Below are 72,089 nucleotides of genomic sequence, written 5' to 3' on the forward strand. Positions count from 1 at the left end.
TTTTACTCTAAAAGTAGAGCATTCACTGGTACTATGCGGACCATAGCATAATGAGTACCATTGTTGCTCCCTTCTTGGATACATATGATTGTTTTGCGGAGCACAATTGTCTCTAAGGCTCACTTCAATGGCCTTGGTGAGATCTACTAAAGTCATTTGGCTCCTTAGCAATAGGCTTTAGGGTCATTTGCTGATGCCCCGATGCTTGCGAGCTAGTAGCTTTAGGCTCAGCAGACACTCTTTCTCCTTGAATCATTAATTTATCTTCCAATTGGATTGCATTGGTGGTGATTGCTTCCCAAGTGGTGATACCTCTAATGACTAGGCCATTGTAGATATCCTCATCTCATAATCCCCTAATGAATCTATCAAGCGATTGGTTATTATTGAAGTGCTCATTTGGATTACAGCTAAAAATTCAAATGCTTCAAGTGACTGATAAAGTCTCTCACCGACTCTCCTCCAATCAAGCGAGCATGTCTACAACGGCGATACTCATGTGTAACCGATGTGGCATAGATCATTTGATTGCCCAATGTCTAAATAATCCAAATGCGCCGAAGATCACGCCATTAAACTTGAGGTTACCGAGGAGCCATCAAAAGGTACACCTGTGGTACCAATAAATGTACTCACACGATCAATGCTCCAAAAACAAAATTATATTCTTAAGGAAAGAGACATGGCATCAATTGGCCAATCTCAAAAGAAGAAGAAAACACGAAGGAAAAGATTGCAAAAAGCAACGGTCAGATCCCAGTTCAAAGACCAACATAGGGACTGGTGATGATGATCCCGTATATATGAACGACGCTGAAGAGGATTCTGATTCAAGTGAAACCATGGAGACCAAAACAACCACTGGGAAAGAAACCAACAAGAAAGACCGTCTCATGAGCCACAATGGCCAAGACCCAAGAAGAAGATAGGAACTTACCCAAACCCTACTGAGGAGATCGAGCGAGTCAAGCAATTAAGGAGTTTGGTAGAAGATATCCAAAGGGATCTAGAGCCAGCACCTAGGCAGATCTAGATTACAAACACAGTATTCCCTACGCAACAACAACCTCACAAAGTCCATAGACCCCTAGCCATACCTAGTGTCATCCAAGAAGAAAGTGACTTAAAGTCATGGGAAAGTGGACGTACTCACTTCTTGTTGGAAAGAATGTTTACAAAGGGACTACCTGACCCTATCAAAGAAATGAAAATCCCATCTTCCCCACGTCAAGGGACTTAAGCCCAAAAGGTGCCGGTAAATATTTCCAAATTAATGGATTTTATGGCTTTCGAAGTTAGAACCACCATCATGTCCAAACTATGGGAAGACCTCACCTTGGGACCACAACCATAGTAGTAAAGATGGCCAATGGGTCTATTGTTAAACCTAATGGGATGCTAGAAGATCTCAAGATCAAGGTCTTTGGAATACCTTCATTGTTATGGATTTCTCCAAGCACACTATGACATTTGAGATGATCTTAGGACGTCCTTTCATGAGAGAAGCAAAAATGGTGCATGACTGGTCTAAAAACCATGTCTACTTGTAGTTCCAAGATTCTTTCATTTGAGTGGATCTTGTAACTGGTCGAGCACATCCTCTAGGAAACAAATTTATAATTATCATAGATCTACACCATAGTTCATTCGGCCCCATTGCAGTATTGTTACACATGTAAAATGGACACTTATATGGATGTTCTACCACCTAGCAGCAACCATAGACACTTGGGAAAATAGGGGGACGACCTGGGTAACAACTGAGGGGGATGAAATGCTACCACTCGTACCTTTAAATATAATAGAAGCAATGCATATAGCTTCTATTGACCTACAAGATGAAGGCTTGACTGACATTGGAACCAGTAGCGTCTCACAAGACTATAGCCCACACGATTCGGAGTCAGAATCATCAATTGAAATTGACTCTCAAGATGAAGAATCTGAGTTAAATCTTAGTGCAAATGTGGGGACAAACCATTCAGGGCCCCAGTGGTACCCTAGATGACAATCTATCCAAGGGAGCAGAAGACACAAGTAGCGATTCATATAGTGACTCTTCACTAGCAATCGGCCGTAATAAAAAATTAGACAAGCTTTTGGCTTAACCAATGCCCCTGCTACCTTTCAAAGATTAATAAACACTACGTTTAGAGAATATTTGAGGGAGTTTAGCGAAGCTTTCTTAGATGGCCTTTGCGTTTATTCCTCCTGGAAAGAACATCTATCATGTTTACAAAAAGTATTTGAGAAGTGCAGATTGTATCGCATCTCCTTAAACCCTTTCAAATGCCAATTTTGGGTTAAACATGGAGTCATTTTAGGGCATATAGTGTCCAAAAATGGGACGATGAGAGAAAAATTAAAGCCATTGTTGATTTTCCACTACCTACAAACTATAAAGGAGTTCAAAGATTCATGGGCCATGTTGGTTATTACCGACAGTTTATTTTAAACTTTTCCGAGATAGCTCGTCCTTTGTACAAACTTCTTATTGAGCTTCACTAGACCGCGGAGTGTGACCATGCTTATGAGTCATTAAAAAAGACCTTGACAAGGGATCCCATTTTACGAGTACCCAATTGGAATATAATTTTCCATGTGCATGTTGATGCATCAAACTTTTCTATTGGGTGTTTTCTAGCTCAACTAGGAGAACATAAATTGGCCTACCGCATTAGCTTTGCAAGTCGTCAATTGAATGATGCCGAGAGAAACTACACCACTACAGAGCGGGAAGGTTTAACTATGATTTACGCAGTGAAGAAATTTCACTACTACTTTCTTGCCAACAAGTTTGTTTTCTATGTGGATCATCAAGCCTTGTTGTATCTAGTAAATAAACCGTGTTTCACGGGAAGAATTACACGACGGTTGTTAATTCTCCTTGAGTTTGATTTTACCGTTGTGGCTAGACCTGGTAAAAGACATGTCATGGTGGATCATTTGTCTCACATACCCAATGGTGAAGCCCCTACTGGAGTTGATGATGAATTGCCCAATACTTCCTTATTTCTAGTCGAGACCATGCCTGAATGGAGTGAGAAGATTGTGAACTTTCTAGTTAATGGTTTTCCACCCAAAGAGCTTCGTAAGGATATAGTTTGAAAACTGTTAAAAGAATGTGAACCTTATTCTTTCATTGAAAGAACTCTCTACAAGCTAGGGAAGGACGATATTCTTAGGCATTGAGCCCATGAGGATGAGTATTTATACATACCACAAGAAGCCCACATGGGTATAACCGGAGAACATTCCTCAGGGGAACTAACTGCTAGAAAGGTGTTGCAATCAGGCTATTGGTGGCCTACCTTATTCAAGGATGCATCATTTTTTGCAAAAGGATGTGATGAATGCCAACGTTACAAGATCACACAATGAAAAGATAAGATGCCCTTACATCCTGTTAAAGTGACTCAACCATTTGAAAAATGGGATTTAGACTTTGTACGCCCAATTAGTCCAGCAGCTCGTAGCACTCAATTTTGATATATTATCATTGCCACTGACTATGTGACAAAGTGGGCGGAAGCTAGGGCAACACGTAAGGTTGATGAAAGGTCAATTGCTGATTTTCTCTTTGAGAACATTATTACAATATTTGGTTGTCCCTTTGAGATTGTGAGTGACAATGGCACTCATTTTATAAATGGAGTGATAAAAGAACTCACTACCAACTTCATAATAGCTCACCATGAGTCCACACCTTATTATCCATAAGCAAATGGCCAAGCTGAGAGTACCAACAAGACCTTAATTTCTATCTTGAGCAAAATGGTAGAAGCTCATCACACAAATTGGGATTCAAAGCTTGACCTTAGCTCTATGGGCTTATCGTACTTCTTACAAAGTGACTATTAATTGTACACCATTTAAAATGGTATATGGCCAAGAAGCAGTTATGCCATGGGAGTTTGTAATTCCTATTCTATGTGTAGCTTCACAAGAAGGTTGAGACAGTACCCCTTTAGCTGAGAGTTTATATATCCTTGAGAGGTTAGATGAAGAAAGACAATTGACTGTGCAAAATACACTTGTGGAGAAAGATAGGAGGAAGAAATGGTTTGAATGTCATCTAAAGGACAAATATATCAATGTTGGTGATAAAGTCCTCATGTATGGAGTGCATAACGAGAATAAAAAGTTGAAATATGCAAGAAAAGGACCATATAGAGTATGCGAAAGCACCCCACAAGGTACCATTCAGGTTGAAACTCTTTATGGAGTAGAAACCATTGGATTCCTCAATGGGAGTATATTTAAAAGATATTATGGAACTACGTGCCATCCATAAAAAAAAGGTATCCAAGACACAAGCCGACTTGAAGAAGTTACAAGCTCAAGCTAAGGCTAAGGAGTGACAACAACGTTGCAGAGGGGGAATGGGGAACACACCCTACACACAAACAGCTGCCCCTATATAGCTCAGGGTATTCACAGCACCCCTGTCCTCTCGAAAACACCTTCAAAACAAGCAACTCACACTAGCAGGGCCTCACCTGCACTTCGCCCAACGCATAAACACTCTGCACAATCCTCAGACAGCGATCACACCGATCTTGCCCGCTTCCAGCTCTTCCACATCTCAATACCTCTCTCTCTTTCTCTCTCACACACACAGGGGCCCCGGGGGGCGCACACGCTCACACGCACCGGCACCACACACCTTGGAGACGAGCAAAGAAGAAAGGGGGGAAGGGGGAAGAGACGACGCCAAAATCGCTAATGACAGCTTCTCCTTCAAACCAAAAACACATGTACAGGACCCATGTGGTTTACTCTTGGCCGCACCATGGCCATCACTATTTCACACAGAGGGGCACACACTTCCCTCAGAGTTCGATTCCATCGGCACATGCCTCGATGAAAAAAAATCATCGTTCGCTTCACTCTGGCAGAAGCTACTTCTCCTGGCAACCCTCATTGGCTTCTTCTCTACAGAGCTCTCGCTCTTCGAAGCCGCTTCACAAACAACACTTTCCGTGTCGACCTCGATCGCCGAGCACACAAAGATTTTCTTCTTCCCAATTTTCTTTCTCCTCTCCCAAGATAAAAGGAAAAAAAAAAGGAAAAAAAAACCTTCATCCCTCGAAAAATGTCGCCCCTCTCTTTCTCCCTCTTTCTCCTCTTTTCCTTTTTTTTCCAAGAAAAAAGGGTTTCTTTTTTTTTTAGCAATAGCGCCAAGCCTTTCTTTCCTTTTTCTTAAAATCCACCCTAGCCTTTGGAGGCTTCATTACACTTTTAACAAAAACTCCACTTCAACCTTTCTTTTTGCACTCCTTTCACATGGTGCTGGTGCTTCACATGCTCGGGCTCGCCCATAAGTTTTTCGAGCATACCACATGGGAGATCCACCTGTCAGCTTCGCATCATGACGCCTCGGCGGCCTCAAACGACGTGTCTCAAACATAGAAAAAAGCATCCAACCATCCACATTCGCTACGAACTGCCGACCTCGACCAAGCATATCTCCATGCTCCGGACTCCGATTCAGGTGTCATCGACTCCGACTAGCATCACATGCTGCATACTATCCACCACACACCTGGCTAGCTTGAGAAAACACCAAATGGCACGTTTTCCAATGCGTCCCAACCTTCTCGAAACTGACCCTGTCAAAACTTGATTGTCCATAACTTTCCATCCAGAAGCTCGATTCTCAATCCAAAAAGATCGGCGTGCTCCACAACTCGAGCACTTCCCGTGTATCATTTCACACCCGCCTTGACCAACCACCTGTGCCCGCCCAATCCGGCGAGGATCTCCAAACGCATCCCACTTCAACTTGCCATATCTCGCACATCCGGGCTCCATTTGACGAGCCGTCCGGACCAGCTTCTAGAGCACATCAAGCATCACATTTCAACACACAAAACCATCACTTCGAACACATGAGGCTACCATCCAATTTAGCACCTGGCAGCATACCATCGGCCTAAAAAACCACATCAAACATACATTTCCACATCCACCTCGCTGCAACCACACTTCATAGCCGCACTACCACCATACCATGCACCAACTTGCATATATATCACTGCATGGGCCATCTTCTACCGTCGATAGCATTTGGCTGTACCATCATTGTCCACCCCCTTGTTGAGCATTTATGCTCAACCAAAAGCATACTCGCTGCATACCAAAACGACATAACCACACCAACATTGAGCAAACCACCAAACTAACCACAAAAAGAATACCACAACCTGTATGTACACTATATACATAGCTCCTGTTGTGCTTGCCTTCCTTTAGGCAGGTTGCCCAACCCCCTGCTTTACCTGTCATCAACCAACCACCTGGGTCAAACACCATGTACTAGTCTCTTCCGTCCACCTGTAACACCCTTGCATAGTGCCACACCAAGGCACATAGCCAACTGTATACCCAAACCGCCAGCAACATACTTCTATTATTTCATGCACCCCATGGCATATTGTCCGCTCGCAACAAAGCACCTCCAAGAACACCAAATAGAGCACCATTCTGCTCACCATCCAAAGACATACCTACACCATCGCTTTCTATGTTTGGGACACGCCATTTGAGACCGCTGAGGCATCATGATGCAAAGCTCACAGGTGGATCTCCCATGTGGCATGCTCGGAAAACTTATGGGCGAGCCCGAGCATGTGAAGCACAAGCACCATGTGAAAGGAGTGCAAAAGAATCCCTTGAGCTATAAGTGCAAAAAGGAAGGTTGAAGTCGAGTTTTTGTTAAAAGTGTAATGAAGCCTCCAAAGGCTAGGGTGGATTTTAAGAAAAAGGAAAGAAAGGCTTGACGCTATTGCTAAAAAAAAAGAAACACTTTTTTCTTGGAAAAAAAAAGGAAAAGAGGAGAAAGAGGGAGAAAGAGAGGGGCGACATTTTTCGGGGGGACTGGAGGTTTTTCTTTTCCTTTTATCTTGGGAGAGGAGGAAGAGAATTGGGAAGAAGAAAATCTTTGTGTGCTTGGCGATCGAGGTCGACACGGAAAGTGTTGTTTGTGAAGTGGCTTCGAAGAGCGAGAGCGCTGTAGAGAAGAAGCCAACGAGGGCTGCCAGGAGAAGTACCTTCTGCCAGAGCGAAGCGAACGATGATTTTTTTTCATCGAGGCGTGTGCCGATGGAATCGAACTCTGAGGGAAGTGTGTGCCCCTCTGTGTGAAATAGTGATGGCCATGGTGCGGCCAAGAGTAAACCATATGGGTCCTGTACATGTGTTTTTGGTTTGAAGGAGAAGCTGTCATTAGCGATTTTGGTGTCGTCTCTCCCCCCTTCCCCCCTTTCTTCTTTGCTCGTCTCCAAGGTGTGTGGTGCCGGTGTGTGTGAGCATGTGCGCTCCCCGGGGCCCCTGTGTGTGTGAGAGAGAAAGAGAGAGAGGTGTTGAGATGTGGAAGAGCTGGAAGCGGGTAAGATCGGTGTGATCATTGTTTGAGGATTCTGCAGAGTGTTTATGCGTTGGGCGAAGTGCAAGCGAGGCCCTGCTAGTGTGAGTTGCTTGTTTTGAAGGTGTTTTTGAGAGGACAGGGGTGTTGTGAATACCCTGAGCTAGATAGGGGCAACTGTTTGTGTGTCGGGTGTGTTCCCCATTCCTCCTCTCCATCTTCTAGTGCCCCCACGGAGGAGCACACTGATGCTGCTGTTTGAAGACAAAGCGATGATTTTGGTGATGCCAAAGGTGCGGCCTTTGAAGAGCAGGTGCTGCTAGAGAAGTAATGGCTTGGACGGGATTTCCCATTTTCATTGAGGTCGAAGATGTAGGAACCTGGCTCCAAAACTATGGGTTGTTCGTGCTGGAATGCGGTTTGTCGAGGGAAGAAGGTGCGGTACAGGTGTTTCCTCTCTTAGTTCGTGGTAAAGCGAGGCTATGGTTCGATGGCCTACTTAATGAGGAAAAGGTGCGGCTTTCGAAGCAAATATGTAGCAGATGCGCAGTTGGATGAAGTAAAGAGAAGGTTGGGCAATTTAAAGCAAGACTTGGAAGCGGATTTTCAAGCGTTCCTATGGGAGTTTGAAGTCCTTTGGGGGAAGCTGATAAAGGTAACTGCTGCTGAGAATGTTGGGTTTTTAAAATTGAGCAAGTTTTTGGATTGCTTGCATGAGGAAGTGCGCGACAAGGTTGAGATAGATGGCCCGGTGTCATACGAAGAAGCGGTGGCTCTAGCAAAAGGGTGAACCAAGAAGATTCTCAAGAAGCGTGAAGCTAGGCAGGGTTTGCAAGGTGCTGTGATGCCAAGACAATGTGATGCAGTGGTAGCCCGAGCCAAGGATGGTGCAAAGAGAAGTGCATGTGCGAGAGGAACCGAGGGTTCTTTGGCTACAGAGAGACAGAGTGGTTCCAATGCCGAAGATGCCAGCTAGAGCGGCTCCAATTGTGGAAGATATGCAGGTTGTTCCCGATCAGGCAAAGGATGTGCTGCCAAGTCAAGGTATGGCGGTTCAAGCTCCATAGAGTGGTGGTAAAGGTCAAAGAGTGCGGTTTGCAGATGTCATTGAAGCAATGAAGCTAGGGGAGATTCCTGAGCTTGAGACAGAGGAAGAGACTGGGTCGAGTGATAGTAGCTCTATGGACACTGACACGAGTTGGGAGACCGAGTCCTCTCAATCAAGGTATGATGAGTTTGATCTCTTGCAAGTGGGTGGAGATACAATGAATGTGTGCGAGGAGCAAGGAGCAGTGCATACCGTCATGCTTGATGGAGACCAAGTGGAGGATCTCGAGCCTACAAGTGGTGATATGCAGGTGAAGGTGATGTGCGTTGCCATGTTAATGGCCATGTTGATGAAAGTGGCAGTGGAGTGTGCCATAGTGGTACAACAGCTGCAAAACTTTGCCAAAAGAGATGGAGCAACCTTGCCTATGGGAGAAGATGAGTCAATAGAGAACGAATTTCTCTCCTCGGCAGCTCCTTCTTCTTCACAACAGAGGATCCTTACGACGGAAGCATTGAGAGATGAGTGACACACCATTGTTCTTTGAGCTTGCTAGGATTCTCTACCTGTGTGTTTGCAGCCTTTCGAGGTTCGCACACAGTGCACATGCAAGTTCCCTGCCTTTGACACGTATGGCAAAGCGTACAATAGCGCAAAAGAGCACTTTAATAATGGAAATATCCATAAACTTGCTATCCTTTCGCATAGTCCATAGTTCACTTATGCTTTTGCCACTTGTCAGCTACAATAAATAACTATTTAACAATTTCCATTACAGAAACCCCACAAACTCTTATTGGTTTGACAACCTTAACCTCGATCTTCTTTTCTCTTGAGTCAACGTGTGACTTATTTTTTCTTACAATCGTTCATTTGTCAATCGGATACACTTGCTTGACATGTTGCATTTCTTAAACCTATCTCATTTTTTTCTAGCTCTCGGCAAAGTATTTGAGCATTTGGGTGCGCTCATGATGGCACCTTAGCTAGAAGCAAGTGAGGATAGTGGGCAATATGCTATGCTTATGATGGCACCTTAGCTAGAAGCAAGTGAGAATACCTTGTGCTTGCACAGACTTACGAAAAGGCTGACATGGTTTAAGCATAATCATCCAACAAGTTTTTGGCATCTTTGTCCAAAATTAATGAAGTAGGCCCATTTCCCTCCATCTTACTGCCTTTTTAGTTGGAGTCATACCATTCTAAGCCTTTTTCCTCAAAATTTCCTGTGTTCAAGCAGAGGAATTCATTGAAAAAGATTGTGCCATGCTAGCTAGTGTTATTTCCCTTTTAATCTTATTACTTGATAAATTTTAATTATTACAGAACAGCCTGGGTCATTGTTATGTTTTATTGGAAATTGGAATGCCAATTCTCTCGACACTTCGTCTTTCACATCCGAGGAAAAGTAATCTAATAAGAACAATGACCATCGACGGTCTGGCTGACAGCGTCAAGCTTGCAGTAAACGCAGGCCGTGTTCAGTGCAAGCACCCTTTGGGAGAGTCTTGCAGCCCACAGACTAGTGATCGAGGTCTGCGTCTCTTTATCCAAGGCAAAGTAGTGATTGAGAAGATGGGCCAAAGGATCAATGTTCTCTCCAAATTTTTGAAAAATGATCTTGTGGAAGACGCTCGTAAATCTAATCATGATTCTGTCATTGGCAGAGATGATGAGATTGGTAGCATCATTCGCATCCTCATTAAGAGATCCTGCATGAATGTGGTGCTTGTTGGAAATCCAGGAGTTGGAAAGGCTACAGTAGTCAGAGGCCTTGCTCTGAAAATTGCCAGGAAACAGGTGCCAAGGTATGGGCTTTATACCACAGAGTATCATACACATTTCCACTCACAGAAAAATGGTAACTCGCACTGTGCGTAGAATGTTAAGTAGAATTTCCACATTGGATCTAAAGTTGATGTGCGTGCTGTCACCTTTTGGCAGCACTCTCTTCGACATGAAAGTAAAAGCTCTGGACATGGGTGCTTTAGTTGCCGGTGCAACCCGGCATGGAGATATGGAAAGACGGTTCGGGGCTCTTGCGAACGAATCAAAGCAAACTGGCGGAAAACTTCTTCTGTTTATCAATAAAATACATCTTGTGCTAGGAGCAGGTGAGCTTTCCTCGTTGTGATCAATTGCAGACACAGTCCATAGAACATACATGTTTTTTGGTTTAGTTCTCACGGTCAGCATGACTTAGTACAGGTTGCACACAGGGATTTACAATTGCAACAGACCTATTCAAGTCATTACTTGCTGAAGGTTATCTTAGATGTATTGGGGCAACAACCGCAAAACATTACATGAAATATGTTCAAGGAGATGCATCTTTAGAGAGGCTCTTTCAGCAGGTAATAGATGAAGAGTTGATTGGGACTGTGAGCGTCGAGAGACTCAATACCTCACGCTAATGAATGAGAGACGTGCTAGTTCAGGTGCATGTTGCTGAACCCAATGTAGCCGACACACTAAGCATCCTTCATGGTGTCAAAAGGAAGTATGAATTACACCATGGTTTTCGTATAATGGATAAGGCCTTGGCTGTAGCTACTCAGCTGTCAAGTCGATACATTACTGGTGAGGCCTCATAAATGTACTCATCAGTCACTAACTTTTTTGCCTCAAATGTTATTTACAGCTGGTCTTTTTACTTTCTGTAGACAGACACCTTCCTCAAAAAGCGATTGACCTTGTTGATGAAGCATGTGCGAATGTGCGAGTACAACGTAACAATCAATCAGAGAAAAAAAATACTAATGATAATACTGTACTTATAAAAACAGTGGGGCCTGATCAAATAGCTGAGGTATGATTGATGCTGTTGATACAGATGAATAGATGATTGGTACTGTAGCACTCACTTTGTTGATAAATTCTGAAATGGTAATTATTGCTGATTGTGTGCAGGTGGTGGGCAGATGGACAGGCATTCCTGTGAGTCGTCTGGGCCAAAATGAGAAGGAGCGGTTGATAGGTTTTGCTGACCGTTTGCATCAACGAGTGGTGGGGCAAGATGAAGCAGTACAGGCAGTTGCTGACGCTGTACTCAGATCTAAGGCAGGATTAAGTCGGCCCCAGCAGCCCACCGGGTCATTCTTATTCTTAGGACCTACAGGAGTTGGTAAAACAGAACTGGCAAAAGCGTTGGCTGAACAACTCTTCAATGATGAGAAGCAGCTTGTGCGCATTGACATGTCGGAGTACATGGAACGGCATTCTGTTGCAAGATTGATTGGTGCTCCACCAGGGTAGGTGCTGGCATAACATTTGTATGTTCTTACATGATGTATTCCATAGGTTTGTCAAAATTGACGATGAGAGAGAGAGAGAGAGAGAGAGAGAGAGAGAGAGAGAGAGAGAGAGAGAGAGAGAGAGAGAGAGAGAGTTGCTTAGAATTAATTTACATAGCAATGAATTAGATGATTGTACAATGGGGGTAGAGGTGTTTCTATATACTACGTGGGGATCCGTAAGGACCCCCTTTGTTTCCTATGTGCATGTGGACAAGGTGTAATTTGTATCTTTAGGGTTTAGGACAACCTAGGAAGTGTTCTGGCACCCTTGTGAGCTTGTGCGCAGGACCTGCATGTTTAGGCACTCTAGATTAGTTGCATATCCTTTGATTGCACATGAGCATAGCTAGTGTCTGCTAGGTGTAGGCATTTGGGAGTGTTTCCATACAGTTGCATTATTTACCCAACCTAGTTATTTATTTGCATGTGAATCACATCTTATAAATGAGTTTATAACTCATCAATAAGTGACATTATAAATTGTGGGATTTTGATTGCCATTGCCCGACCCAGCTTTAATCCGTTATATAAGTGATCCCAGGGGTCACTTCTCAACCATAAGTCAGTACCCCACCCTCAGTACTGGCACCCAGTACCCGCAGCATCATCAACATCCATGGCGTTTTTGCATCAGCATATCAACTTTTTCAGCCATCAACAGCAGATTCGTCGTCGTCAGTTTTTAGCTGTCGGCGATAGCAGATCAGTCCATAGCCTCATTGCAGTTGCAGATCTTATTCAGCATCCCTAACGTTTTGCATTTTCAGCCCTTAGCCTCGCAGAACCAAGCACCTAGAGCAAGATCCCATCAAAATCTCAGCATCTAGGACCATTGTATTAGCATTTGTGCAATCTAAAGCAAATACCTCTCTAGCGAGAGAGGGGGACCCTTGAAGGGGGTTTTGGGACCCCATTTGGTGTCAGTCTTCTCTTTCTATCACTCACAGAACCTTTATTCACAATATCACTCTCTTCTCTCTCTAGTCTTTGCACATCTCTCATGAAGTAAAAAGAACTCTCTCATTTAGAAAAAGGAAACTTGACTACGCGCGGAGCACTCATCCTGAGCATTCACCATCAGTCACTTCCGCTGCACAGTACATTGGTATCAAAGCTCTTCAATAGTGTCCGGTATCATCGCTCAAGAAAAGAATCTCTTAGATTTGGTTTTTCAAAGAATCTTCGTGTCCGTGCTTCGGACTTATTAGCCAATCCCACCCTTAGTCCATTGTGCATCGGACGGGCTTCTATCTTCATCGCTCTGTCTTAAGGACCATTAAGCCATAAAAGAACCATATAAAATTTTCTTTGCTTGTTTGCAATTGCACATAACCCAAGACCACCACTTGGGTGTGTCGATCTCTCTAATCTGCGTTTTGAAGAGTGACAAGTGACCCAGACAAGATGGGCTTGTCACAAACTATTGAGGTGTCAAGCCTTGAAGAACGGAGCCAACTCGCCCGAGGGGCCTTCTCGGCCGAGGGACCTAAACCCTAGAAGAAGCAGAAGCAGAAGAAGAAGCAAAAGAAGCAGAAGCAGCAAAAGGAGAATTGCGTAAAGACTGATGACATGGCAGATTTGTATGAAATCTCGCATTTTACGCTGACATGCTGACATGGCAGCTATACAGACGTCCGAATTTTGCGCTGACAGGTGCTGACGTGGCAGTGCACGGATTTTCGCGTTTTGCATTGACAGGTGTTGACGTGGCACTGTACGGATTTTCGTAATTTGCACCAATAGCTTTTGAGCACCTGCTCTTGGACCAGATGCTTTTGAGTTTAGTACTTTTCCTGTAACTGCTTTGGAGGCCAAGGGCCTGTAGGTATGTGTAGAGGGCTCACTCTCTCTCATCCTTTAGTGTGAAGGTGTAGGGATTAGAGTATCGACATTGTACCCGGTTGAAGCAATATAAACAAATACCGAAAGGGGCACCAAGGTTTGGGGCCAATACTCTTTGGGGTGGAATTCTGCCACTTCGTGTCGCATGTGCTCTCTCTTTTGGTTTCAGTCGTTATTAAAGTGCTAAAAGTTTGTTCAGTTTGTTCTTTTCTATTGGCATGTGGTGCTCGTCTCGTGACAGTGGTATGAGAGCATTAGGCGTGTGCTTTTCTGAAAGCTTACCGGGCCTACAAAAGAGCAGACAGAGCAAAATGGCGCTTCCAAAGGCTACTATAATTTTATTTGAAGAATCTTCGTGTCCCGACCCCGAACTTATTAGCCACTTCTACCCTTCGTACATCGTGCATCGGGCTCGCTTCCATTTTCATCGCTTTGTCTTATAGGACATAAGCCATAAAGATCACCTGCAAAGAAGGATAAGCATTCTTTTCAAGGTGTTGTTTTTCTCAGAGGCAGTGCCATGCAGTGATGGATGTCTATAGCTACCAAGCCGCACACTCCAAGGACTTGGCAAGCTTTCGAGAAAATTTTTGCCCGAAGTTATATGGTTTCTGGAAGAGTGGGGTATTATGAAATGCTTGCCATGGAAACCCTTGCAGATTATGACTTGAAATTTCTTGACATCTCTCAGTAGGTGTCTCTTCTCGAGCTAATAACCTTGGAGGTTCGTGTGATTGTTGTGTCTTGTGACTACCATCGCCGCCAGAGGAACATTGTCTGTCCAAGAGCTGATGGACCATGCTCTGGTCGGCTATGACCTTATGGAAGGAACCTAACCCTAATTTTTGGTGCAGGTTTCGGGATGGAAAGTCAGTCGACTTTTTGAGCTCAACTATTGTTGAGATTGCTTTTTAAGTTTGAGTTCTGTTTGAGTTCAGTTTGGAACTTGTTTGGTGATCGTGTTTGGACTTTGTTTGAAATGGATGGTTTATGTTTTGAACGTGTCTTGGTGTCGATTTGAATTGTTTGACTCTGGTTTTAATATTGGTTTCAATGATTGGTGATATTCTCCTGGGTGTAGTAGTGAGAAATGATGTTTGAGAATGCTTGCACATACTCATGGCCCAAACCCTTATGGTTATCTGCGGGGGGAGTATTGAATGCTTGAAAAATATTGTTGTTGTCACTCCCGGCCCGGACCTGGATGGTTATGCGGGAGGAGTATTAAGAAGTCTGAGCAGTGGTTACTCTTTACCTTCAAACGATGCAGGCTGCGGTCTGGGGGACGTTCGGTCGTAAGAGGCCTCTATATCTCTTGGCCCGGACCTTTTTAGGTCATGCGGGAGGAGTGATGAGGGAGTCATTTAATATTTCCCGGCCGGGACCTTGTAAGGTTATGCGAGAGGAGTGTTCATCGGCGGCTTTATGCTTCTATGTCTTGTAACATGTATATATGAGCATTGTGTTGTATTTGTTAGGTGCAACGGAATGATTGTTTGAGCTTTGCTCAAGATGAGTGCTCCGAACTGTGCTCAAGGTTCCTTTTAGTTCTTATGGAAGGGAGAGCCTTCCGTTCTTAATGGAAGGTGCTATGATCACAAACAAAGTGAATGGACACTGTGCGTGCGAGTGTATGAGACTAAGAGATAGAGAGAGGAGAGATGCGACACCGAAGACGTTGTAAAACCCTCCTCCGAAGGCCCCACTCTCGTCGGCGAGAGTGGTCTACTTATGATTGCACAAAGTGGTACAATGCGGATGCAATGGACTGATGCAACTTGGGACTATGCCGACGACGACGGTGATGACGACGACGACTTTAGGGCTGAAATCTGTGATCTTTTAACTGCTGAATTTCAGGGCTGTCTCGGTGGCTGAAAATGACTGTTTTGGCTGCGTTTTTGATGGCTGAAAATGGGGGTCTTTCGCAATGGTTCAAGTGCTGAATCTACTACTGTGGGGAATACTGAAAACGCTGCTGCAAGTGCTGCGTTTACGGCTGAAAATGAAAACGCTGCTGCATCTGAAAAACGCTAGCAAAATCTGGGACTGTTGCTGGCGTTAGTGAATGTTGATGCAACGCTAGGGATCTGGTGATGATGGTGATGATGCAAAGCTGAGATCGCCAAGGCTTGGTGCTTGATGCGGTGGAAAACTGCTAGTAACAGAAAACGCTAGGCTGAATGTGGTCTTGGCGATGAAGAGGAAATCTGCAAACGCTAGGTTCTTGATGGGTTCTTGCTGAGAAGGTGCCTGTTGAGCGGGGAGCTCCTGTTGCCTCTTCTGCCAGAAAGTGCTAACTTGGGTTTGCTTATATATTAACTTAGCAAAATTGCCCTACCTACTTTTGTTGGAAAGTCACTTAAAAATAATAAGTGAAAAATGTCAAAAATAGGGAAAATAGGCTAAATGCACTGGAAAAATCCCCTAACTGACTCTAATGGATTCTGATGGGAATACTGATGATCATGCTGTGTGCAACCAGAGGATATGCATCTATGCTAAGTGACTGGGCATGCACGGTCTACGAATAGACTCACAAAAGTGCCAAATCACTTCTAATCTAGACTGACTGGAGTGATTGAACCTTGATTATGCTGTAGCTTGTCCACGGACACATAGGGTTGGATGTGTCACGTGATATCCCCTCCTTTTCAAAGTGAGGTATTGTTACCGAACTGTATGGCGTCGAGGGAGATTACCAAAAGCATCCGGAATCCTGGAAGGGACTCTTCGCCGGCCCACTCTGATGTGTGGGTCGTGCGGTACTTGAACTTCATAAAGGTCTGCAACGCTTGCTTCTTTGGGCTGCGCCGAAAGCGACTCCAAAGTCTTCTGTGGCTCCTTTGATGCTACATCTTCGTTGAGAGTTATGCTTCCTTCTTCTTCAAGAATCTCCATGGCTGAAAATTTTTGAAACCATTTCCAACACAAAACCATGAACATACCCATTCCATGTTAACTGAAGGAAAAAAATCTTGTCTTCGCGCAAAGACCATGTATGCAATGTAGATGAACATAGAGACGGAGTGACAACCCGTTTATCAAACACATGCAAACAATGAGATCGAATCTTTCCCGTATGATCTAGAGCAATCAACTGTGGCAATTCACAACGGAAATGCCCATGCTTGGTGCTCATACTTTCATGTGCTCTTTCGGGTACTGTGTCATGCCAAGGAAGAGACACGGAATGCGACTTCCTTACATACATACTTTTCAGCTTTTCATGAAAAATCCGCACACATTCGTGCTCATTCATGAGAGAAACGTGTTCAACATACAATATGTCATGCCTAGGAAAAGGGATCACATAACGATGTTGACTAAAATACAGGAAACGATCACGAATGAAACATTCGAACAATGCGTGCATATCAATAATGCGAACACATAATACTTCCTATGAGGGTTCTTGAGACCGAGGCTCGAGCGCCAAGATCGCTTCTTCGTGATTGATTGAATCTGCAACAGGGTTAGCTTTGATAGAAAAAGCATCCACTAACACATCATCCTTGTGAACAATCACATCTTCTTCATGCAACTCATCATGCTTGTGAGAAATCACATCTTGATCATGCAAATCATCATGTTTATCTTTGTCATCCAAACCATCATGTAAATCATTATCATTCAAATCAGCATGCTTCTCATAATAATGCAAATTCTGTGTGTCATGCTGTGGAGAAAAAGAGATTGAGAGAGTCTCCTTCTCCTGAATCCTTTCAATCTTGTCCTGCATGTTAGCAATGAGAGATGGAGAATGAACAATGTCCTCTCCATGAATGACAATAGGAGAATCACTCATGAAAAATTCATGAGCGTCATTATCACGAAACCATCGAATGCCCAAAATCATATCACATCCTGAGAGAGGAGAAACAACAAATCTTATAGTGAATGCAGCTTGTGGAATTCCAAACAACACATCAAGGCACTCCTCCGTGATGAGAGCGTCCATACCGGGACGAAAGCCAGAGACCTCGATAGGAGATCTCGGACTAACTTCGAGGCGGGCTTTCTCAACAAGAGAGGAACTGATCACATCATGCATACTACCGGGGTCAAATAAGATGACAAAACGCTGCCCCGACGTACGACCATAACATTTAATGAGAGAGTCATCAATGGGAGGGTCATGAGAAACTTGGGACACATTCGTGTTATCATTCATTGCATTGACAGAGGAAGTGGGTTCTGTGGACTCTTTAGATTCATTCGATTCAAGCTTAGGACATGTTCTTTTTATGTGACCCTTAATGTGACAATGAAAACGACCTTCCTTAGAATAAGTGCTTTGCGCTTCCGACGGTATCCTCCTATAATTCCTTGTGCTACCTTTTCCTCTGGAGTAAGCTTAGGTTTAGCAATTGTGTTAGCCTTACCCTTAGATTCATTGGAAGAATTCTTTTCTGAGAGACTGTTGGAAGATTGGTTAGAAGAGTTACCATTCTTACCGTTCTTACTGTTCTGAGGGTTCTGAGAAGTCTGCGAGGTACTTGTGGAAGTCTTGTTCTCCTTAGGCTTTCCCTTGTTGTACTTCATCTCATGTGCGAGAGCAATCGCTATCGCCTTGTTGAGATCGATTGGATCGAGCACCTCGACATCATACTTGATATACTCGTCCAATCCAAAGAGAAAAGCCTTTTTGCGCTCATCATCCGATTTGCGTAATTGAGTACCTAGCTGCAAAACACGATTAGAAAAAGACATAACCGGCATACCATTTTGCTTGAGAGCGCGCCAATCGTCCTTCAATCGTGCGAGGTACCGAGGTGACATAAATCGCGCCTTGAGCTTGTCTTGGAAATCAGCCCAATTGAAGGAAAGGGACGTGAATTCGTCGGCTTCATCTAGGTGCGCGGCTAGTTGTGCCTCTTGCCATGCGTGGTACCAATTGATGGCATCACCGGCAAGGTACATAGCTGCCGTCAAAACTTTGGTGTTTCCTGTCTTCTTAGTTGTCGCAAAATAAGCATTAAATTGATGCAACCAAGAATGAATAACCGTAGCATCCATCTTACCGTCATACTTACTGAAAGTCAACTTCTCTGTGATTGGATGGTTGGAATCCGCATCGTGGCTTGCACCACTTGAGGAACTCCCACGATCTTTGGGTGGTTCGGCATCGAGGTAAGTACTTGTCGAACCAATTCTTGAGTTCGTAGTTCACTTTGAGCCTCTCGCTCGATCTCCAAGGCCGTGCTTCGTGCTGTCGCTTTCTCCTTTCTTAGTTCTTTTCGTTCTTTTCGTGCGTCGCGTTGGCGTTCTAAAGCAAGGCGATTGTCTTCTTGTTGTGCGGCAAGTCTTGCATTTCTTTCGTCACGCTCGCGGTCCTTAGCTGCTTGCTCACAGTCCTTAGCTACTTGTTCTGCGGCAAGTCTTGCAATTCTTTCTTCGCGCTCACGGTCCTTAGCTTCTTGTTGTTATGCTTTGCTTGCGAGTTGTGTCAACGCAACTAGATTCGTTTCTTGTTGTTGTGCCATCATGTCCAACATCGACTTGACCATCATCTCCATAGGAGTTAGTATAACTCGTGGCATAGATGGCGAAGGGGGAGGGTCGAAAAAATCTCCTGGTGGGGAAAAATCTTCGCCGCCTCTCTCATGCTCATCACCTGTATGCGAAGTATCCATTCCGCTTCGGGTGACGACCATGCACTATGATCTTTGGTTCTTAAGTTCACGAGGAACTTGGGTTCTTGAGGTTCTTGAGTTCTTGGGTTTTTGAGGATCTTGAGGTTCTTGAGGTTTTCTTTCGCTTGCAAATCGCGTTTGAGAAGGATCTTCTCTTCACCCGAGTTCTACTCTTTTCCGCGGGCGCACCCCTTGGCCTTGCGCTCAGTGCTCACACCAAGGTTGCTTTTTCCCACCTCATGTCGATTGGCCGGCCGCTAAGTGCACGGTCCGCTCTCAATGAGTGAAAAGAGACACAAGGGGAGGCTGGACAAGCCCTTCTTTCTTGGGATTCCTGTCACTCTTCAACAAAACACGATTAGCAATTGACACGCCCAAGCGAACTTGGCTTCGTGCGACCTCAATAAGCAAAAAAATTCTTGTGGTTCTTGTGGTTCTTTCCTTGAGTGATACAGAACACTGTCAAAGCTCTGATACCAATGTTAGGTGCAGCGGAATGATTGTTTGCGCTTTGCTCAAGATGAGTGCTCCGAACTGTGCTCAAGGTTCCTTTTAGTTCTTATGGAAGGGAGAGCCTTCCGTTCTTATGGTTCTTGTGGTTCTTTCCTTGAGTGATACAGAACACTGCCAAAGCTCTGATACCAATGTTAGGTGCAACGGAATGATTGTTTGCGCTTTGCTCAAGATGAGTGCTCCGAACTGTGCTCAAGGTTCCTTTTGTTCTTATGGAAGGTAGAGCCTTCCGTTCTTAATGAGAGAATGCTATGATTACAAACAAAGTGAATAGACAATGTGCGTGCAAGTGTATAAGACTGAGAGATAGAGAGAGAAGAGAGATACGACACCAGAGACGTTGTAAAACCCTCCTCCGAAGGCCCCACTGTCGTCGGCGAGAGTGGTGTACTTTTGATTGCACAAAGTGGTACAATGCGTATGCAATGGACTGATGCAACTTGGGACTATGCCGCCGCCGACGACGGTGATGACGACGACGACTTTAGGGCTGAAATCTGTGGTCTTCTAACTGCTGAATTTCGGGGCTGTTTTGGTGGTTGAAAATGACTGTTTTGGTTGCGTTTTTATGGGCTGAAAATGGAGATCTTCTGCAATCATTTAGGGCTGAATCTGCTGCTGTGTTTGACAGCTGAAAACGCTGCCTCTTCTGCTGCGGAATGGCTGAAAACCAAAAACGCTGGGCATCTGCTGTAGCGTTAGTAAAACGCTGGGGTGATCTGGGGTTGCTGGCGATGTTCAGGGCTGAAAACGCCAGGGAATAGTGAGGAGGTGATGGCGATCCAAAACGCTAGGTTATGTGAGGTCTTGGCGGTGAAGAAAACACAAAACGCCAGGGATCTGATGGGGTTCTTGCTGAGAAGGTGCCTGTTGAGCGGGAGCTCTTGTTGCCTCTTTTGCCAAATAGTGCTAACTTGGGTTTGCTTATATATTAACTTAGCAAAATTGCCCTACCTACTTTTCTTGGGAAGTCACTTAAAAATAATAAGTGAAAAATGTCAAAAATAGGGAAAATAGGCTAAATGCACTGGAAAATTTCCCTGACTGAATCTGATGGATTTTGAAGGGAATACTGATGATCATGCTGTGTGCAACCAGAGGATATGCATCTACACTAAGTGACTGGGCATGCACGGTCTACGAATAGACTCATAAAAGTGCCAGATCATTTCTAATCTAGACTGACTGGATTGATTGAACCCTGATCATGCTGTAGCTTGTCCACGGACACGTAGGGTTAGATGTGTCACGTGACATCCCCTCCTTTTCAAAGTGAGGTACTGGTACCGAACTGTATGGCGTCGAAGGAGATCGCCAATAGCATCCGGAATCTTGGAAGGGACTCTTCCCCGGCCCACTCTGATGTGTGGGTCGTGCGGTACTTGAACTTCATAAAGGTCTGCAACGCTTGCTTCTTTGGGCCGCGCCGAAAGCGACACAAAGTCTTCTGTGGCTTCTTCCTTGCTACATCTTCGTTGAGAGTCATGCTTTCTTCTTCTTCAAGAATCTCCATGGCTGAAAGTTCCTTAAACCATTTCCAACACAAAACCATGAACATACCCATTCCATGTAAAGTGAAGGGAAAAAATCTTGTCTTCTCTAAAGACTGTGTATGCAATGTAGATGAACATAGAGATGGAGTGACAATCCATTCACCAAACATATGCAAACACTGAGATTGAATCTTTCTCTTATGATCTAAATCAATCAATTGTGGCAATTCACAACGGAAATGCCAATGTGTGGTGCTCATACTTTCATGTGCTCCTTCGGAAACTGTTTCATGCCAAGGAAGAGACATGGAATGTGACTTCCTTACTTTTCAGCTGTTCATGAAAAATCCTCATACATTCGTGCTCATTCATGAGTGGAACGTGCTCAACGTACAATATGCCATGCCTAAGAAAAGGGATCACATAAAGACACTGACTAAAATACAGGAAAGAATCACGAATGAAGCACTCGAACAATACGTGCGTATCAATCATGCGAACACATAATACTTCCTGTGAGGGTGCTTGAGACCGAGGCTCGAGAGCCAAGATCGCTTCTTCGTGATTGATCGAATCTGCAACGAGGTTAGCTTCGCTAGAAAAAGCATCCACTAACATATCATCTTTGTGAACAATCACATCTTCTTCATGCAACTCATCATGCTTGTGAGAAATCACATCTTGATCATGCAAATCATCATGCTTATCTTTGTCAATCCACTCATCATGCTTCTCATAATCATGCAAATCTTGTGTGTCATGCTTTGGAGAAAAAGAGACCGAGAGAGTCTCCTTTTCTTGAATCCTTTCATTCTTGTCCTGCATATTAGCAATGAGAGATGGAGAATGAGCAATGTCCTCTCCATGAATGACAATAGGAGAATCACTGTCGGCATTGAGAGTTATAGAGTTAGCCGAAAAATTCATAAGAGCGTCATTATCACGAAACCATCGAATGCCCAAAATCATATCACATCCTGAGAGAGGAGAAACAACAAATCTTCTAGTGAAGGCAGTTTGTTGAATTGCAAACAACACATCAAGGCACTCCTCCGTGATGAGAGCGTCCACACCGGGATGAAAGCCAGAGACCTCGATAGGAGATCTCGGACTAACTTCGAGGCGGGCTCTCTCAACAAGAGAGGAACCGATCACATCATGCATACTACCTGGGTCAAACAATATGACAAAACGGTGCCCCGACGTACGACCATAACATTTAATGAGAGAATCATCAATGGGAGGGTCATGAGAAACTTGGGGCACACTCGTGTTATCATTAATTGCATTGACAGAGGAAGTGGGTTCTGTGGATTCTTTAGATTCATTCGATTAAAGCTTAGGACATGTTTTTTTTATGTGACCATTAATGTGACAATGAAAACAACGACCTTCCTTAGAATAAGTGCTTTGCTCTTCTGACGTGATGTATCCTCCTAGAATTCCTTGCGCTACCTTTTCATATGGAGTAAGCTTAGGTTTAGCAATTGTGTTAGCCTTACCCTTAGATTCATTGGAAGAATTCTTTTCTGAGATACTGTTGGAAGATTGGTTAGAAGAGTTACCATTCTTACCGTTCTGAGGGTTCTGAGAAGTCTGCGAGGTACTTGTGAAGGTCTTGTTCTCCTTAGGCTTTCCCTTGTTGTGCTTTATCTCTTGTGCGAGAGCAATCGCTATTGCCTTGTTGAGATCGATTGGATCGAGAACCTCGACATCGTACTTGATATACTCGTCCAATCCAAAAAGGAATGCCTCTTTGCGTTCATTATCTGATTTTCGTAATCAAGTACCTAGCTGCAAAACACGATTAGAAAAAGACATGACTGGCATGCCATTTTGCTTGAGAGAGCGCCAATCGTGCTTCAATCGTGCAAGGTACTGAAGTGGCATAAACCGCGCCTTGAGCTTGTCTTGGAAATCAACCCAATTGAAGGAAAGGTCTAGATGCGCGGCTAGCTGTGCCTCTTGCCATGCGTGGTACCAATTGATGGCATCACTGACAAGGTACATAGCTGCTGTCAAAACTTTGCTATTTCCTGTCTTCTTAGTTGTCGCAAAATAAGCATTAAATTGATGCAACCAAGAATGAATAACCATAGCATCCATCTTACCGTCATACTTACTAAAGGTTAACTTCTCTGTGATTGGATGGTTGGAATCTGCATCGTGGCTTGCGCCACTTGATGAACTCCCACGATCTTTGGGTGGTTCGGTCTTCGAGGCAAGTACCTGTCGAACCAATTCTTGAGTTCGTAGTTTTCTTTGAGCCTCTCACTCGGTTTCTAAGGCCGCGATTCGTGCTGCCTCTTCCGCCTTTCTTTGTTGTTTTCTTTCTTTGCGTGCGTTGCGCTCGCGTTCTAAAGCAAGGTGATTGGCTTCTTGTTTGTCCATCATGGCCATCATGTGCTTGACCATTTCCTCCATAGGGTTTGGTACACTTGGTGGCGTAGATGGTGAAGGGAGAGGGTCGAAAAAGTCTCCTGGTGGGGAAAAATCTTCGCTGCCTCTCTCATGCTCATCACCTGTATGCGAAGTATCCATTCCGCTTTGGGTGACGACCATGTACTATGATCTTTGGTCCTTAAGTCCACGAGGAACTTGGGTTCTTGAGGTTCTTGAGGTTTTCTTTCGCTTGCAAATCGCGTTTGAGAAGGATCTTCTCTTCATCCGAGTTCTACTCTTTTTTGCAGACGCACCCCTTGGTGGCCTTGCGCTCACACCAAGGTTGCTTTTTCCCACCTCATGTCGATTGGCCGGACGCTAAGTGCACGGTCCGCTCTCAATGAGTGAAAAGCGACACAAGGGGAGGTTGGACAAGCCCTTCTTTCTTGGGATTCCTATCACTCTTCAACAAAACACGATTAGGAATCGACACGCCCAAGCAAACTTGGGTTCGTGCGACCTCAACAAGCAAAAAAATTCTTGTGGTTCTTTCCTTGAGTGATACAGAACACTGCCAAAGCTCTGATACCAATGTTAGGTGCATCGGAATGATTGTTTGCGCTTTGCTCAAGATGAGTGCTTCAAACTGAGCTCAAGGTTCCTTTTGTTCTTATGGAAGGTAGAGCCTTCCGTTCTTAATGAGAGAATGCTATGATCACAAACAAAGTGAATGGACAATGTGTGCAAGTGTATGAGACTGAGATAGAGAGAGAAGAGAGATACGACACTAGAGACGTTGTAAAACCCTTCTCCGAAGGCCCCACTCTCGTTGGCGAGAGTGGTCTACTTTTGATTGCACAAAGTGGTACAATGCGTATGCAATGGACTGATGCAACTTGGGACCATGCCAATGACGACGACGATGACTTTAGGGCTGGAATCTGTGGTCTTCTGACTGCTGAATTTCGGGGCTGTTTCAGTGGCTGAAAATGACTGTTTTGGCTGAGTTTTTATGGGCTGAAAATGGAGATCTTTTGCAATCATTTAGGGCTGAATCTGCTGCTGTGTTTGACTGCTGAAAACGCTGCCTCTTCTGCTGCGGAATGGCTGAAAAACAAAAACGCTGGGCATCTGCTGTAGCGTTAGTAAAACGTTGGGGTGATCTGGGGTTGTTGGGGATGTTTAGGGCTGAAAACGCCAAGGAATAGCGAGGAGGTGATGGCGATCCAAAACGTTAGGCTATGTGAGGTCTTGGCGGTGAAGAAAACACAAAACGCCAGGGATCTGATGGGGTTCTTGCTGAGAAGGTGCCTGCTGAGCGGGAGCTCTTGTTGCCTCTTCTGCGAAATAGTGCTAACTTGGGTTTGCTTATATATTAATTAACTTGGCAAAATTGCCCTACCTACTTTTGTTTCGAAGTCACTTAAAAATAATAAGTGAAAAATGTCAAAAATAGGAAAAATAGGCTAAATGCACTGGAAAATTCCCCTGGCTGAATCTGATGGATTCTGGAGGGAATACTGATGATCATGTTGTGTGCAACCAGAGGATATGCATCTACAGTGTACACTAAGTGACTGGGCATGCACGGTCTACGAATAGACTCACAAAAGTGCCAGATCACTTCTAATCTAGACTGACTGGACTGACTGAACCCTGATCATGTTGTAGCTTGTCCACGGACACATAGGGTTGGATGTGTCACGTGACATTAGCTGTAGCGGAATGATTGTTTGCGCTTTGCTCAAGATGAGTGCTCCGAACTGTGCTCAAGGTTCCTTTTAGTTCTTATGGAAGGGAGAGCCTTCCGTTCTTAATGGAAGGTGCTATGATCACAAACAAAGTGAATGGACACTGTGCGTGCGAGTGTATGAGACTGAGAGATAGAGAGAGAAGAGAGATATGACACCGGAGATGTTGTAAAACCCTTCTCCGAAGGCCCCACTCTCGTCGGCGAGAGTGGTCTACTTATGATTGCACAAAGTGGTACAATGCGGATGCAATGGATTGATGCAACTTGGGACTATGCCGATGATGACGACGACGACTTTAGGGCTGAAATCTGTGATCTAAGAACGGCTGTTTCAGTGGCTGAAAATGATTGTTTTGGCTGCGTTGGCTGCGTTTTCGATGGCTGAAAATGGGGGCTTCTGCAATGCTTCAAGGACTGAATCTGCTACTGTGGGGAATGCTGAAAACGCTGCTGCAAGTGTTGCGTTTACGGCTGAAAATGAAAACGCTGCTGCATCTGAAAAACGCTAGCAAAATCTGGGACTGCTGCTTGGCGTTAGTGAATGTTGATGCAACGCTAGGGATTTGGTGATGATGGCGATGATGCAAACCTGAGATCGCCAAGGCTTGGTGCTTGATGCGGTGGAAAACTGCTAGTGATAGAAAACGCTAGGCTGAATGTGGTCTTGGCGATGAAGGGGAAATCTGCAAAAGCTAGGTTCTTGATGGGTTCTTGCTGAGAAGGTGCCTGTTGAGCGGGGAGCTCCTGTTGCCTCTTCTGCCAAAAAGTGCTAACTTGGGTTTGCTTATATATTAACTTAGCAAAATTGCCCTACCTACTTTTGTTGGAAAGTCACTTAAAAATAATAAGTGAAAAATGTCAAAAATAGGCTAAATGCACTGGAAAAATCCCCTAACTGACTCTTATGGATTCTGATGGGAATACTGACGATCATGCTGTGTGCAACTAGAGGATATGCATCTATGCTAAGTGACTGGGCATGCACTGTCTACGAATAGACTCACAAAAGTGCCAGATCACTTCTAATCTAGATTAACTAAACTGACTGAACCCTGATCATGCTGTAGCTTGTCCACGGACACATAGGGTTGGATGTGTCACGTGACAGTATTGTGATGTGCCAACCATTGAATATTCCTTATTGGATGAGATACTTTTGGGAAGTCAATGACCCAGGAAATCAAAAGCTCCGATTTGGAATGAGAAAATTGATTGTCCCTCAGAATGACCCTCGAAAAATTTTGAGCTAACTTGAGATGTTTTGCAAATATGCTGTAATTGCGGACAATTACTTTCTTTCAAGAAGGGGGGATGTCACAAACTGCTGATGTGTGAAGCCTTGAAGAATGGAGCCAACTTGCAGATCCCAGCCAAGGGACCTAAACCCTAGAAGAAGTAGAAGGAGAATTGCGTAAAGACTGATGACGTGGCAGAGCTGTACGGAATCCCGCATTTTACGCAGGCATGCTGACGTGGTAGTTGGATGGACGCCCGGACTTTGCACTGACAGGCGCTGACGTGGCATTGTATGGATTTCTGCGTTTTTTGCGTTGGCAGCTTTTGAGCACCTGCTTTTGGAGCAGATGCTTTTGAGTTTACTGTTTTTCATGTAACTGCTTTTGAGGCCAAGGGCCTTTAAACATGTGCAGAGGGCTCATTCTCTGGCATCTTTCAGTGTGAAGGTGCAGGGATTGGAGTATCGACATTGTACTCAGTTAAAGCAATATAAAGAAATACCGAAAGGGGCGCCAAGGTTTGGGGCCAATTCTCTCTGGGTGGAATTCCGCCACTCCGTTTCGCGTGTGCTCTCTCTCTCTTTTAGTTTCAATTGTTATTGAAGTGCTAAAAGTCTGTTCAGTGTGTTCTTTTCTTTTTGGCACGTGGTGCCCGTCTCGTGATAGGGCTTGTCCAACCTTCCTTCGTTCCTCTTTCCACTCATTAAGAGCGGACCTTGCACATTGCGGTATGCCAATCGATGTGAGGTGGGAAAAAGCAACTTTGGTATGAGCGCCAGGCTGTCAAGGGGTGCACCCGCAGGAAGGAGTTCAGCTTGGGTAAGAGAAAAGCCTTCTCTTCTTCAACGTAGATTGCAAGCAGTATGTAACAAACTGCTAATGTGTCAAAGCCTAAAGAATGGAGCCAACTTACAGAAGCTGGTCGAGGGGCCTAAACCCTAAGAAGAACAAGTAGCAGAAGAAGAAGAAGTCCTACCAACTTATGGAGACCCTCTCCGATGGGGCCCCAGCAAAAAGGGATTAAAATAAAGCAGGACCCGCACACAAGCAAAAAAAACTGATGACGTGGCAGATTTTCGAAAATTGCGTTGACATGATGACGTGGTAGGCTCATGCCAAGGGCCTTTAAATATGAGGTTAGGGCTCATTCTTTGGCATGCTTCCTGGAGAAGGTGCAGAGTGTGGAGTACCGGCTTGTACTTTGTTGATGCAATATAAAGAAATACCGAAAGGGGCCAAGGTTTGGGGCCAATACTCTCTGGGGTGGAATTCCGCCACTCCGTGTCGCGTGTCGTCTCTCTCTTTCAATTCAATTGTTATTGAAGTGTTAAAAGTCTGTTCAACCTGTTCTTTTCTATTGGTATGTGGTGCCAGTCTTGTGACAGTGGTATCAGAGCACCTGGCGTGTGTTTTTCTGAAAGCATACCGGTTCCACAAAAGAGCAGACAGAGCAAACGAGAGACTTTATGCGAGGTATCTTCGCCCCCCAACCCGGACTTATTAGCCATTCCCACCCTTACTTCATCGCGCATCGGGCACGCTCCCGTCTTCACCGCTTATGTCGTACAGGACATAAGCCATTAAGATCACTTGCAAAAGAAGGATCCAAGATTTGTTTCGAGTCACTGTTTTTCTCAGAGGCAGTGCCATACAGATGTTGATAGCTACCAAGCAGCGTACTCCAAGTACTTGGCAAGCTTTCAAGAAAATTTTTGCCCGAAGCTATATGGTTTCTGACATCTTCCTTTAGAGTGCAACTTCTGGCAGAGTGGGGTATCTTGAAATGCTTGCCATGGAAACCCTAGCAGATATTAACTTGAAGTTTCTCAACATCTCCTAGTAGATATCTCTTCACGATCAGATGACCTTGGAGGTCCAGTGCGATTGCTATTTTGACTACCATCGCCGCCAAAGAAACATTGTCTGTCCAAAAGCTGATGGACCATGCTGTGCTCGGCTACGACCTCATGGAAGGAACCTAACCCTAATTTTTGATGCAGGTTTCAGGATGGAAAGTCAATCGACTTTTCGAGCTCGATTGATGTGGAGATTGCTTTTTGAGTTTGACTTCTGTTTGAGAACTTGTCTGGTGATCTTGTTTGAAATGGATGGTATCTGTTTTGAACCTGTTTTGGTGCCGATTTGAACTGTTTGACTCTGGTTTAATACTGGTTTCATTGATTGGTGATTTTACTCCGGGTGGAGTAGTGAGAAATTATGTTTGAGAATGCTTGTTCATACTCATGGCCCAGACCCTTGTGGTTATTTGCGGGGGGAGTATTGAATGATTGAAAAGTGCTATTTTTTTTCTCGTGGCCCGGACCCTTGTAATTATTTACGGGGGGAGTATTGTTGTTGTGGCTCCCGGCCGGACTTGGATGGTTATGCGGGAGGAGTATTAAGAAGTTTGAGTAGTGGTTACTCTCAGCACCTCTAAACGATGCAGGCTGCGGTTTGGGGGCGTTTGGTTGTAAAAGGCCTCTATATCTCCCGGCCCGGACCTTTTTAGGTTATGCTGGAGGGGTGATGAGGGAGTCGTTGAATATCTCCCGATCCGGACCTTGTTAGGTTATGCGGGAGGAGTGTTCATTGGCGGCTTTATGTTTCTATGTCTTGTAACATGCATATGTAAGCATTTGTGTTGCATTGTGATGTGCCAACTACTGAAAGTTCCTAATTGGATGAGATTGCCTGGGTATGTAATTTTAGTGCATCAAGACACCCGTGGAAGATCAGTACGGTCTGGGTGTGATGGCTACTTTTACTACGCCGGAATATCAAGAGTTCCGATCAGAAAGAAAGGAGAAGCTAACTCCTTGATCAAAACAAAAGGAGAAGCTAACTCCTTGATCAAAAGAGCAAAAAGGAGAAGCTAACTCCTTAACAAAAAGAGCAAACTGATTCTCCCTCGGAATGTCCCTTGGAATGACCTTCGGAATTTTTTTTTGAGCTAACTTGAGTTGTTTTGGAGATATGCTGTAATCGCGGACGATTACTCTCTTTCAAGAAGGGGAGATGTAACAAACTGCTGATGTGTCAAAGCCTAAAGAATGGAGCCAACTTACAGAAGCCGGTCGAGGGGCCTAAACCCTAAGAAGAACAAGTAGCAGAAGAAGAAGTCCTACCAACTTATGGAGACCCCGTTTGATGGGGCCCCAATGACAAAGGGATTAAAATAAAGCAAGACCCGCACACAAGCAAAAAAACTGATGACGTAGCAGATTTTCGAAAATTGCGCCGACATGATGACGTGGCAGGCTGTACGGATTTCTGTAAATTGCGCTGGCAGCTTTTTGGCTTTGCTTTTGGACTAGAAGCTTTTTAGTACTGAAGGCTTTTAACTATAACTGCTTTTCAAGCCAAGGGCCGTTAAATATGAGGTTAGGGCTCATTCTCTGGCATGCTTCCTGGAGAAGGTGCAGAGTCTGGAGTACCGGCTTGTACTGTGTTGATGCAATATAAAGAAATACCGAAAGGGGCGCCAAGGTTTGGGGCCAATACTCTCTGGGGTGGAATTCCGCCACTCCGTGTTGTAACAGACTTGGACACTCCAAGTCAAGAATCAATCATGACAACACCAAATAACCACTTCCAAACAGTTCACAATTCACAATAGACTTGCACTGGCCCGGCGGAGTTTTGTGCCTAGAGATGTTGGCCCCAAAGACTGGCGCCCCTTTCGATATTTCTTTTTGTATTAATTAGTTCAAAGTACAAGAGTGGTTCGGGCTTCACTCTCAAACTCTGCGTCCAGATGCTCTGCAGAGTGCGAGCCCTCACCACGTATTTAAATTACAAGGGATGCCAAAAGCAGAGCCTCAAAAGCTTCAGATAAAAAGCCTAAAATAAAAGCAATGGCTCTTTTCTCTCTCAATTCTCTTGAGTTTTTAAAAATAAAGCAAAAGACTCTCTTGCGTAGAGAGAAGCTGATGCAAAAAGCTGAAAATCTGTCAGCGCATATTCCAGGCCTGCCGTACGGTGCCACGTTAGCATGGTCAGGCATTATCCGGGAATTTCCTCTGCTGCCCTAGGGTTAGGGTTTTTGCTTCTTTTAGGTTTTCTAGCAGATTTTAGGGTTTGTAGGTTTTAGGGTTAGGGTTTCCAAAAATTAGGGTTTCAGCAGTTAGGGTTTCTGGTAGAAATTAAGGTTAGGGTTTTTGCTCTCGGGTAGCCACGTCATTACTTTGTGACATACCCCCCTCTTGAAAGCATTGTAATTGCCCTCGATTACAGAGGCCATAAACCGTCTTAGCAGACACTGACTTCTAGTACCTACGTACTAGGAACACACATCTAGCACATGTACCAATTGATAGTCACATCACACGACATCACTAGACATCACAGGACATCACATGACATTCAACATCCATTCGGATCTTAGACCATGATTTATCGGCAATGTAGCTAGAAATCGCATCTAGATCCATTCGGGATCTCATCGATGCCCGATTGACTAACCCCTATTGCAACCATGTCTATTCGAGGTCAAGTAGACCAAAATGCTGCAGTCATTTCGTCTATCAGTTCCTGCACCTAAAAGAAGTCAAGAACAAATTAGTATCATAATCAAGAATTCCATTTAAAGTCATACAACAGAATATTGTCAGCTTTCAGTATCCCCGAAGCTCAAAGAGACATCAGTGACTCTAGTATCTAAATCAAGGCGTCTGTTGACAAAGGAGCGGAGTGACTCCCCTCTTGTGCATCCCACTGCACCAGATCTCCGGCCAAGCTGAATTCTGGGTTCCATTTGGAGTAGACTATGCTAAACCAAAAGCATTGACGTAAAGTTTCACAATCTGAGGAGTATCTGCTAGGTCCTCCTCCTCCATCCACTTCGCATCCAATGCAGGATAGTTCTTGAACTTAACCAAGAACCGCCTTCGGACTTTACCTTTCTTCGTATCCTTATGTGCCAAAATCTGTTTAGGAACAAGGATCTCCTCGTTTTCTTCCACTTTGGGTTGCTCATCAGGCTCCCCATCATCAGGCACAACACATTTAAAAGGTTTCAAGAGACTCACATGAAATGCATTGTGAATCCTCCAAGTATCTGGCAGTTTCAGTCGGAAGGAGACATCATTTATCTTTTCAGTGATCTGGAAAGGTCCGTAGTATCGCATACTAAGCTTTGAAAAAGCCTCTCCTTTTCCTTTTTTCTTTCTCAGGCGTGCCTTCTCAACACCTAGGAGCACCCAATCATACTCCTTCAATTTCAAATCGCGTCGATGGCGATCTGCTGCCTTCTTCTATCGTTCTTGAGATTTCTGCAAAGCCTCGTGGACCTTGGCAATGTCGTATCTAAGTCTCGCGTATATTCATCTGCTTCAAAAATCTTATCATTTGTGCTTAGGAAGGATGGACACTGGAACCTTCGCAGCACCTTCAACAATCTCAAATGGCGCCTTCCCCGTCGAAGAGTGTATCGTGTTATTGTAGGCAAATTCCACCAAAGGTAAGCACTTTTCCCAATGAGTCTTCTAATTCGAGAAATAAGACTTCAATAAATCTGGAATCACTGAATTGGCAATCTCAGATTGCCCGTCAGTCTGCGGGTGGAACGATGACGAGAACTGCAACCGCGTGCCAATGTTCTCCCAAATTGCCTTCCAAAACAAACTCATAAATCTGGGGTCTCTGTCGAAGACAATCATCTCAGGCATGCCATGTATTCTGAAAATCTGGGCCACAAACAGTCTCGCCAAGTGATCCGGCTTGACTGTTTTCTTCACTGGAATGAAATGAGCCTGTTTGCTAAATCTGTCAATAACAGTCCAGATGCCATTGTGACCACTCTGTGTTCTCGGGAGATCAAAAATGAAATCCATTGCAATACTTTCCCAGGGGCGGGTGGGTATGGGTAAAGGCTGTAACAATCCCTGTGCTTTATGCCTGTCAAACTTGACCTTCTGGCATACCAAGCAACTGCGCACAAACTCTTCCACATCCTTTGTGAGTCTCGGCCAAAAAAAAATATCTCTCTACCCCTTTCATGGTGGTAGCAATGCCGCGGTGACCCGTAAAAGGTGGACAGTGGCATTCAGTCATAACCTTTTCCCTCAACGGCTGTGTAACGCACAACATGGTTTTTCTCATCAAGTAGCCATCCCGAATGGAGTATCCTGCTACTACTGTCTCCCCAGCGCCTATGATGTATCGCGGAAATAGCCAGAACCAACGTCTTTCGAGACTAGGCTAGCTATTAATAACAAACGTAAGGAATTCCTTAAGGTGAGAGACCTGGACCTGAAGTCGACCCAAGGAAGAGATGCGTGGAGTGCGTACGTGCAGGCACGAGGACTGGCTCGTGCCGCGGAAAAGGATTCACAGCGCCTGGTCTAGGAATAACTAGCTAAGAAAGGCTCCGATCTCCTACGGCGAAGAGAGCACAAGAAATGGTGGATCTTGAACCAACGAATGTTGGGTAAAGCTCCTGAGTGCCAGCCAGTGCAGCCTCTTCTGGATAATGTGGGGGTCTTACAGGCGGGCGAAGAGGAGACTTGAAATCTGGCGAGGGTATTACACCAAAATCTTCTCGGACGAGTCCGGCACGAGCCTGGACCCTAAGGCTTGGTAGGGCAAGCCTGTCAGAATGTGGCCGAGAATGACGGAGGTGAATGACCTGTTCACGTGGTTGGAAGTCCGTAAGGCTTGCCAAGGACTGAAGCGTCACAAGGCGGCGGGAGTGGATGGTATCCCGTCGGATGTATTCAAGCTCCTCATAAAGGACAAAGGCGCGAGGAGGGATCGGGGTGTGCCTAGAACACATATGGGAAAGGTATACCTCAAAGTTATCCAATCAATTTTCGATATAGGGGAAGTCCCAACTGAGCATGCTGCCGCGGTGCTCATCCCGATCCCAAAGAAGGGCGACCCCACGGTTACGGATAACTACCGAGGTATCTCTCTTATTAATGTAGCACTTAAGCTCGTGACTACTATTTTAGTGACGCGCATCGCTAGGACTCTAGAAGAGCGCGTCTTCTTCTTGAAGGGCCAAGCGGGCTTCCGATTTCGTGAAGAGCGCATTGGACAAGTCGCGTGTTTGAAGGAAATTGTCCTACAACGAAAGAATGATGGTAGGCCGACTTACGCAGTATTCGTCGATTTCCGGAAGGCCTACGACTCTGTTCCGCACGAAGCCTTGCTCTACAAACTTGAGGCCGCCGAGGTGGGAGGGAAAGCCTTGCGCTTTATTAAAGCCCTCTACAGCCACTCTCAGGTCTGCATCAGAGTTGGTGACCGTCTCTTTGAGCCCATTAAAATCGAAAGAGGGGTGCATCAAGGGTGTCCGGTTTACCCACCCTCTTTAACATCTTCATAAATGATGTTATAAATGAGGCAGCAGACTTCGGAGTGGACATTCCCGGATTAAAGTAGAAAATTCAATGTCTACTCTTCGCCGATGACCTAGTCCTATTAGCGGATTCCTCGGCTGAGCTCCAGACTGCACTGGATTGACTTACGATGTGGGCTCAAACGTGGGGCATGAAGTTCGGTATAAGCAAGTGCCAGGCCACAGTCTTCTTTGGAGACCTTGAGGATCTCAAGAAGAATGGTTCGTTCACATTAGACGGGAAACGCGTGGAGGTGACTGAAAGCTATAGATACCTTGGGATCATCGTGGATTCCGATTTCAGCTTGGAGACCATTATCCAAGATAGGACAACAAAGGGACGGGGATGCCTCTTTGCAGCCAAGCACGTCCTCACCTCCCGGGCTCTCCCTCTATGGACGAGGCTGAGCATTTTCAAAGCTTGTGTTTACCCCGTGATTACCTACGGAGCAGAGATCATGGGGGCACATGACCAAAAGCAATTGTTGCCGCTCCAGCTGTTAGGAAATAAGACGTAGCTAAATAGATAATTGAGTAGATTACTTAATGGAGAGAGTGTAACAGACTTGGACACTCCAAGTCAAGAATCAACCGCGACAGCACCAAATAACCACTTCAAAACAATTCACAGATCACAATAGATTTGCACTGGCCCGGCGGAGTTCCGTGCCTAGAGATATTGGCCCCAAAGACAGGCGCCCCTTTCGGTATTTCTTTTTGTATTAATCAATCATCAAAGTACAAGAGAGCGGTTAGGGTTTCACTCTCAGACTCTGCGTCCAGATGCCCTGAGAAGTGAGGCCCTCACCACTAATTTAAAGGTTACAAGGGATGCCCAAAAGCAGAGCCCCAAAAGCTTTTAAAATCAAAAGCATCAGTTCTCCCTCTCTCTTAGAGAGTCTTTTCTCTTTTTTTAATAAAAAAAAAGCAAAAGCAAAATTCGCGTCGCTCATCATTTTCAAATTTTTTTTTTTTAATAATAATAAAAATAATCCGCCTCCGCGATTTCCGGAATTTAGGGTTTGCAGGAATTTTAGGGTTTCTGGCAGAAATTAGGGTTTTTGTTGTCCGCCACGTCATCACTTTGTGACATACCCCCCTCTTGAAAGCATTGTAATCGACCGCGATTACGCCTGCAAAACCGACAAAAGCCATAAACCGTCTTAGCAGACATTGGCTGTTAGTACCTACGTACTAGGAACACACATCTAGCACATGTACAAAATCGACAGTCACATCACACGACATCACAGGACATCACAGGACATCACATGACATTCAACATTCATTCGGATCTTAGACCATGATTTATCGGCAATGTAGCTAGCAATCACATCTAGGTCCAATCGGGACCTCATCGATGTCCGATTGACTAACCCCTATTGCAACCATGTCTATTCGAGATCAATCAGACCAAAATGCTGCAGTCATTTCAGCATCAGTTCCTGCACTCACAAGAAGTCAAGAACAAATCAGTATCATTATCAGGAATTCCATTTCATAAAGTCATCCAACAGAATACTGTCAGCTCTCAGTATCCCTGAAGCTCAAAGAGACATCAGTGACTTTAGTATCAAAATCGAGGCATCTGTTGACAAAGGAGCGGAGTAACTCCCCTCTTGTGCATCCCACTGCACTAGATCTTCGGCCAAGCTGAGTTCTGGGTTCCGTTTGGAGTAGACTATGCTAAACCAAAACATCGAGGTAAAGTTTCACAATCCGAGGAGTATCTGCTAGGTCCTCCTCCTCCATCCACTTCGCATCAAATGCAGGAAAGTTCTTGAACTTAACCAAGAACCCCCCTTCGGACTTTACCTTTTTTCGTATCATTATGTGCCAAAATCTGTTCAGGAACAAGGATCTCCTCGTTTTCTTCCACTTTGGGTTGCTCATCAGGCTCCCCATCATCAGGCACATCACCCTTAACAGGTTTCAAGAGACTCACATGCAATGCATTGTGAATCCTCCAAGTATCTGGCAGTTTCAATCGGAAGGAGACATCATTTATCTTGTCAGTAATCTGGAAAGGTCCGTAGTATCACATACTAAGCTTTGGAAAAAGCCTCTCCTTTCCCTTTTTCTTTCTTAGGCGTGCCTTCTCAAAAGTAAGAGCACCCAATCATCCTCCTTCAGTTTCCAGTCGCAACGATGGCGATCCGCTGCCTTTTTCTGTCGTTCTTGAGACTCCTGCAAAGTCTCGCGAACCTTGGCAAAAGCCGTATCCAAATCTCGCGAATATTCATCCGCTTCAAATTTCTAATCTTTCGTGCTCAGGAAGGATGGAACCTTCGCAGCAGTTTCAACAATCTCTCATGGCGTCTTCCCCGTCGAAGAGTGTATCGTGTTATTGTAGGCAAATTCCACCAAAGGTAAGTTCTTTTCCCATTGAGTCTTCTGATCCGAGATACAAGACTTCAATAAATCTAAAATCACTTCATTGGCAATCTCAAATTGCCCGTCAGTCTGCAAGTGGAACGATGACGAGAACTGCAACCGCATGCCAATGTTCTCCCAAATTGCCTTCCAAAACAAACTCATAAATCTGGGGTCTCTGTCGAAGAGAATCGTCTAAGACGTGCCATGTAATCGGAAAATCATCGTGATCATTCTGTATTCTCGGGAGATAAAAAAAAATGAAATCCATTTCAATATTTTCCCAGGGGCGGGTGGGTATGGGTAAAGGCTGTAACAATCCCTGTGCCTTATGCCAGTCAAACTTGACCTTCTGGCATACCAAGCAACTGCGCACAAACTCTTCCACATCCTTCTTCAGTCTCCGCCAAAAGAAATCTCTCTCTACCCCTTTCATGGTGGTAGCAATGCCGCGGTGACCCGTAAAAGGTGGACAGTGGCAATCAGTTATAACCTTTTCCCTCAACGGCTGTGTAACGCACAACATAGTCTTTTTCATCAAGTAGCCTTCCCGAAGGGTGTATCCAGCTATTGTCTCCCCATCCCGTATCCGTGTGAAAATATCTGCAAAACCTGTATCTGTGGCATACTGATCGACCATATCCTCGAAGCTCCTATGATGTATCGCGGAAATAGCCAGAACCAACGGTTTCCGAGACAAAGCATCTGCCACCACATTCTTCTGTCCCTGCACATGGACAATCTGGAAGTGGAACTGTGACAAGATGTTCACCCACCGCATCTGCTTTTCCGAAAGCTGCTTCTGTGACAAGAAGTAGCACAAACTCTGATGGTTTGTAAAGACAGTAAAATCCGCTCCGAGTAGGTAATGCCGCCACTGAGTAAGAGCATGGATAACCGCCAAAAGCTCTTTCCCATAGATCTGTGCTGTCATCTCCGGCCTAGAGAACAAACGGCTCTCGTAAGCTATGACATGGCCTTCTTGCATCAAGACCGTACCCAGACTACGACCACAAGCATCACAATATACTTCAAATGACTTCTGCAAGTCCGGCAAAGTCAAAATATGGTCCTGTAGTCAATTTCTCTTTCAATGTCTGAAAGGCAGTCACCTCTGTGGGTCCCCACGAAAAAGGTACTCCTTTCTGTGTCAAGGTATGCAAAGGGGAAGCAACCTCTGCAAACTTTCGTATGAACCGCCTGTAGTACGAACACAGTCCCAAGATGCTTCTAGCTTCATGGACATTCCTCAAATCGGGCCAATCACGGATAGTCTCTATCTTGGCCGGGTTCATTTGCACTCCTGCGGCTGACACAATGTGTCCCAAAAAGTGTATCTCTGGTAGGAAAAATTCACTTTTCTTTGCATTAATCACTAACTTGTGATCTCGTAATGCCTGAAAGACCTGAAGCAGATGATCTCTGTGTTCTGCCTCATTCTTGGAGAAAACAATGATGTCGTCAAAGAAAGTGCCAACAAATAGTCTGTACTCTCGAAAAATCCTGTCCATCATCCGGTTAAATGTCGCAGGAGCATTGGTTAAGCCAAAAGGCATCACCAAAAACTCAAATAACCCAAAAGTCGTCCGAAAAGCTGTCTTGTAGACATCTCTTGGCGCTATCCTGATCTGATGATATCCACTCTTCAAGTCAATCCTGCTAAAGCACGAGGATCCCTGTAACCTGTCGAGTATATCATCGATCCTAGGAATCGGAAATCTGTTCTTGATGGTGATTTCGTTGAGAGTGCTATAATCGATGCACATTCTCCAAGATCTGTCTTTCTTCAAAACTGACAACACTGGAGAGCAATACGGTGAAGTACTAAGCTGGACAAGACCCTTTTCCAAGAGGTCTTTCACTGAGTTCATAATCTTTTCATTCTGTACTCGGCTCACACGAGGTGGCCGATTCGGTGGCGTGCTTCCAGATATCAGATCAATGGTATGATCTTCAGGCCCTCTCAAAAGCAATCGGCATGAGCGTGGAGAAAAAAAAATTCTTGGCGTTCTTTTCTTCAGGTCAAAACATATTCAACCTTTATCCATTGTTCAGTTCTCCCAAAAGAATGAGTAAGAAAACTGAAGTTCTTCAAGTACAATCTCTAAGCCCTTCATTTATCAAAGTCGCTTTCTCGGCCCGGTAGTCAACCACGGCGTAGTTCTTGTGGTACCAAGGGATCCCGAGTAGAACGTCACTTGCGTGCCCTGAACACCCCTGTCATTGCAAACAAAGTTTGCCAATGCTCGGTGTAATGGCAACATCCCATCCGGGTGCTAGTGGAACTACCTCCGCCTGTGGCGTCAGTCTGTCGGACGTAGTTCCAAATCGAGCCGCCAATTCCAAGTGAAAAGAAGTTGGCCTTGGCTCCTTCAAAAGAGCTTCCTGATCCTTCACTTTGCCCCGAAAGCGGCAAAGTTTGTACTTTCATTCATTAGATTCGGTGTAGGTCCCACGCCATGTGGTACCAGTTCTGCTTTTCTATCTGCCTTTTCTGCCACATTCCTCAGCTGCTCTCGAACTCTCAGACCTGTCGTCGTCTTTATCATTCTGTTCTTTCTGTGCCTTATCAGGGCACTTTGCGGAAATATGTCCATGTTCCCCGCATCCAAAGCACTTCCCCTCTCTGATGAAGCGAGCTCTCTCCTCAGGAGTAAGCTTGGGTCGTGCATCTTTTTTTTTTCTCTGGGTTGCTCTTTTTCATTCTACTTTCATTCCCAGAAGTCTGTTCGGCTCGTTGTGTCATGGCCTCATCTGTGGGGTAGGTCAGACTGCCAGAGTGAATGGCAAAGCCCCGCTTCGCATGACTCATCAACTCCTGAATAGAAGCTGACTTCTGTTCCAAGCAGTGATCTCGGATCTCTGTAGGTAGACCCAAGGTAAACCGCTCAATCTGTTCTCTGAACAAGATCTTCTTGAATGAAGAGGTGGGTAGAAAAGAGCTCCAGAATCTTTCACAATAAGAATTCACTGTATCGCTCTTGGTCATCCGGAGATGGTTCCAAGCAGCTCGTATATCTCGCTCAAACTCTTGAGTCAACCAAGAAGAAATAAAAAGCCTCTTGAATTTCAGCCATGTAACTGGCACAGTCTTGCTTAATAGAAGCGTGGACCACCAAGTACGAGCATTCCCCTTAAAGTAAGAGGCAGCTCTCCGAATCTTGGAGTGCTCTGAATAGCGTCCTCCCGCGAAAGCGATGTCAAACTGCTGTATAAAAGACAAAGCCTTCGAAGCATCTGAGTATCCTGAAAAGTATCAAACTTGATCGAGTGGCCACCTTCCTTAAACTCTCGGACTTTCTTGCTTTTATCTTCGAGAAAGTCGTACTGGTTGGCTTTGTAAAAATTCTTCTTGTTCGCATAAAACTTTCCGTCATCGGAATCTGAGCTGTCTGTAGACGAGTCCTCAGTAGAACTGTCAGTCTCTGGGCGAGATTTAGCCTTCTTTGCCTTTCTCTTGCCCTTTCCAAAGCGTTGCTTCTTGCTTCGCTTTTTACCTTTTCTATCTTCTTCGCTCGAATCCGAGGAGCTAGAAGAACTGTCAGAAGAAGAAGAAGAAGAACTGGGCAGGTCTTCAAACTTGACGCGCTTCTTCAATTTCTTTGCCTTGTCAAATGTCGACCGACGACCTAAATATCCCGGGAAGTCAGTGCCTTTCTTCTGCTTTTTGCCGTGCTTTTTGGCTTTCTTTTGCGTGTCAAAAAGCTGAGCAATCCGTGCATCAACCACGTTCTCCAGTTCCTTCTCCGTATATTTCTTGGAGGCAGAAGGTTTCTTGAGAGCAGGTTTCGGGAGTGGTGTTGTGGTTCTCTGCCACTCCATCTGTACCTCTTTCAAAGAGGTCTGGTTCATATATTTTGCCATCTTTAGGTCCTTGGCAAAATTGAGCATCATCTTTGTTGCATCGCCAATCAATTGACGACGCTCCATCTCTCTTTGCTCCGCCTGAGTAGGCCGAGGCGGGCCATACTCTCTGTCTGAATCTTCGTTGTGATCCCAGCCCGCATCTCCAGATGCAGAGGGAGTCGACTGATCATTGCCTGAAGCCATAGGTGCCGCGGAAAAAAATTCGGGGATCGGATTTCCCGTAGAAGAGAAATCGGCCGTGCTCTGATACCACAGTAACAGACTTGGACACTCCAAGTCAAGAATCAACCGCGACAGCACCAAATAACCACTTCAAAACAATTCACAGATCACAATAGATTTGCATTGGCCCGGCGGAGTTCCGTGCCTAGAGATATTGGCCCCAAAGACTGGCGCCCCTTTCGGTATTTCTTTTTGTGTTAATCAATCATAAAGTACAAGAGAGCGGTTAGGGTTTCACTCTCAGACTCTGCGTCCAGATGCCCTGAGAAGTGAGGCCCTCACCACTAATTTAAAGGTTACAAGGGATGCCCAAAAGCAGAGCCCCAAAAGCTTTTAAAATCAAAAGCATCAGTTCTCCCTCTCTCTTAGAGAGTCTTTTCTCTTTTTTTTATAAAAAAAAAGCAAAAGCAAAATTCGCGTCGCTCATCATTTTCCATTTTTTTTTTTTTAAATAATAAAAATAATCCGTCTCCGCGATTTCCGGAATTTAGGGTTTGCAGGAATTTTAGGGTTTCTGGCAGAAATTAGGGTTTCTGTTGTCCGCCACGTCATCACTTTGTGACAGAGAGACATATTTATATACACGAGATTATAGAGTAGAGAGAGAGAGAGAGAGAGTACACACGATATACGTGGTTCACCCAATGTGGGCTACGTCCACGGGAAAGCAGCCACTCAATGGCTTTAGTACTTCAAAACAAGAAGTAGTTTACAAAGGGATTATACCCTTAATGGAGCTCCCGCCTTGCTTCACTCTCACCACCTCACACTCACTTTGGTGCATCAACTTCACACTATAAAATGTGTGTAGAAATGGCCTCCTTTTATAGGCCAAAAGGGCTGCCCTCTCTTATGAGAGACAGCCATGTGTAGCCGCCCTTGTGCGAATAAGTCCAAATCGGACCCTCCAATCCGCCCATGTGTGGCCACCCTTGAGAAGACAAGTCCGCTTTTGAATTCGGCCACCGGCCACCGGCCATTGACTTCCGACCACCGGCCATCGGTCATTGACTTCCGACCACCGGCCATCGGCCAACCGACCGGTTGTTTTCCGACCACTTTCCGGCCGCCGTCCGGCCATAATATTCCGGCGAAAAAAAATCTCGGGGGCCTCCGCCCCCGAGGCCTTTAAAGTTGCCCCTGATTCTTGTCCGTGAAAATTTTGGTTTCCTCCCTGACCAACTATAAGCTTCGTGGGATGAATATCACGCGCAAGTACCTTTTTTGGTGTAACTTATCTCTGAGTATGAAGCGTGACGGCGAGCGCCTCCTACTCCTCGCCAGAGTAGGAGGATTAAGACTGGCGGATAAAGTCTTACCGAGGGGGAGTGCATGCCCCCTTTGCAATGACTTGGGAGGGCGGGCAATCAATAGATCATATTTTGCTGAACTGTCCGGCCTTGGCCTGACCGAGCTCGAGCTGACCGTCTCGACGGGCTACTGTATACCATTCGGGACCTTCAGGACCCGGCGGGTGTCGCTTTAAGTGACGGGGAATTTACCATTATCCTCCTTGGTGGGGAGGCTCGTGGAGTCAGGTTGACCCATTGGATTAACCCGCATCCGCATTCGACGGGAGTGGTTGCAGGGCACCACCTTGTAGCAGCTTTCCTAGGTGAGGCAATACAACAGTATCAAAGAGCATTAAACGCTAGGTTGTTAACCTAACGGGCCGATTTGATGAATCGGAGATGAATCAGATCCCTCTAACGTCTAGAAGGGGGGAAAGGACGAAATTCTCCTTAATAGCAAAAAGTCATGAAACTATGTGCTAAACTGAATGACTTGATGATACTGATGCATGGATTGTCTCATCAATGGGCAAGAAGAGTGTTGGAGACTCTAATTGTCGTCGGATCGAGACTCCACCTACGAGCGGACGCCCAAGTTGGGTATGGCAATTTCTCTCGAAAATCTGCCGAGGTGATCAAGGTTTTGGCGAGTGAGGGCAACCAAGTCTCGCAGTATCTGGATCCCTACGGGGCTCTTGGGCGCTGTCACGCCCCTAACGGGGTCCGCCAGGGGTCCCTTGGATAGACTAACAAGGGCGCAAGTTCTAAAATATTGAACGGGCTACACATCCCCGAGGCGGTGTCTATGGTCTCTAATTGGGATTGAAATCAGTGACAAAAGCTGCACCTTGCGAGAGTAGGTCGGGCACTTGTGCCCGAGCCCTGGGCTCGCTAAAGTAAAAAAAAAAACGGCTTCCGAGACAAAGCATCTACCACCACATTCTTCTGTCCTGAACATGGACAATCTGGAAGTGAAACTGTGACAAGATGTTCGCCCACCGCATCTGCTTTTCCGAAAGCTGTTTCTATGGCAAGAAGTAGCGCAAACTCTGACGGTCTGTAAAGACATTAAAATCCTCTCCGAGTAGGTAATGCCGCCACTTAGTAAGAGCATGGATTACCGCCAAAAGCTCTTTCTCATAAATCTGTGCTGTCATCTTCGGCCGCGAGAACAATCGGCTCTCGTAAGGCATGACATGGCCTTTTTGCATCAAGACCGCACCAAGACTACGACCAAGTCCGGCAAAGTCAAAACTGGTCTTGTAGTCAATTTCTCTTTCAATGTCTGAAAGGCGGTTACCTCTGTGGGTCCCCACGAGAAAGGGACTCCTTTCTGTGTCAAGATATGCAAAGGGGAAGCAACCTCTGCAAACTTTCGAATGAACCGCCTATAGTACGAACACAATCCCAAGAAGCTTCTAACTTCATGGACATTCTTCAAATCGGGCCAATCACGTATAGTCTCTATCTTGGCCGGATCCATTTGCACTTTTGCTGCGGAGACAATGTGTCCCAAAAAGTGTATCTTTGGTAGGAAAAATTCACTTTTCTTTGCATTAATCACTAACTTGTGATCTCGTAATGCCTGAAAGACCTGAAGGAGATGATCACTGTGATGTGCCTCATTCTTGGAGAAAACAATGATGTCGTCAAAGAAAGTGCCAACAAATAGCTTGTGCTCTCGGAAAATCCTGTCTATCATCCGGTTAAATGTCGCAGGAGCATTGGTTAAGCCAAATGGCATAACCAAAAACTCAAATAACCCAACAGTTGTCCAAAAAGTTGTCTTGTAGATGTCTCCTAGCGCGATTCTGATCTGATGATATCCACTCTACAAATCAATCCTGCTAAAGCACGAGGATCCCTGTAATTTGTCGTGTATATCATTGATCCTAGGAATCGGGAATCTGTTCTTGATGGTGATTTTGTTGAGAGCTCTATAATCGATGCACATTCTCCAAGATCCGTCTTTCTTCAAAACCAACAACACTGGAGAGCAATACGGTGAAGTACTAGGCTGGACAAGACCCTTTTCCAAGAGGTCTTTCACTTGGTTCATAATCTCTTCATTCTGTGCTCGGCTCACATGGTAAGATGGTCGGTCCGGTGGTGTGCTTCCAGGTATCAGATCAATAGTATGATCTTCAGGACGAGTAGATGGTAACTCGCCTGGCAAGCCCTTTGAGAAGCAATCGGCATGAGAGTGTAGAAAATCTTGGCGTTCTTTATCAAGTCTAGACATATTTGTTCTATCCTCATCACTCAATTCTTTCATAAAGATCGAGTAAACAAACAAACTGAATTTCATTAATTTAGGAATGGCCGAAGCCGATACAATAGAGACAGACTCGCCCTTTAGTTTAATATCAAGTATAATGGTTCTGCCCTTCTCTGTAGTCAATGTCGCTTTCCTCGCCCGATAATCGACCACGGCGTTGTTCTTGTGGTACCAGGGAATCCCTAAGAGAAGATCACAACCTTCCAAAGGCATTATGTCCTCATGCCCCAAATACCCCTGACAATGCAACCGATGTTTGCCAATGACAGGTGTAATGGCCACGTCCCTGCCTGGTGCCGCTAGAACCGCCTCCGCAAGTGGTTCCATCTGATCGGGAGTGATCTCGAGCCGCGCCGCCAATTCCGGTGAAATGAAGTTGGCCTTGGCTCCTTCATCAAAGAAGATCAGGGCCTCTTGGTCTTTCACTTTGCCCCAAGCTCTGCAAAGTTCTGTACTCTCGTCCATGGTGTTGGGATCGGTACCCACACAATCTGGAACCAATCCTGTTTTCATCTTACCTTTTCTTACACGTTCCTCAGCTGCTCTCGAACTCTCAGGCCTTTCGTCGTCCTTGTCGTTTCGTTCTTTCTTTGCCTTTTTAGGGCACTTCGCAGAGATATGTCCAAATTCCCCGCACCCAAAGCACTTCCCCTCCCTGATGAAGCGAGCTCTCTCCTGAGGAGTAAGCTTGGGTCGTGCATCCTTCTTTTTTGGGTTGCTCTTTCTCTTTCTACTTTCATTCGCTGAAGTCTGTTCGGCTTGTTGTGTCATGACCTCATCGGTGGGGTAGGTCAGACTGCCAGAGTGAATGGCAAAGCCCCTTTTTCTCATGACTCATCAACTCCTAAATAGAAGCTGACTTCTGTTCCAAGCAGTGGTCTCGGATCTCTGTAGGTAGACACAAGGTAAACCGCTCAATCTGTTATCTGAACGAGATCTTCTTGAATGAAGAGGTGGGTAGAAAAGAGCTCCAGAATCGCTCACAGTAAGCATCCACTACTCTCTTGGTCATCCGAAGATGGTTCCAAGCATCTCGTATGTCGCGTTCATACTCTTGCGTCAACCAAGAAGAATAAAAAGCTTCTTAAATTTCAGCCATTTAAATGGCGCAATCTTGTTTAAAAGAAGCGTGGACCGCCAAGTCCGAGCATTCCCCTTAAAGTAAGAGGCAGATCTCTGAATCTTGGAGTGCTCTGAATAGCATCCTCCCGCGAAAGCGATGTCAAACTGCTGCATAAAAGACAAAGCCTTCGAAGCATCTTTGTATCCTGAAAAGGTATCAAATTTGATGGCATGTCCACCTTCCTTAAACTCTCGGACTTTCTTGCTTTTGTCTTCTAGAAAGTCACACTGGTTTGCTTTATAAAAATTCTTCTTGTTCGCATAAAAGTTGCCGTCATTAGAGTCTGAACTGTCTATAGATGAGTCCTCTGTAGAACTGTCACTCACTGGGCGAGATTTAGACTTCTTTGCCTTTTTCTTGCCCTTTCCAAAGCGTTGTTTCTTGCTTCGCTTTTTTCCTTTTCTGTCTTCTGTGCTCAAATCTGAAGAGCTAGAAGAACTGTAAGAAGAAGAAGAAGAAGAAGAAGAAGAAGAAGAAGAAGAAGAAGAAGAACTGGGTACTCCTTCAAATCGAACACGCTTCTTCTGTTTCTTTGCCTTGTCGAATGTAGACCGACGACCCAAATAACCCGAGAAGTCAGTGCCTTTCTTCTGCTTTTTGCCGTGCTTTTTAGCTTTGTTCTGCGCGTCAAAAACCTGAGCAATCCGTGCATCAACCATCTCTTCTAATTCCTTCTCTGTATACTTCTCGGAAACAGGAGGTTTCTTGAGAGCGGGTTTCGGGGGTGGTGGTGTGGTTCTCATCCAGTCCGTATGCACCTCCTCTAAAGAGGTCTGGCTCATATATTTTGCCATCTTCGGGTCCTTGGCAAAATTGAGCATCATCTTTGCTGCATCGTTGATCAACTGTCAACGCTCCCATCTCTGGATGCTCCGCCTGAGTAGGCCGAGGCGGGCCATACTCTTCTCGTGCATCTTCGTTGTGGTCTTTTCTCGCATCTCCAGATGCAAAAGGAATCGATTGATTCTTGTCTGAAGCCATAGGTGCCGTGAAAAAAAAGTCGGGGATCGGATTTCCCGTAGAAGAGAAATCGGCCGTGCTCTGATACCACTATAACAGACTTGGACACTCCAAGTCAAGAATCAATCACGACAGCACCAAATAACCACTTCAAAACAGTTCTATTAGGTGCAATGGAATGAATGTTTGCGCTTTGCTCAAGATGAGTGCTCCGAACTGTGCTCAAGGTTCCTGTTGTTCTAATGGAAGGGAGAGCCTTCCATTCTTAATGAGAGAATGCTATGATCACAAACAAAGTGAATGGACACTGTGCGTGCAAGTGTATGAGACTGAGAGATAGAGAGAGAAGAGAGATGCAACACCAGAGACGTTGTAAAACCCTCCTCCGAAGGCCCCACTCTCGTCGGCGAGAGTGATCTACTTATGATAGCACAATCTGGTACAATGGGAATGCATGTGACTGATGCAAGTCTAAGCTATGTCGACGATGACGACGGTGATGACGAAGTCGACCTAAGGGCTGAAATCTGCTATCTTTCTACTACTGTCCAAAAACGCTATGGGCTGAAATCTGCGACTGAGCCAAAAATGTTGATTTTGGGGCTGTTTTCGGTGGGTCTTTGACGCTGAAAATCTGCAGGTTTAGGGCTGAAAACTGAGGACCTTCAAGGCTGAAAACTGATGGTCTACCGGGGCTGACACACATATATCACTCACAAGCTACCATGGATACCCCAGCAGAAGGCCTTTGATTACTAGATACACCTCGGATTTGCAACCGCCTATTTATTACCTGAAAGAATGTCATCTTGAGCACCAGTTGCGTTGAACCGTAGATTCACACTACGTTCAAGAATCCCCATTCGAGAACTTTGAACACATGACGTGCAAGATTTTATGAGATAATGAACTTTGGAACACACCTTGTCCATAATCCGGCCAACAACAATGGATTGTGCGCACATCCATAGTGTTTTGCGTATCTACTGCATTTCAGAACGCTAGCAAAAAAATGCTCTGTAGGAGCCCTCTTCGTATTGTGTTTCAAAACGCTGCCCAGGCCTTGCAATTGAAGCCAAAAACGTTACCCTGTGCCTGGGCGTTAAAAGGGCCAATGTTAAGTGGCAGAAAAACAACTTTGCCTTCGTAGTAGCATTTCAAAATGCTGACTTCTGCAGCCACCTGATTGTTCTGATGGCGTTGCAACACGCTTGCTCCGGGACCTTTTTGTGTTGCATGCTATCCCACGATCAAAGAGCATAAGGCTCTGATGCCATGTCAAAGTTGACGATGCGGAAGCATAGAGTTAGGGAGAGGAATAAGCAATGAAGTAGATGATTATACAATAGGGGCAGAGGTGTTCTTATATACTGCGTGGGGGTCCTTAGGTAACTCCCCTCCCCCCTTCCTTTCCCTTTCCCTCCCCTTCAAGGTTCGCCCAACCCAATACCGTGTCAAATCAGTAAAATAAATACCCGTGAGACAAAATGATAACAAGGATCTCCTTGGGCATTCACTTGAGGTGCATAAACTTGTAACAAGATTAGTCTTGCAGTGTTGTTGGCCAATTCCAATTGCATGCCAGTGGTTGTGCTGGGGCCTTTTGTTTGAGGAAAACTCTTGGATTTTAGGTATCTTGGATATGGAGACGGTGGACAATTAACAGAGGCTGTGAGGAGAAGGCCATACAGTGTGGTGCTTTTTGACGAAGTGGAAAAAGCGCATCGATCAGTATATGATACTCTGTTGCAGTTATTGGATGATGGGCGCTTGACTGATGGACAAGGTCATACAGTCAGCTTCTCACATACAGTGGTGATATTAACTTCAAATCTCGGTGCGGAGCATCTACTGGCTGAAATGGGTGGACAACTAAGTATGGAAGTTTCAAAAGGCAAAGTGATGGAGAAGGTACGGAGACCTTTCCTTTCATACGATATTGGCCACAGGCAAACTTTTCCTGCAGCTACCACAACAAAGTATATATAGCCGTTAGCTACTTGTGCCTGTAACTACTGATGATAGTGTTGTTGATTTTGTTTACTCAATGCAGGTTTCCAAGTACTTCAGGCCAGAGTTTCTGAACCGATTAGATGAGATCATTATTTTTAAACCTCTTTCTCTTGAGCAATTTAGCAAGGTGGCACGCTTGCAGATGAAAGATGTAGCTCTGCGCTTGGCGGAAAACGGAGTTGTGCTGTCAGTGGCTGATGCTGCTTTTGACCTTATACTGTCTGAAATTTATGGCTCAGTAAGTTGTTACTTTTTTTAAAAATGGAATATGCTAATGTAATCATGAGTGTACTAGTGCATGTCGATATGGTTTTGTTTAGTATTGCAGGCCCAGGCTGGTCTCGTATGGATGTTCGAACTAGTATGTCAGGTGTCTGGTGAGACGGTTGACTGACTAGCTGTTGTTTGGGGCAAATGTGGACTCTTTAGGCTACTATTGTCACATGGCCCTTAGGCTAAGGCTCGAGGCGTCGGGGGCTAAAGTGCAAGACTCGCTTGCTGCAAAGATGCCATTTTGGCCTTTCAATTTTGACATCCTTAGAGGGGGCCTCCATGGGAGGGGGTAACTGTTTTTGAGTTACCCGCCCCCCCCCTCCCCTTAAATTTTACCTCAAAGAGGTAAAGTTAGAATAACCCCCTGATATTTTCTCAATCACATCAATCTCGTCTTGTCTTGTCTAACCATTACCCCCTCCTGTGGAGGCCCCTTCTTGGCTCTTTTTTAGACTCTCTCTCTCTCTCTCTCTCTCTCTCTCTCTCTCTCTCTCTCACATCGTATGTGTAGTACTAACTTTGGCTTCATTTATGCCACCCTACTAATATTGGACATGTCAACCCTGTAGAGGGCCTCCGTGCTTGTGATTTCCTAATGGTGGGTTACATTCTAATACTCTTGCGTACCTTTGTTTATCATTAGCCAAATTCTAATGGGAGTGTACCCGAACAAGCAAATGGTGCACGACCTCTTCGGCGTTGGTTGGAACGCACAGTAGTCACCCAGCTCTCTAAAATGATGATTGAAGAGGAACTTGATGAGAACTGCACCATCTTTATTGATGTAACACCAGGGAAGAATGAGCTCAGCTATCGTGTGGAAAAATCTATTAATGATGCAAAACCTGATCTTTTAGCTGGACTGTCGGACACAAAGGCAAAACCCCATGCCAACAAAAAGTTGAAGATTGAGAAAAGTGACAGTGATGCTGCTATGCAGCCAGCATCCAAGAAGGAAATGTAGGTAGGTTATCATCCGAAAGCTCATCTTTGTTGCAAATTTACATGATGTGAGATGGTGCTTTCTCTTAATTAGAAGTGCAGGTTTCTTCTCTCTCTCTCTCTCTCTCTCTCTCTCTCTCTCAATTTGTAATCATACTGATTTACTTAAGAGAAATATACATCGTCAAACGACCAACCAAACAATGATATATAGGGGCTATTGGGCATGACATGATGTACAGTGGCAAAGCTAGAGGATCAAGCAATGAATAATGCTACTCTCCAAATTCATGCATTTGCCGCAGAAATGACTCCAGTAAATGTGTGCAAAGAAATATTCCAAAGCAAATTTTACCTCTCAAGCTGAATTCATGCTGTTAAAAGCCACTTGCACCATAGGCAGTTTGTGTTGTCCAATTATATCAAAAACCCCAGTAATGAAGCATATCAACAAGCAGCTGAAAATGCTGAGGATGACATGCATGAGAGCACTTTCCAAAAACCCACTTATGAGGAGAAAAAGATTCACCAGCATCATGAAATTGGTTGGCAGTTGAGGTGCAAAAGAAACACATGGCGGCGTCCCCGTCCCCCCTCCCTCCCCCCCCCACCCCAAAAGAATGAAAATGAAGTGGTAAACAACAGCCATTGATCGAGTCACGGATAAAGAGGGAATTCACCCAATGAATATGCAAAAGCAAATTTGGCATGTGTTTAGACAATCGGTGGTGTTCACCTCAATTTGCACTCACTCAACATTGTAAGCATTCTTTCCCTCTTTACCAATCTGTATTTCACCCACAATATACCATATGTAGAGCATACAACTAGGGATGAGCAAAAGTTGGGTTTGTTTTAAAACAAAGCACTCAAGAGCATATTCTACAATCAAGGTAACATCTTGGGACAAAAGAGAAAAGCTTGCTGCAGCTTACAATGTCTATATTAGACACAATGGAACAAGAATATACCTTCCTATTAAATGCAACTCCTCAACTATGGCAAGTACTTGCGTTCAAGGATACCTTCTTCTATCTAATATATTCATCCTGTATTAATGGTTAAAATAAAATAAATCTACCTTCAAGGATGTAACAAATTGGAGGGCATCCTTTACTCTTGCCTGAAGGATGTAACATCACACCAATGTAGGCAGAGTATTGTTAAGAGGACACGAAAAGAAGCAAAAACATGTAGTTGGAGCACTGTCAAATGTTAACAAGCCCACATTTCGTATTCCTCTCCATTTTGATACACAAAAGTATCACCTCCTAAGTTGAATCAACCCAAAACTGTCACAATCATGGCCTAAAGTTTGAGTAATTTGTGTCTTTAGAGACGGTGAGGCATGTAAGCAGAGTGATTCCATCAAGAAGACTCATGAAAATGAAGAATCATAAACTTAAAGAAGCATTTTGCTTTTAGAAATGGCTCAACAGAGATTCATTGAGCTCCCAATTTTCACTGTCTTTTTTGTGTGGTGTATTGATGGGTGCACAAACAATGGGGAACTTTTGTGAGATGTAATGGAGAATATCCTTGTCTTTTGAATGCACTTCATGTCATCATATGCTGCCCCATTTCAATGGTCCATTTGTACAACACACTCAAAAATAAAAACTGCCAAGCTTCACATTGTCCCATTTTGACAAACACCTAGAAGAACAAACCAAGCAAGGGGATGGCACCACGATAATTAATTTCATATGTTTGTCAGACAACCTTGCACATGTTGCGAACCATCAAGCATGCACGTGTAGTGGTCTTAGCTTGGTGCACATTGCCATATTTTTTTGTCTAATGTTATCAAAATACTCTTGTCCTTTGAGGATTAGATTGAATGACTACATAAATTCAACTATTGACAAAAGTGATTACAAAAGGGGAGATGACATCTTGTTGTTGCAGGTAGAAAAAGCAAAGCTCACTTCACCATATCCAAGGAGAACCGTTTTTTCAATAGCCCTCCTCTAACAATCTCATTGTGAATAAAGCTCGTAACTTGGTATATCTTTTCTTTTTTATGGATGCTTGGAACAACAAATCTATGATGATATCAACTTGTATCAACTTAGCAACCACATCTTGGCTGCTTCCAAGTGTCATTTTCCATTCTCATGTGCTAAATGCTTTGTGCCATCTCTTGCATGCCACTTCAACAATCTATACATTTTAAGGCAAAACTTCCAAGCTTCACATTTTCCCCTTCTCTACAAACACTTAAAAGAGCAAGCAGATGAATTGGATGATCTAACGATGGAACCATCATAAGTAATGTCACAACATTGTCAAATATCCTTGCACATCCAAAAAGATAAATCATGCAAGTGTTGTGTTCTTTGTTCGGTGCAATGCCATAGTTTTGCCTCATGTTATCAAATGTATTTGGCCCTAATCGACTATACATAGTGATTATGCAAAGTGACTATCCGTTGAGCCCATGAAAAAAAGTGATTATATACAGGGAGATGTTCCATCAATTCGTCTTGCATAAGATCTCGCATAGGGAGGGAGAATATTGCTTTGCATTTGTTAAAATAGTCCAAATCTTCATGGCCCTGCCATTTTTGTGATATCTTGTGGTTGTACATTCTAAGAGATTGCATCCTAGGGATTAACGAGACTTAGAGAGTGTTGCATACATGGTAATAGCATGCGAATCACAAGAGTATCACTTAATGGAAATTAGAGTAGACTATAGACACAAATATGATAACTAGATTGATTGAAAATGAGTATAAGAGGATCATGATATAGAGGTAAACTAGGCATCTCCTCTAAAATCATGGATGACATCATATAAGGCTCATTATATAGAGCTAGACTAGGCATCTCCTCTAAAATCATGGATGACATCATATAAGGCTCAACGTCAACCCAAACCCACACATGGGGACTCTTTTAGTCCCTTTTATGCACCCTTTTCCTGAGTAAAGGTGAGTCTACACTATCTAGAAATGCCCCTCATGGGTTATTATACACTTAAGATCCCTTTCCCACCTGCTAGCATATGGTTTCTTCCACCTAAGAATCCAATAGACTAGGGATGTTATATACCAAGGCATAGACCAAAGCTCACTAACCCAAAAACCCTCCTCTTGGGGTTATGATATCTGACACTTTAATTTAGGAGCAAAAGAACATCTCCAATGCAAGAAACAAGAAAAATTTAAATCTTTAATTCAAGAGATAGTACATGCAATGATGTGATGATAATTCTTAGATCTTGCTTGTCCTTTTATTTGATTTTGTGCACTCATGGCCCATGTTTGTAATTGTGCACCATCACTCAAAGAGGGATCACAATTGGTCGGTTTGACTATGCCCCATAATCCTTCTTCATTAGGTAGCCTTTAAACTTAGTTTTCCATGTATGAAGACCATCACCATAAAATCTCTCAATGCCCTTCTCTCTCGTTATGCTATAGAGGGGTCTTAATCAAAGAGACTCTTCTTTTAGCAGTGTGTTAGTTGCTTAGCTAATTTATGAGTTCCAAAGCTACAACTATGAGCCATCGTTGTAAATTTTACTGTTATTTTGATAAAATTGGACATACAATATTAAATGTATGTAAACTTTCAATTGAGTCTATTGATGTAATTATGAGCTATGTGGAGGCAAAGTGCTTCTAAGTTGTATCAGTTTGCTGACTCTAACTGCAAATGGGCTATGAGATTACTTATTTTTTGATCATAAACCTTTTGGCTAAGGTATACAAGTTAAGCCATTCTTCTTGAGTTTCCTACAAGAAGGCACTAGAAGATTTGAGAAGGTTTTGGAAGATTCTAGAAGAATGATAAAAGTTTTGGAAGGTTCTAGAAGATGGGTTGCATCACTGCTTATGTCATCATGTGCATCATCGCTCATGTCATTGCCTACATCATTGCTCATGTCATTGCTTACATAATCACTAGAAGGTTCTAGAAGGAAGAACCTAGAAGTTTCTAACCTCCTAAGAAGGAAAAACCTAGAAGGATCTGAGGTCTTGAGCTAGAAGCCCCTCAGTCTTGCCACTAGTTGTGAGGCTCCTTTGAGGTAAGTCCTCTTCTAGTTCTTGTCTTGCTATCAAGTCTTGTTCTTGTAATCAAGTCTTGCCTTGTAAGGCAAGCTTTGTAATTTAAGATTTGTAATCAAGTTTTTTAATCAAGTATGAGTATTGTAATCAAGATTAAGTTTATAATCAAGTTTCAAGATCTTGTATATTGTGAGTGCCTCTTCTTGCTATTTTCTAGCTTGAGATGCGCTCATAATACTTGCAAGACTCCCATCTCTTTATTCTATCAAGACTTCATGGAGTCAGTGCTGGAAGGTGTCATCACCACCTTGCAAAGAATCCAACAACAACTTCAAGAGTTGCGTGAGAGTAATGCTCAACTTCAAGCAAAACAACCCCAAGTCTTTGGTCCAGTGGTGCAAGACTTGCAATGTTAAACCCAAGAGCTCCAAGAGACAATCATACTCCAAGCACAAGCTCCAAATTCTAGCAACTTGCAATGACAACACAAGAAGAAGATGTAGGTTAGTTTGCCTAAAATGTTTGATGGAACTAGATCAAAGTTTAGGGGCTTTCACCAACAAGTGCAGCTAATTATTTAGATGGTGCTTCTCAAGTAGGCCTTATTGGCACACTCCTCCCAAGTATGTCTCTCTCTTGGTTTGTTACTTTAATGGAAAAGGAATATCCCCTCCTCCATGACTTTGAAACTTTTGGGGGTTTTCTATGACCTTTTGAGATACTGATCGAGTAAGGGTAGCAAAAAACCAAGCTTAGAAATCTCCATCAAGGGTCAAGGCTTGCATCACTCTATGCATCTGAATTCTGACAGCTCACATGTGATTTGACTTGGCATGAATAATAATTCATTAGCCAATTTCAATGGGGATTAAAGACTGATGTAAAAGATCTTTTATTGACTATGCCAAAAGTTCATACACGAAGTGAATTCATCTCTCAAGCAATAGAATGTGACAATTGAGTATTTGAGAGACGACAAGAGAAGCGTCATGGGTCATTATTGTGGTCTAAAACAATGGAGACACATGATAAGGATCGTGAATTAAGCATTGAACCCATGCAAATTGGTTCAACACGGTTTAAACTGCTCTCAACTCAAGAGAAGCATTGTGGAGAGCCTGGACACGTTGCTCAACGTTGTTCAAAAAAGAAAAGGATGAAAGGTTAGGTGCAATAGTCTCAATTTTTTTGGAAAACATGGACATCCAACCTCAGTAGAGACTGGACGGTTGGACAAAAACAAAGTAAGAGAAGGTCTCTATCTACACACTGCAACAACGTGCTTCATGGACAAAGAATTTGCAAAAGAACAGGGCATATCACTAGTGAAGAAGTCAAGTCCAGTAACCGCAGTAGTAATTGATGGCCGTTCCCTCGCTTCAGGGGATGTCTTGTATGAAACTCGCCCCATAGAAGCAACAATAAAATATCATGCTTCAAACATTGCATTCAATAGGATACAATGTCCAAGTAGTTCAACTGTTATTGGGCTACCATGGCTCGAGTTACACAACCCTAGCATTGATTGGAGGGATCGAAGTATTTAGCCCAGATAGGGTCAAAAGGAGAAAAGGAAGCATACAAAGCCTATATATATTGGAGCCAAGGTCTTCATGCGTGGAACAAAAAAGAATCCAACTTTTGTGATATTCGCAATGCCAACTGACACACCAACAAAAAAAGACGTGGAAGCATTGCTCCCTCAATATCAAGATTTGAGAAGAAGAATACAAATCTACTACTAGAGCATAGGCCCTACGATTGTGCTATAGAGTTGCAAGAATGGACTCAACCCCTTTTTTGGCCCAATATACAAGCTATCTCAAGATGAATTGATAGAGCTATGGAAGTATGTTGATGAGAATCTTGCCAAGGGATGCATACGTCATTCAAAATCTCTAGCAAGGGCTCCAATAATATTTGTTAAGGAGAAAGATGGATCCCTTTGAATGTGTGTGGATTATAGGGGTCTCAACAAGATCACCATCAAGAATCACTATCCCCCCTTTGATTCTAGAACTTCTTGAGCAACTTGGAAAAGAAAATATTTTCACAAAGATAGAGACCTTTGTGGTGCCTAAAATCTTGTTAAGGAAGGTGATGAATGGAAAACAACTTTTCGCCCAAGGTATGGCCACTTTGAATCTGTTGTCATGCCATTTGGTATGCTCTAGTTTTTCAACACTTAATCAACGATATCTTTTGTGAGAATCTGGATGATTTTGTGGTGATCTATCTTGATGATACCTTGATATTTTCTAAGAATCACGAGGAGCATGAGCAACATGTACAATAGTCTTGAATAAACTTTGGGAAACATGCTTGTATGCAAAGCTAGAGAAGTGCTCATTTCATTAGTCAAAAATAGAGTTTCTGGGATATGTGAAGGGAATCTCCATGGACTCAAAAAAAGTACAAACCATTCTTGATTGGAATACACCCATATCAATGAGAGATGTCCAATGATTCTCAGGTTTTTGCAAATTTCTATTGTATCTTTATCAAGGACTACTCCAAAATTGTCAATCCATTGACAAGAGATTAACAAGGAAGGGCAAGTTTGCTTGGGGTTCAGAGGTTGAGAAAGCTTTTCAAAGTCTCAAGATAGCCTTTACCACCGCACCCATTCTGATTCATGCAAATCCTACAAAGCCTTTCATCCTAGAGACAGATGCTTTAGATTTTTCCCTTGGATCTATTCTATCCCAAGTAGGTGATGATGGTCAAGTACATCCAGTGGCCTTCCGTTCTCAAAATTTCTTGCCTGTAAAAAGCAATTATAAGTTCCATGACATAGAGCTCTTGGAATTTATTATAATTCTTTTGAAACCTGGCGTCACCTACTTGGAGGAGCTCCTCATAAGATCACAATCTATATAATCACAAGAATTTGGAGTACTTCATGTCATCCAAACCTCATTATTTCTTATAGGTTTGGCCATCAACAAGGTAAGCCAGATGCCTTATCCAGAAGGTCCTACCTTGCACCTAAAGAAGGAGATGCAACATTTGATCAACAAGACTCAATAATTTTAAAGCACAAACAACTTAAGCTAAATGTAAACATAAGCAAGTATCTAGAAGATTCTACTTTTCTTGTCCAAGTGAAGAAGCAAATTGCGAAGGACCCACTTGCCCAAAATTTTTAAAAAAAAACTACGGGGGCAAGGAAGTGTTAATGAGGACTTTCAAGAGATTGATGGGTTAATTTATTATAAAGGTCTTCTCTATATTCCACCACGCTCAACACACTTCAGAGGCATGAACTTCCAACAACATGACATTTTGGGGTCAATAAGACAATCACGCTCGTATCATGTGACAATGGCCTCAAACGTGAAAAGTTGTCAAGGCGTATGTGGGCACTTGTGACACTTGCAATAGATCCAAGGCCCCTTGTCATTGTCATCATGGATTACTTCATCCCTTGCCTATTCCAAACAAGCCATAAAAGAAGCTCAAGAAAAATACAAGGAGTAATGTAGACCATAATCGGATACATCATCCAACATACAAAGTGGGGGATAAAGTATGGATTCTATGTCATGATCTACTCCTCTTATACTTGCCAAAAGCTAGATTACAAGCGGCTTGAACTCATTAAAGATTCTAGGCCAAGTCATTCCAGTCACCTATCACCTCCAACTACCTTGTACATGAAGATTCATCTAGTCTCTCATGTCTTAGTTCTAGTCTCTCATGTCTTAGTTCTAGAGCCTTGTTGCACATCCAACATTCCTAAAAGAACCCAACAACCCCCACCTCCGATTGAGATCGATGGGCAAGAGGATTATGAAGTAGAGAAAGTACTTGATTCTCAAATTTCATGGGGTAGGTTGCAATATCTTGTACACTAGAAAGTATATGATGCTAGCGAGAGAACATGGGAACCAATATCTAATCTTCCGTGGGCACCCCTCAAAGTTTAGGAGCTCCACTGGAAACATCCATGGAAACCAAATCCACTTGATGCAAACACCACCACTTCCCGTGGAACACGTCACTAGAGAGGGGGAAGGGGGGGATGTCACGGATACTTGAGAGTCAATCTTCTTGAGTTTCCTACAAGAAAGCACTATAAGATTCTAGAAGGTTCTGAAATATTCTAGAAGAATGGTGTGGAAGATTCTCAAAGATTGAGGAAAGTTCTAGAAGGTTCTAGAAGAGGCTTGCATCACTGCTCATATCATTACCTCCATCATTGCTTTTGTCATCACTGATGTCATCACCTGCAACATCACTAGAAGGTTCTAGAAGGAAGAACCTAGAAGTTTCTAACCTCCTTAGAAAGAAAAATCTATCACGTTCTAACCTCCTTAGAAGGAAGAACCTAGAAGGATCTTAACCTCCTTAGTCCTTAGTATAAATAGAGGTCTTGGGCTACAAGCCCCTCGCTTGCCAACACCAGTTGTGAGGCTCCAACGAGGTAAGTCCTCTTCTAGTTCTTGTCTTTCTATCAAGTCTTGTTCTTAATCAAGTCTTGCCTTGTAAATCAAGCTTTGTAGTCTAATCAATTTTCTTAATCAAGTATTAGTATTGTAATCAAGATTAAGTATATAATCAAGTTTCAAGCTCTTGTATATTGTGAGCGTCTCCCCTTGCTCTCTTCTAGCTCGAGACATGCTCATAACAATTGTCTCTAAGTTTTGTGAACCTTTACTCTTGCTTCTAATGCTCATTTCTCTCTCATGGATTGCTTGTTTGGAGTTCCCTTAGTTTGTACAAATCCACATGTGAATGCTATATACAACACCATAAGTTTTTTGTGATGGTTTTGTGAATTTATTATCACATGATCTCTTGTTAATCAGATAATATCTCATAATTTAGACTTAAAAATTTCATTTTAGTTATAGGAGAGGTATTAAGGCATCAAAGCTAAGCTCTTAAGTGCAATTTTGACAAAAAATAACTTGGTCAAAATAGGCCTACTGATAATAATCGAGATTTTTGCAAGTGGTCTAATGGTGGATTTGAGACTCCAAGAATGTGTGGCTAGGACATATCTATTTGTCCTAGAAGTTTAGTGAGGGTTGGAGCTTGGAATCTTAGTGAACTTTCATGCCTTGTATACCAATGTGCCAACTAGCTTTTGTTGTCTAACATACAACCGAGTGCAGTTGAAGTATAGTGGGATTGAGTGTGTTTTTAAGCGATTGAAAACCTTTTGTAGCCTCCTTGCACTAGTCATATTACTCAAGTGGATAGAATTGTTAGAGCTTGAAAGCAATCACTGATGGATTACAAACAGATGGCTCTTAGTTATTCCAAAAGAGGTGGCTCTTAGCCCTTCAAAAATAGATGGCACCCAACAGATGGCTCTTAGCCCTTCCTATTACCATATTGACATAGAAAGATTTTAGTAAATCATGCCTAGTTTCACCTTTCCCACGAGAGAGAGAGAGAGAGAGAGAGAGAGAGAGAGAGAGAGAGAGAGAGAGAGAGAGAGAGAGAGAGAGAGAGAGAGAGAATGCTGGGATGAGGAAAATATCATATTCTACAGTATTGAATGCCCCTTGTGTATGCCTCTATGTAGACAGTGGTTGTGTGGTAGCTTATCCTATAAGTGTACAACGATGTGCTTGTACAACGCTCTCGTAGAGAGAGGTAACATAAGTCACATCTTGACCCACCTACCTTGTATGTGGTTGTGACTTAGGTATGGCACTTTGCCTGTGAATAAACATAAATAAAAAATGTTTGTAGACATCAATAACTTTCCTCGTCCTTGATAGAGTAGCTAGTTTTATAGTGAAAGCGTATGCAATGATGGGGTTTGTACATCCATCGTACTAGTATGCCATGCATACATAGCAAAAAATAGAATAATAAGCCCTTGGATTCAATGGAGTATCAATTATGTGAGCCCTTGGTATACATGCCTTGCAAGATTACACTGGCATGGATACATCACATTGCTTCATTGTGGCTCATAGCCATATGTACTCATCGAGTGAGTTAGCATATGTATCATATACGTCCTTGTGTGATGTAAAAACCTGCACAACTCTTGGCAATATTTTCCAAGTTTGTATGCTAATAGCATATTCCAAATTGTGGAAAGTGCTATTCCAAATGGAAAAAGAGAAGCCTTGCTTCACATAAATACTCATGGAGTTCTGGTGCTCATAGCTAACAAAATACTCTTGCCAATTGAGAATGTCATAGCAAAAGAAAGTTAACCTTGTCAAGCATTCACAGATTATCGACCTTGTCAAATTGTATACTGTATTGAAAAACACAAAAATACTTGCAAGAGATGTATCTCATACCTGCTTGGCGATTTGTAGACAAAGCCTTGCTCCCGTGATGTCTTAGAAATTGTCGGATCATGCTTGCCGACAATGGGTGGATCATGTCTTTGTTTGATTGCATTAATGTCAGACAACTTTCCTAGAAGCCATGCTCTAGCAACTTGAAGCCTTGCTTCCCCCCTCTTCTTGATAGTAGGAAGAGGAGAAATCAAAGAGATACTTGCTAATCAAAATCTATGACTAAGTAAGTGTATGGAGCCTTGCTCCTCTTGGGAACTTTGAATGAGAGAGAAAGATTCATAGGACAATCCGCATGCCATGCATGACAAAAAATTGTATCAATAATCAACAAAGAATTAACCTGCGCTGCATCAACATTCATCGCCACCGCTACCTTGCACAAGAAGTAACTTGTGCAAATCTCTTAAAGAACTCATGCAGTCTCTTAAAAAACTCTTGCAGTGTAAAATTATCATAAAGCTAGAAATAAAAAGCATGAAATCTCAAAAATGTTGATCAGACTCAATTATGTTTCTCTACCTGAAACCTTGCTCTAATCAAACCATGAGTATATCCTATGGAGTAAAGCTCCCTTGGAGCATCTTGATAACATGCTATTGGTTGATTTTGCCTGGAGACTAGCCTAACACTTTGAAAAACCGCCCAAAACACGTGTTGATTCGTAGATCCCTAAGATGTTTGGATACTACTCAAGGTTCGCCCTTGGCGTCTAAAATTTTTGCCCTTTGTCATTGCCTTACGTGTTGATACTTGCATGCCATAGGCCTTGCATGTACTTGCAAAAAGCCATGTCTTTTGCCGTACAAGAAACAAGATGACCTGGATCTTGCTTCAAAATCCAGACACATGCCTTGCATGTATCTGGAGTAAGTTAAAGAGAAACAATTGATTGTAAAGATAGCCTTTCTATCTTTGTTCATATTATAGTACTCCACCATAATAAATTCTCGGATTTTTGTGTACGATTTTTTGTGCATAGGCTTTTGTAAACAATTGCATGGCCACATGCGAACATTATTGCATTTATTGATGAAAAATCATGTTGCATACAGTGCGATCTGAGGAGAATGCAGTTTTCTATGACAACTGTGCTACGATTCCAGCTCATGACCCTATGACCAAGCTGAGATGCGAGGATTGCGATGCTCTTGGCCTGCCCGGGTTAAGCATGGGGACGGACCCCTATGGTGGCCACATAGCCCACTTGGGTGCCCACGTGAAAACCTGTGGAGAGGAAAAACAACAAAAGCGTAACGATGGTGGCTATCGAGTCTGCACAGAGAGAAATTTACCAAGAGGTAGCTGTCGAGGCCGAACCAGGCGCCGTCCATGTGACATGAAGGGATCTCCACAATGCTGCAAACTCATCAAGGCCAAAGACATTTGCTTTTATGGTTGTCGACAGACCTCGCTTTCCCAGCTAAGAGCCTAGAGGCACACACAACGCGCCTTGACTCTCAGATCTTGCTTAGTAGCCTTACACACACAAATGAGCTATAGCTTCTTCTTCTCCCCCATGCAAAACATGCAAAATCCCTCCCACTCTTGTGGACCATGCACAGAGAGAGAGAGAGAGAGAGAGAGAGAGAGAGAGAGAGAGAGAGAGAGAGAGAGAGAGAGAGAGAGAGAGAGAGAGAGAGAGAGAGAGAGAGAGAGATGGAACAAACCATGCAAGGCCATCTTTCGCCCTCCTCCATAGCTCTCCCCCCTGAGCTCTTATACCAATGCAAGACAGAGGGGACTGGAGCATGCTCCTCACCACCCTGCCATGCCCTATATAGGCCCTTGGCTTGCTGAACATAGGGACCCCCTTGATTGCATGTCCGTCGTGGCCCTTGGCCCTTCCCGGTCCTACCCTTGGCATACACACCAAGTCTTTGAGGAACCTATTAAAAATAATCAACTATCACCTGTAACCACAACATACGTACATACACTTGTTTCACAATACCCAGTAGTACTTGTAAACACTATAGTGGAACCAAAGCTTTCTGTACCACAAATATGTACATCTGTGGAGTTTTGAACCTTAGTGTTTTTGCATGCAAATGCACTCTACCTCCAAAATGGGGTCAAAATGCACCCAAAATGGAAATTTGGTTGCAAAGTCATAGTCCAAAGGACTACATAGAACCTTGAGATGCAAAATCTACAAAAGAAAGCATTTCAATTGGAGATCACTTGACAATGGCTCTTAGGAATCCTGAGACCGCTTTCTCTAATGCTCCTTCTTGCTGCTCCAAGCCCTCAAACACAACCAAGCTTTGATATTAAGTTGAGAGAGAGAGAGAGAGAGAGAGAGAGAGAGAGAGAGAGAGAGAGAGAGAGAGAGAGAGAGAGAGAGAGAGAGATCTCTTGCAAGCACACACACACATAAATATTGAATAAAAGTGTTCTTCTTCTTCTTCACTAACTCAAGATAAGAGTTCTACATAAAAACATAGGGAAATAACAACATAAAAGGAAACTAATACAACGGTCTAGTGTGAACCACTAGTGAGTGAGGTGAATGGATAAGTGTGCCATTACTTTGGTAGGTAGAACATCTCCATGTAGTAGAATTGATCATTGGTGAAGATATACGTATCTACCAAGGCGCGTTAGTGATGATGACCATTGATGATAGTCATTGAGGAGTTGTACATGTTGAGCTTGACATCTCAACAGCTTCCTTGCTTGTAATTTGACATACTTCTTTGTAGATGTGAAGATGTCAATGCTAGATGGTGGGATCTCTCCCAAATTTTGACTAGTGTACCTTGATCCTTATTTGTAAGTTTATCTATTAACTAGGAATTCAATAAGTAGGATCAATGATAGTTTTGATCTCCTGCACTTGATTTCTCATACTTTAGTTGTATTTTTTACTTCTTTTTTTTAGGTATTTTGCATGAAGTGATGTGATTTTTAAATTCCATCTACCTATGTTCTTTCACGAGCTCTATGCATAACTAGGGCCAATCCCTTATCTTGCCAATGATGCACTTCTACTCTCTTCCAAAGAAGGATAAAATTTTATAACTAGTTATATGTGTGATATATTTTTTCTTGATATGGTTATGTTTTGGTAATGGACATGTTAGCCAATTTTTTGTTATTATAATGAGAATGATGATCTATATCGAGAAGTGTGTAGCACTTATACCTTTGTCTTTTAGTCATTTTTTCAATTTGCTTCGATTTAATCCATGGGTTCTCTAGTTTTTTTACTCTATGCAAGGATTTCATTTACATGATTACAAACATGCAAACATGTTGATAACATTGAGTGATCACTTTCCAAAACACGTAATCATATGAAATATTCACCTAGCCTTGTTGTTAACTTTTAGAAACCACCATCTGGTAAGCCTACATATTTATGTAGCCTAGTGGGCCACCTTTATAAGGTTATTAGAGTCACAAGTCCTAATACTGGGCTAAACGTGATTCTTAATATTGTAACAACATCATAAAAGATTAAAAACTTTGGCATAGAACAAGGTACAATGTTGAACAAATTGGGTCTCTTTAGTGCCATACTCATTGTAATGAATCCACTAGTCCGTAAAGGGGCTAAAGTTGGTTTTAGAAGATGAGTGCATACTAAAAATGAGTCATTAGTCATGGTCTGGATGTCTTGTACTACTGTAAAGGATATATAAACATCCTTGAAGTCTTACATTTCACACCATCATAGGTTTTATTTGATGTATGTTGTTTGTCACTACACAATATAAGATCTACAATCTTCAATTGGGTGAAAGCAGTTCTTATATATTTTATCGAATGTATAAGGGGTCTACAATACTTGATAGGGTAAAAGTAGTCCTCAAGAATGTAATTGAGCTGAAGATCCCATAGTTTTGTTGAAATAAATAATGTAGGATAGAAAGTGCATCGTGTACTACAAAAGATTGTTGTTGTTTGAGATCAAAAGAATACATATTTTTGTTTGTGTATATTGCAAATAATTAATAGCATTACCATGTCTGAGTTGATTATTCTTTGTTGCATGTGAAAAAAATGGAGTAAATAATAAAATATACCACCACTAAATAAAGATAATATGACTTCCATAAATGTTAAAGTTATTTGTAAATCGCACAACATATAAATTTGATTGCTCTATTTAATGAAATTCTTATTTTTAAAGTATAATGTGAGATTTTTTTTTGTTTTTTTACTGCATGTGAATATGTAGTTCTTATGCCTTGAGCTACAGTTGCAATCAATAAAAGAAAATATTGGCACAAGTAGTACATAGTTAGAAAAAAAAGCCCTCGTCAAAGAGTGGGAGTTTGCAAACAATATATGCGATCTATATATAGAGTGGCAATGTAAACTAAGCATGGTCACAAAATCAGGTGGGGCTCCACATATAAGGGACCATTATTTGGATAGTCTCAAAAGGAGTTGTTGCACATGCACACATCCTCAAGCACCTACAATTGCAAAGCGTTCGAGAGAAGAGCTCAAGAAGAAGGGCGGCAAGAGACATCAGTTAGAGAAGTTTGTTATGAATGCATACTAAGAGTAGCCAGAGTTAAACTCCAATCATGTCAATCCTATGGTAACACCAACAAGCACTACATAACAACATGTGCAAGGAGACACAATACCTAGCAATGTCTCTTCTAAGTGTGCTAGCGAGGTTAAGCTTGAGCAAATGTGACAAAGATCTTTGAGCAAATGTGACAAAGATATTTGCACCAAAGCTTTTGAATGCAATTGTTAGAAGAGGCACAACTTGTGCTTGCAAAACCAATTTTCTTCATTGGAAGTGCATTAATCATTGTTGAGAGCCATCATTTGAAATATGCATGGAAGAAAATTGATGAGTACGGTCCAAGATTTTGAGCCCCTTCACATCACATGATACACAATGATCTCTTGGAAAAATATTACGCCGAAGTAAAAGAGCGTAGTTCCAAAATCATTCTTACTAATATATCACTTTTTGGATACATCATTGTTACTGATAGTTGTACTAATGTTCAAAGAAGACCATCAATTAATGTTATGTTAATGTGTCCAAGAGGAGAGACTTTCATAAAATCTTTTGATAGTCCCAATGTTGTTAGAAGTGGTTCTTATATTGCTGATGTGATCAATGTAATTTAAGAAATAGGTGTTGAACATGTTATTCAAAGTACTCATGGACAATACAAAGAATTATAAAAATACTGGTTATATATAATAAAAAGATTCTTTCTAGACATTTGTGTCAATGGTTGAAATACACACAGTTTAAACTTGGTATTAATAGAATGGTAGACTAGTGAAGAAACTACATGCTTTGCCAAAATAATTAACGTTACACGTCAAGTTGTGAAGTTTATCTTAAAATGACAAAGAGTTTGTGATGTATACAAGATGTGCATGTCAATTATGTTGAAATTTCCTCTCTTGATACTCAATATTGCACACACTATTACACATTGGAGTCTCTCCCATGTCGTGTAATGTAATTGATGAATTTGACTGTACAACATTTGATGAATTTGAACAAGTGAAAGAGAAGGTTAGGAGTTTCCAATATTCATAATCAAGCTTGCTTTTGGTGGAGAAGTGTAATGGATGCATACCACGTAATGATGCTTGTTATGTTTGCAATTTCCAACCTTGATAAAAAACCACTAAACCTAGGGAAAGTATGTGGAATGAGCTGAATGTGTTTAGACATCTATTCTAGGTTGTCAGTTAGAGTTACTTCAGATTAGACTAAGGCTTTAGAACAGACTTCAGTGTACTAAAAGACAAAGTTGGAATTGGAAATATGAAGAGACTAGAAAAGACAACTAGAAGTGGAATTGTATTATTCACCATCAGAAAAGCATACAACTGGATTCAGCATTGAAGAGCTTTCAGCTTAATGTAAGTATGAAGTATCACAACCAGTGGCTCAAGATACAAATATAAATCTTAGGGTTGGGAATACAAAAGTAAGTCGGATTAGGATCATAACACCAATATAGATTGATAGATCCCTTAACATGAATTTGTGGGTTCTATTATAGCTTTTTGAATTTGGCTCTGACTATTTGCACACTGTGTTAGTTATCATGGTAACTATCTCTCGTTTATCGCTTCTAGAAGCCTCTAGTTGCAAAAAGCCTCAATTTCAAAACACGTTGTTATCCAGATTTTATTTCTTTTTAGTGGATTTTGGAAGTGACTTGGAAGACTCTTGAGCATCAGAACCAACATTATCCTTATGAATTAACCTGAGAATGGCTTCTTGCTCCAGCTAGTCCTTCCTGACAAATCATTTTCACTTTGTATGGTGTTAATGGGTTCCAAGTTTTGGTGTTGGGTCGTACATGGTGCATTTGCCTCTAGTTAGCTTAGACCTTGCCAACTTATGGAAATATGATGCCATATGCATCGACCCCTCTGAGGTAATGGCTAGTTGCACTTGATGCAAGCTTCAAACAAGATCTCAACCATTTCTCTAAATTTGGGTTCATGGGTTGCCTTGTTAGGCAAATATTTATCTGAGATCTTTGAGGCTTTGAATGTTAGCTGAGGAAGCTGATTTGCAATTTTAATGAGCCTTTTGATTTGTACTTTCCATTACCCCATCATGAGTTGAAAGTTTTGTAAGTCAAAAATCAACTCATTAACCCGTTTCTTCTTCAAAGCCTCCTGTAGCACTTGATTCCATTCTAGCCACTCTATGATAGCTTTCTCATGCCATTCCCTAAGTCCATCCACTATGTGGATATAAAATTGTTGATCTGCTGGCTCAGGGTGTGGCAGATAGAATTTTGGTTAAAGTACATTCCATATTCAACTACCAATATCAGATTGGTAGTAGAAAACTCCATGGTAACTACTGCCTCACTACCATACACCATTCTAAATGGTTTCATACCAGTAGTGACCTTGTAAGCAGTTCTATAGGTCCATAGTGCTATTTGGAGTTTGGAATCCCACTGGTGTGGTTTCTTTTGAACTATCTTGGTGAGAATTATCTTGATAGTCTTATTGCTACTCTCCACATGTCCATTGCATCGAGGATAATAGGGAGTTGATTTGCAGTGCTTGACTATGAAAATCTCAGTCAGTATGGCAGATAATGTTTTCATATCAAAAGCTAGCTATGGATTTAGCAATGTTATCTGGTAAAGCCTTAGCTTTGACCCACTTATGGACATTGTTCTTCCTTGGAGTTACTTTCTTGAATGGCCCCACAAAATGTGGACTCCATTTCATATAAAAATTCAATGGACACATTGGAGTTAGTGGTTTCATATCAACTGCCGTTGGCTTTTCCATTCTCTGGAAAATTTCACATGTTTTGCAGAAGGCTCTGACATCAACAAACATGGTTTGCCACCATAATTCTTCTTGGAGGATCTTCTTATATGTAATATACGTTGAAAAATGTTCTTCCACATCCCCATTATGAGCTTCAATAATTATCTACATATGTCATCTCATTGGCACTCATCTCTGAAGTACACCATCAATTCCTAATCTATAGAGTGCTCCAGTGATGATGGTGAACTTCAAACTTTTAATAATCAATGCATTTTTCTTATTTTGAGACCAATCTTCTGGAAAAATTTATAGCTGAAGAAACTCATATACATTGTGTCATTTTGGATCTGGCTCCTCCTCAGCCATGTTATAAAATAATTTAACATCCACTGGCTTGTCTCTCAGTGATGTTTTTGAACACCCTTCGATACTTTTGGAAAGGAAATTTGCCTCATAAACATCATCCATCTAATCATTCTCCCTTGAATAATGACTTTATTGATCAGAAACAATAGCTGCATATAGTGAAACAATTTACCTAGTAGATAGTCTCTGAATTTGGTCACATTGAATACCATTCCCAATGCTTCTCTCTCGGTGGTAGAGTATCCCTGTTCAACTGAACTGAACTTGTGACTAGAAAAGTAGACTGGGTAGTTCATCTTCCCATCAGGATGGGCCAGTATATCTCCCATTACCATACAAGAAGAATCCACATGGACATGAAAAATCACATCCTAGCTAGGTTGGTGAGGCACTGGTATCCTGTTGATCGCATCCTTTAAGCAATGGAAACTTTTATCTTGGATCTACATCTTCAACACTAGATTTTTTTCTTCTTAACTAAAGGTCTTGTCTTTGCAATTTCAACATCTCCTCTAGTTTTCTAGTCCATGATCCTTTCTTTTTCCCTTCCCATTTCCTCTGATTCACTTTCAAATGAAGTTGAATTGTGGAATTGGAACTTCCTTTAGTAGAAGACTCACTCTCACTGGACTGTCTCCTCTTATGTCCCTTTATTTATTTGATTGATGCTCCACTTCTTGTTCTCTCAAATTCTTGCAAGCCATTTAGGAACCAGGCTCTCGTTCTTTTCTTAGAGGGAGGTTCTTGTAATTTTCTGGTTAATTCTTTGATTTTCTCAATGTAGCTTCTGACAGAAAACTTTCCTTGCTTGATCTTACCGAGCTCACACAAAGTATCCTCATCTCACCTATTGTCTAAGTTATTGTATGATAAGAGTTGGCAAGCTGAGTAATGGTAGTACCATTTTTGAGCTGCCTCCTTTAATGTTTGTGGAAAACTCTCCCCATTCATCATAATTAATGTCTTTGAGTTCTACATACTATTCAAAGGCTTGGATATGCACATTAGGATCATATTTTTTCCCACCTTTGAACATTGGGAAGGAAATATTCAGATTTTTGGAATGTTTAGTGACTTGACTAGTTCTTGCTTTATGTATTGGCTTCCTCTCTTTGGGTCATCTTTGGCTGTAATGGTCAATGTCAGCATTCCAGTCCTTGTCTGTTCTCATTTTAATACACTATCCTCAATTTTGTTCTTGACTAATTCATACCGATTTGTGAATTTGTTTGCCACTTTTATTTTCTTCAATATGTCTTTGGCTCTTCTGAGATTCATGGGATTGACTCCTCTTAGCTCGCTTAGCCTGTAATGAGTAGAGTGCTGAGAATTCCTTGATTCATCGATGGTGCTTGGTCTTGGGGCCACCTTTGTCTCATTTTTAGGTTTCTGTTTTGTGTCACAAACTTGCTCTAGCTCTTCAAGGATTGTGATGATAGGGTTTGGGTCCTCCATGAATCTGGTTGCTAGACATCGACCTCTTCTGGGTGGCATGTTTGCTATGTATCCACTCTAACACCAACTTAGAGATATTTCACGTGTCTAGAGAAGCTTTAGCTCAAGACACCATGATTGCCAAAATGGAATGAGCTAAAGGTGCTTAAATAACTATTCTAGGTTGGTAATTAGAGCTAGTTCAGATTCGACTAAGACTTCACACCAGACTTTTGTGTACTGAAAGACAGAACTAGAACTAGAAATATGAAGACACTGGAATTGGAATTGTATTATTTAGTATCAAAAAGCATACCACTAGAGTCAACAATGAAGAGCTTTCAACTTAATGTAAGCATGAAATAAAACAACTAGTGGCTCAAGATACAAATTAAAGCTTAGGGTTGGGAATGCAAAAGTAAGATAGATTAGGATCTAGACACCAATACAGATTAAAGATCCCTCAAAGTGAAGTAGGGGGTCCTATTTGTCATAAAATATAATATCTAACTTTACCAAATTATTTTCTCATATTAAACTGATCATTTAATGTGGGAGAATAAACGGGAACAAGAATTAGAATAGAGACATGTGCTTCTAGACCTATCTCAACACGGGACCAAAATGAGAGATGGTTGCATATCAATAGGGGCCCAAAAGGAGATGGTCTATCAAAGAGAAATGTGCAATAAGTGCTTCTAGACTTACCTCAACAAAGGTACTTGAGGTCCTTGTCATACTTAATGAGGAAGGTGCTTGAGAAGCTTCCCATGCATGGGGGGTAAGGTGCTTGTGTCAAAAAGAGACCCTACAAACTTAATGAGGAAGGTGCTTGAGAAGCTTCCCATGCATGGGGGGATAAGGTGCTTGAGTCAAAAAGAGACCCTACAAACTTAATGAGTAAGGTTCTTGAGAAGCTTCCCATGCATGGAAGCTAAGGTTCTTGAGTCAAAAAGAGACCCTACAAACTTAATGAGGAAGGTTCTTGAGAAGCTTCCCATGCATGAGGGGGTAAGGTGCTTGAGTCAAAAAGAGACCCTACAAACTTAATGAGGAAGGTGCTTGAGAAGCTTCCTATGCATGAAAGTCCCAACGTTAGGGGAATCTTTGAATTAACCTTCCACTCACCCAAAGGGCACCCCTTTTCTAAAAGGGCACATGGGACACATGTCAGACTCTCCCTATGCTTAACCACATGGTGTGCTTGAATTCTATTGGTTGGGCTAAAGAGGGGTCCAATGAGATTCTAGTTCCATCCAACAAATATCTAGATATTTTCAAGCTCTCTCTCTAAGGGGTAAGGAGGACACTTGTCAAAAGACTACCCATGTACTTGAATGCATGTTGCAAGTGATCGGCTAGGGGGGAGATGGGTCCAATGAGCTTGAAACATGTGTAAAAGCTACAACTCGCCCCAAGCAAGCAAGGGGAGTACTGGGGGGACACACACACACACACACACACACACACACACACACACACACACACACACACACACACACACACACACACACACACACACACACACACACACACACACACACTCACACTCATTTTGTGGATTCATTCTTACTTGGTGAAAGTTGAAGAACTTTACTTCCTTCTCCAAGCTTGTGAGAAGTGAGAGCCTACACCAACACTCTTGGTTATGGAATGCAAATCCAACCAAGAGCCATGCTTCAATGCTTCAATGCTTAAGCTTACCATCTTCTCCATCTTCATTACTATGCTATTATGTACGCTAGCAAGAAGAGTGATGATAAGTGAGGAAATATTTATTTCTCCTATGGAATATTTCTTCTTCGTCTTCCCTACCCTCATTCCCCGCTAGCTCTCTCCACCTTCGAAGGTGTTTGAGGCCTTGGGATTGAGGCTTGGGATAGTTAATGATTTCTACAAAGTTTATGTTATGCTTGTGATGCATGAAGCTTTCCATCTTCATTGCATCACCTAGGTCACAAGGAACACAAAGATTGTATTGTACCAAGTCTCTCTTGATGGGAGAAACTATAATACAAATGCCTATGGAGGGGGGACCGGCTCCATATGAATCTGGTCCTCAACTATTGTCATGTTCTCCAAAATCTCTGTCTTGCAAAAGTATTGTTCATGCCAAGTTAACTAAGCACCATGTTTATGTTGCTACCGTCAATTAAGTTCACCCACTATGCTTACAAAGTAATCTCACAAAAGTGCTTCATCTAATTTTCTAATTCCACTACCCTCAAAGTTCATAGGCCATTTCCATTACATTGGTATCAGAATATTTGGTTTCTCTTTTCTTGCTTAAGAAGAGAGGTCCTTAAGTAGCCTATCAATGGTTGATTTTGTTAATTATATTAGGGTAAGTGAGACTGGGATCTATTATTGGTTTTGTTGAGCCCACTATGTGGGATATGGTGCACACCTCGGGAGCTTTGGTCTTAATAATGGATTATTTTTAGACTTGCCTACGGCTTTACGTTATTGAGCAATAATAAGTCCAAAAGGAGCTATCCCTCGGCAACTTTGCTATGTTAGACGCACTCCACTACTTTCTATAATTAGCTAATTCGAGCCGTGGGTGTAGATACTTAAGTGCCTATTTTCAAAGGCTAAGAGGAGTAGCAACTTAGGTTTGGAATTGCCAAAGCATACACTAAGTAAACACATAAGTTTAATTAACATGGCTGATAATAACCAAGAGAGTAGAATGAACATTAATAACGTTGATTTTTCACATGAAGGTGCTAATGATGATGCCCCCATGTTGTTAATTATTTTGTCACTAGGTTGCAACAAGCTATGGGCAACCCCGCTTTGCAAGCCGAAGTTACTCAAAAACTTCGTGATGGATTTCCTTTCCTCTCCAAGAGGAGAGAGAGCTTAGGAGGCCTATTGATGAGACCCCAAAAGAAGACTCTCTCCACAAGAGGAGGAATCCAAAGATCAAGAAAGTAATGAATCCCTAAGTTCCTCCAAATATGTGGCTCCACAAAGACGGCGGTCTAAACGATAGACAACTCCTCCCAAGAGGAAATTGTTAACCCATAGTCCTTCTCCTCGTCACTCCAAAAGGGAAGAGAGGAAACAAAGGAAGAAAAGGGCAAAAAAGAGGTCACCCTCTTCTCCTTCTTCTTCACCTTTCTCCTCTTCTGATGAAAGCTATGGCTATTCTCCTAGAGAATAAAAGAGGGAGGACATCGAAAAGCTTACTCTGCATGGGGAAGGTGTCAAAAGCTCAAGAAGTCCAAAGAGGGAGGAAAGCGTATCTCTTTTCCTACCTATGATAGCACCTTTGGTGCTACCGACAAAGTATTGGCCTTCATCCAACAATTCGATGTAGCCTTTGGAGACGAGGGCTTCAGGGAGTCCTCCAAGCTACACCATGTAGCTATGCACTTCCAAAAATTGGCTCGTCAATGGTGGACTAGCCTTTGTGGCAACGACGATTCCCCAAAGACATGTAAAATTCTACGAGTTTCCATCATGAAGCAATTCCTTGCAAGTGATGCAAAGGACAAAGTG

At 43.0% G+C, this 72,089-nt stretch overlaps 1 protein-coding gene across 5 annotated transcripts; it reads left to right on the forward strand.

Moving 5' to 3' along the window:
* The first annotated feature begins 9,794 nt into the window (after window positions 1-9,794).
* Window positions 9,795-51,173, forward strand: LOC147462601 (chaperone protein ClpB1-like). Of its 5 annotated transcripts, none has more exons than XM_086484475.1 (10): window positions 9,795-10,222; window positions 10,359-10,528; window positions 10,623-10,768; window positions 10,853-10,994; window positions 11,078-11,223; window positions 11,325-11,665; window positions 47,650-47,929; window positions 48,072-48,269; window positions 48,948-49,268; window positions 51,155-51,173. In XM_086484475.1, the coding sequence occupies exons 1-9, from the start codon at window positions 9,840-9,842 to the stop codon at window positions 49,266-49,268; spliced, it is 2,127 nt and encodes a 708-aa protein (XP_086340601.1). In that variant the 5' UTR covers window positions 9,795-9,839; the 3' UTR covers window positions 51,155-51,173. The 5 variants fall into 5 exon arrangements, with proteins under 5 accessions (XP_086340601.1, XP_086340593.1, XP_086340613.1 ...); XM_086484492.1 differs by lacking the exon at window positions 51,155-51,173 and having other exon boundaries at window positions 9,798-9,948; window positions 10,082-10,222; window positions 48,948-49,272; XM_086484467.1 differs by lacking the exon at window positions 51,155-51,173 and having other exon boundaries at window positions 48,948-49,272.
* Window positions 51,174-72,089: the final 20,916 nt, after the last annotated feature.

The sequence above is a fragment of the Adiantum capillus-veneris genome, chromosome 2, assembly GCF_014529385.1.
Source record: "Adiantum capillus-veneris isolate H3 chromosome 2, ASM1452938v2, whole genome shotgun sequence".
In the NCBI taxonomy this organism is placed as follows: domain Eukaryota; kingdom Viridiplantae; phylum Streptophyta; class Polypodiopsida; order Polypodiales; family Pteridaceae; genus Adiantum; species Adiantum capillus-veneris.

What these genes read in the sequence shown, in the direction of transcription:
- LOC147462601 (XM_086484475.1), top strand. Translation starts at nt 9,840, where the DNA reads ATGACCATCGACGGTCTGGCTGACAGCGTCAAGCTTGCAGTAAACGCA. An exon ending in TTGATTGGTGCTCCACCAGG is followed by an intron (nt 11,666 to 47,649) that starts GTAGGTGCTGGC and finishes CTTGGATTTTAG; the next exon opens with GTATCTTGGATATGGAGACG. An exon ending in TGTCTGAAATTTATGGCTCA is followed by an intron (nt 48,270 to 48,947) that starts GTAAGTTGTTAC and finishes GTTTATCATTAG; the next exon opens with CCAAATTCTAATGGGAGTGT.